Below are 55,541 nucleotides of genomic sequence, written 5' to 3' on the forward strand. Positions count from 1 at the left end.
AACCTTTCTCTGGAATGATGATTCTATCTCCCATCATTAGCACATTATTCTGCATACTGATGTTGTGTCGCACTGTCCAGAATTTGCAATTTCTCCTTTAGCGTGCTGCATTGCTTACCCCAGTCACTTTTATGAGCTTCTTTTATGGCTTGCAGGACGTCATCCGTTTGACTCATTTCTTTTAGTTGTTTCAACATTTCTGGAGTTAGAGAATCAGTAGCTTCTAGCAAATACACTACTTTCTACTGAAACAGGTCTTCGTTGTCCTCATTAGCATCTTGTTTTCTCACTGCTGCCCAGTGACAATGTGTCTGCAGTCCACATAGTTACCTGGTGTGTATTGAATCCTCAGATCATAGCCTTGTAAACGAAGTTTTCGAAAAATATTCTCAAGTAGCTTATGATCAGACTGCACTGTCACTACTTTACCATACACATACTGATGAAAGTATTTAACAGCAAAAACAATGGCCAGCAACTCCTTTTCAATTTGTGCATATTTTTCCTCAGTATCTGCAAGTGCCCGTGAACAATAGTACAAGGGATGCCCCTCTTGCATGAGCATAGCTCCTAAGCAATCCTTTGATGCATCAGCTTGAATTACCAACTGTTTGACAGGATCATAGTGCTTATGGAATGGTGCTCGAGTTAAGGCTACCTTGAGACTTTCTAAAGCCTTATCATGCTTAGGGCTCCACTGCCAGTCAGCTTCTTCTCTCGACAAATACCTTAACGGAGCAGTTAGTGTTGCTTCATTTTGGATATACTGAGATAAATACCTGGTCATTCCCAGAGATCTCTGAAGCGCCTTCTTGTTCTCTGGTGGTGACATTTTAACAATTGCTTGAACTTTGTCTCCATCAGATTTTACCCCTTCCGAGGTGATGATATGTCCCATATACTTGACAGTGTGAATTTTGTATTGCAACTTGTCCTTATTGAACTTAACATTAGACTTTTTTGCTCTCTCCATGACTTAACGTAAAATCTCATCATGCTCTTGCTCTGATGATGCAGCAATGATCATGTCATCAGCAATGATATGCACTCCCTCAATGTCTCCTAAAACTTCACTATTCTTTTGTTGGAAAACTTCACTGGCTGATTTAATACCAAATGGAAGCAATACCTCCCCATGGTGTATTGAACGTGCACAGCATGGATAATGGTTCATCCAATTTTACTTGCCAGTACCCATCCTTTTCATCTAGGATAGTAAAGATAGATTTACCAGCCAATTTGCATCTCACATCATCAGGCTTAGGAATGGAGAAATATTGTCTTTTTATAGCCTTGTTCAGTTTTCTTGGGTCCAAACACACTCGTAATGCTCCATTCTTTTTTTTTCTGTGATCACCAGGCTGTTTACTCAATCAGTTGGATCTTGCACTGGAGTTATGACTTTATCTCTCACTAGCTCATGTAAAGTAGATTTTAATCTGTCCATTATGGCTAGAGGAATTTTCCTACATCCCTGTACTACTGGAGTTATATCTGGATCAACATGTATGTCATGAACACCAGGAAACTCACCAAGCCCTGTAAAGACAGATGAATATTCTTGAATCATTCCATCTCTTGTCATTGGTCCTTTCACTCCAATTGCCTCTATTCTCTTCACCAACTGTAAGGCTTCACAGGCTTCTCAGCCTAAAATCGGAGTACTGGATTGAGAGGAAATAAAGAATTGCAGTAAAGATTTAGCTTTAGATGTTTCACTCATAACTGATATGGTACCTTCTGGTTGTATTCTATTTCCTCCAAAAGCCACGAGCACAGTATTTCTAGATTTCATCGGATATACAGCAGAAACCTTTTCATACATCTCCATTGGCAACACATTTGCTTCAGCACCAGTGTCCAGTTTAAATTTGACATCCATTCCATTCAAATGACCTTTAACATACCATGCCTTATCATTCTGTCTTACTGCTGTATCTGAATTTATATGCAGGATTGTGCCAAGATGGAAGTCAACATCAATATAATTCTCAATGTTGCAAACACTTCTTGATGCTCGTGTTTTTATCAGGCCTTTTGTCATATTCGCAAAATGATTGTTCTTTCCACATTTATAACATTCTACCCCATACGCTGGACATTGTCTTAGTTCATGCAGCCGCCCACATCTCCAACATTTGTTTACAGGTTGACTCTTATTTTCTCTTTACTTTTATAATTCATCATCATCCCTTTATTTTTTTATATTTTTTATTTTCAGAGCAAATTTTTGACTTTCTGATCACTTGAATTGCTGCTTCTGAATCCACTTGTCTTGTCTGCATTATCATGATCTGATTTTTTGCTGCTTCGGCTGCTCTGCATATGTCTAATGCTTTCATTAGTGTCAACCCCATTTCTCTGAGCAGTCTTCATTCAAGTGTCTATTAGCTTGTAAAATCTCTTCCATAGTATGATTTCGTTCGTCTTCATAGTTGATCGTGAGAGTGTTATAAAACTTCAAGTGCGTCTCCGCCTATTGTGTGAAGCAAAATCGCTATTTTAACATTCTCATCTTTTTCTTCAGCCCCAGTTGCCGTCATATACAATTAAAATCTTTGTTCCCAACTCTGCCAATTCTCTGCGACATTGCCTGAGAGCAGATGGTGGCTTAAATTGTTCCATCTAGCCTGTTTATCCTTTTCCCAACAAACACAGACTTACTTCCGTTCACTCTTGTGCCGTTCACTCTTTACATTCATTCAGTACCTGTTTACATTCTCATTGTACTGCTGAGCCACCACTTCTGACACCATTTCGTGTTTGTCATTAATGTGGGTTTCTTTCTGTGTTTGCGGGCTACTCAAATTGCTGCAGACAGACTCACAGCCACACCATGCTTCATGCTTATTGTGTGTATCTTTATTCTCAAACCACACCTCTTTTAAGAGGACCATGTGATCATACACACCTGAAACTCATTACACACAACCTCATATTACAGTATCCAAATGGTGATTGGCTCTTTTACCTAAAAGGCAGGACTTCCTTTCTACATCCATTGACTGTTGGGTGCTAGGGCTTCTTGGTTGGGTGTTCCATTTTCTCCGATTCATTTAAATAGAAGTGACTCATCTCTCTGCTAAATAGTCTCTGGCCTCCTACTCTATAGAAATACAATGTCAATCATGCACTCCCCGAAGTTTCACACTTTTACTCCTTTACTAATTTCTCGCAATACAGGGACAGTAGAGGTGTACAAAAGCAACGTGTTATTTTATTTAAAAAGTAACAGAGATAATATTGTCTAAAATAAAACATATTTCGTTACTTTACTCGTTACTCAAAAAAGTAATATGATTATATAACACGCGTTACTTTTATCGCATTACCCCAAACACTGCCAGCAACAGTTAGATTTTATGATTAAATTAAATTACGACACCAAAAAAAAAAAAAAAAAGCTATACAATTATTATAATGATATGAATTAATAAAATACCTGTAATAATTCATTTTTGTACATTTTCAACATTTTTGCCACCACTTCCGTGTAATGTAAACCTATTGGTCTATTTGGTATTATCAATCTGAAAGACCGGCGTGTTGCTAAATATTTTTAAGTATATATATATATATATATATATATATATATATATATATATATATATATATATATATATATATTATTAACAACTTGGTCAGAAGCACTGGTACTTTTAATGTATTTACAAGACAATAAAAACGGTGATTAAGCCCCTTGCACTTTAGTAAGAAAGCATCTGCTAAGCACTTAATGAAACCTTTGAGTTCATATTCTGGAAACAGTATATATTCTGTAGCTGAACCACAATATTTATAATTATGTTGATCAAAAGACATCATGGACTATGAAAAACACATGTACCACTTACCATGACATGCTTACCTTGGAATACCATGTAAATACCATAATACACGAATATACTGACATGCGGTCCTGCAGTGTGATATGCATTCCTCCATCTATAACTTTTTAAACAGCACTTTGCTAATCATTTTAGAATGTAATATATTTTGCAGTTGCATTTTTACAGAAAATTGTGCATACAGCATTTATAACCTCATATTAACTCAAGAGTAAATGAAATATTTACTCAAGGTGTTTAAAAATTGTGAAAAACCTAAAGGAAATTGTGACCAGTCAGTACACCTAAAATATACATTTTCCCTTTAGAAATTTGTATCTCAAATCTTAATGATAAAAAAAAAAAAAAAAAAAAAAAAAAAACATGGATATTATCATTTGATACCCTGGTGCCATTACAATCGGTTTTTTGTAAGGGTTGTAAAATAATATGAGTTCAAGTTAAAGCCTTCCATAGATGACTAGATAAACATTGTTTTTATTTGCGTAGTTTGTGGACAGAAAAATGCTTTTGTATTAACTTGATTATTGATTTAATTGAATAAAGCTTATGTAAATGAATAATAAACTGGCATTGGCATGCATTTGTTTGTGTTTTTTCATATATAGAAGTCCACAGTTTAAACGTCTAAACTGAAATACGTTCTGGTTTCTTGTCCCTTTTTAACTACTACTACTTCAACAGTAACACTTTACAATGAGGTTTACAGCATTTATTGACTAACAATTAGCTTGATTAATGTTCATTTATAAATATAGCTCTATTCATTGTTAGTTCAAAATGGATTTACTATTGTGAACAAATACGTTTTATGTTACAAATGTATTGGTATATGCAGAAATGAAAATGAACCATGATTAATAAATGGTGTAGAAGTATTATTCATTGTTAGTTCATGTTAATTAATGTGTTAAATGAATAGTACACCCAAAAATGAAAATTATTTCATTATTTTTGAGTGAACTATACCTTAAACTAATGCTAATGTAAACAACCTCATTGTAAAGTGTTTCCAATTCAACTGCTAAGACAAAACAAGTCAGTCCAAGTCACAGACGTTTGTTTGCATGTGTCATTCTCTGTCTCTCCATGCACTTCTCAGTTGTCCTCTGCACTAGAGAAAAACATTCCTATCATCTCGTCTTTAGTTTCTTGCATGTAGTTGTACGGCGGATCTGCTGTGTAGTTGACCTCTGATGGAGGGTGCAGTGGCTCTATGGCAAAATCCCAGGGTAACTGCACTGAGAACTTCTTAGATATGTTGTGCAGAACGCAGCATGCTGTGATGGTGCAGGCCACCGACTCTAGAGTCTGAATGGAGCCGAAGTCACGCAGACACTGGAAACGACTCTTCAGACTGCCAAACACCTGCTGCATGCGGCCATATACCTGAGCGTGTGCTTTGTTAAATCTGTGTGCAGCGTTGGTTTTGAGGCGAGAGGGGTCAACGGGGGTCAACACATGTCCACCACCAAACATACCTCTGCCACCTGTGTTTGTAGAGGAGAGGATGATGTTACTAACATCAGAATAAACTTGAAAATAGGTATAGGCTTTGTAAGGAATAGCATACCAACATACGTTTCTTACTAACTAACTTATCAAATGCTGGAAATACCAAATCTAATGGGGGCCTAGTCTCTTTTAAAAATCTAAGGGAGCGCTGGCAAAGAGAAACCCAACTTTCATTCAAAATGATCACAGAATTTTCCCACGAAGTTTTTACCTTTGGCCAATAAGAGTTTGGGGAACTGCAATGAGGTTTCATCCAACATTGATGGTTGGAGTATGAAATAATAATGTTATTAGATTTTTCAATCCAAGAATAGATCTTTTTTTTACACATCATTTGTTTTTCAAGCAAGAATGTATAATTTTGTTTGTTTCCAAACACACGAAACCCAAAATGTAAAAAAAAAAAAAAAAGTGTTTCATAATGCATATATAGAGTACAATGGGGCTAAAGCCAATAATGATGCCATTATAAAGATCAACTGTCTGTTTTAAGGCTTTCACAATCATGATGATTAAGTGTCATACAAATGATCATACTTTTGTCATAGGTGTGTGCTCCATAAACCTTAAGAAGTAATTTATTCATATTTAACTTTTACATGATTTCCTTTAAGGCTTTACAAACTTTTTAATAACTTTCAAAATACTTAAATTATATTTTCTCTTTTTGGTCAACTTTAGTCTTGGTCCATTTTGCATTTACACAACCCAGCCAACCTGAATAGCTATTATATTATAAGTATGCAATAGTAAAATATTTCTATCAAAAGTTCTTCGCTTTCACACATCACTTTAAGGCTCTCCAAGTAAAGCCACAAGCCCAATAAAGACCATTGATTCTGTGTTTCTTCATTCTATCATCTCAGGCATGACACAGGGCTCCTCTGTGTCACTGCGTGTCATTAATGCTGCATTTGAACCCACAGCAAAATATAACATTTGTCATTACAAGATTGTTAATTAAAGTGAAACCGGAGTGCTTTGCATTCACTAAAATCCTCGTTTATATTTTTGCGGGAGATTGGCACGATCCTCCACAGACGGCAGTCTGAGGTGCACCTCAGTTAGACGGTCGTAGATTTCAATGAATGAGACAGACCAAAATGCATCCTTTTTCACTGTACATCTTGCCATTGCAGTCTTTAGGCATGTTCATGATTTCAAGTTTGACGATTACACTTTCTAGTGCTTGACGCATGTGCAGAGTGCAAGATGGTGCTAGGAAGTGTAATCGAGCTTGAAATCATGAACACCAAGCAAACTGTCAAGATCTATATTGAAAAAGGAGTTATCATTTTGTCTGTTCTCACCCAAAACCAATCGGATCGCTTCAGAAGACATGAGGTGCGTCCCAAGCGCACAGTAGTAGCAGTAGTTTAAGTAGTACGTTTACACTGAAAATGCAGCAAAAAGAAGTGTGCTAGGAGTACCCGGATGATGCACTTTTTCAACCGTTAAAACAGAGTGTGTTATGTTGGTCATTTCATGCACTCAACACACACGGCTTGCTGTACATAGTGGAAGGGGCAGAGTTACCTGGCTGCACTGCTGGTCTGACAAAACAATTGTAAATTATGAAGAATGTTGCAGCTAGCGAAACTTCAGTGGATACAGCACATTACAAATGTGAGTTGAATGCTTTACCATCACCCCAAGCTATTTGAATATGTACACTGTTTAAAATACAAGTGTTGAACTAAGGTTGGCTAATGCGCTAAAGCTAGCAGCAACACATCACGTGCGTTTGAAACGTCACTTCTGTTAGCTGTTAAATGCCGAATTCTTCCGTGTATTAAAAACCATTAAGTAGATACTACACTTTGAAAATTCATACACTACATGGCTGAGTGCATAATATATTTTATAAGTGCATTGTGTATAGTGTGTCATTTGGGACACAGCTATGGATAAAACTACTGGATTTAGTTTGGATTAAACTTATGGATTACTTTTTTTGCTGTCTTTGTGCTTTTTAGAGCTTCACATTTTTGTCACCATTCACTTGCATTGTGTGGACTTACATAGCTGTGTTTGTGTTCTGTAGAAAAAAGAAAGTCATAAACTACTGGGATGGCATTATGGGGAGTAAATGATGAGATCATTTTCATTTTTGGGTGAACTATTTCTTTAACAGATCTGGAGAAATAAATGAGCAAGATGACACTGACCCTATTAAAAGATAAGAGAACTCCCAAACAGTTCCACACAGTGAGGTTTATATTCTAAACTGATCCAAGAAAAACAACAACACCAGTATCGAAACAGTATCAGCAGATACGCAGCGTTCAGCCATCGGAATTGGTATATCAGAAGAAATAAATTAGAAAAAGCGGTATCTGTGCCTCCCTACTTATATTAGTATGCTATTCCGAACACAGCCACTATGTGACTGGACTGCCAAAAGTTCTCTCATTTTACCTAAAACCCACGTATGGCCGTGTCGAAATGTGCTGAATTGTTTGCCAATGTCTGAGCTCGCCCAAACACTGTCTTCAGGAGTTCCTCCCGGCCAGCACTGCTCGACACTCAATAGATTTCCATCCACATCGAAGATCACTTGCATCATGACGGAATGATAACCCAGACTGTTCATATACATGTACTCCTCCCCAGGCGGAGGGGTCACCTTTACGTGCAGGTAGCCCAACACCCCCACCACGTGCGGGATACCGCTGATGTTCTTGAAGGCCTGCGCAGCTCCCATGCGGTCATTATAACTGTACGGGAAGGTGATGAAGTCAGGGCTCATGTCTGATAAGAGTTTGGTGAGGCTCTTCACTGCCTCGCCGGCGGATGTTTGATCGATTCCCAGCCGATCGGTCACTTTGCAGGGCAGAGATCCGTGTGCGTAGAAAGAAAGTGTGGCCAGAATCTTGGCTTCTGACGAGCTCAGGTTGTGGGATGCTGCAAATACGTCTTTCTTTAAACGGGCCTGGATGAAATCAACGATGAAGCGCAGACATTGTCGGTTGAGATGAAAACACTGGGACAGAAATCGGTCGTCGAGGCGGTCCAGAAGGGTGTGTGTGTCAGAGGCGAGAACTGGCTCAATGTTTTGAATGGGATGCTTTGCTTGTGTTGAGCTGCTGTTGCTGGATGTTGTTGTTGTTGTATCATTACAAGCACTGTATAAATCATCTTGTACTGCAAACCACATAGCTCCGGCCAAAGACATTTTGAGCAGCAGGTGTCAACTCTCTCTAAATATTTTTTTATGAAAACGATATATTTATGTGTAATAATGTGATGTATGTATGCTCAAGTATACAGTGGTAAGACTACGAGCGAACTGGGCGATAAACTATCAGTCTAAATGAGTTGAATCATTCTGGATCTAGGTAATCCATGAACATTCTAGGAGTGGGAATCACAAGGTAACTGGCGATACGATATAATATCGATATCTAGGTCACGATACGATGTTATTGTGATTCTTTATTTTTGGTGTACTGCGATTCAAAACTATGACATATTGCGATATTTCACTCAATGTTTCTCATTCGTCTTCATCAAATGCATTGTTAAATTTATATAAAAAGTGCCAGTTTACAAATCAAGGCCAGCTTATTTCCCAACATCTATGTACAATGCAAAACCATAAGCGTATAAGACTATAATGGCTCCCTATTTCTGAGGTTATGTCGATGTAGATAGTCTTTCTAAAATAAATTATAGTATTTATTAATGCAATAGTAGCCTAAACATTTTTTTAAAAAAAACATTATTTATTACAACAGTTTCAGTACACAAAAGTATAATAGATTTCACCTAAAAGGTTAGCCTGTTTTATATGATATTAACGTTTTTGTCAAAATACCTCAGTTAATGTTACTATTTTAAAATCGTGATACATTTTAGTAAGGGAGGGTGATTATGTGTAATGCAAGATAATTGCTCCTAAGGGACTTTTGTTGAATTCCTAGATCAATTTGGCAAAATTTCTCCCATCACCACAATATTAATGTGGAAAATGTAAATAATAACAATATCGATATATGGCATGCAAATATCGATACAATATCACGAGGAAAAATATCACGATCCTTTAACATATGGATATTTTTTCCCACCCCTAGAACATTCCCGTATATTTGGGTGGAATAACGACCAATCGTTAATTAAATCAGCTCTGTTGCATTACGTGAATATGTGCGTCTGACTGCACGCTGATGTAATTTAAAAACACAAACCTTTACCGCAAAACACACGTAAAAACAAGACACGGCCGCTTCGAGTAAACGCAGTGTGTTTGAACTTCCGGATCACAGGAAGATTCGTGTTGCCTTTCATAATAAAAGTCCCAGCAGCAAAACCGTTCAGGAACTGTATGATAAAATTGGAGCTTAAAACGCTTCATAACTGAAACACAACTAAAAACATTTTAGGTTAAAAAAAAAATTAGCATAGGGAAAGTGTTTGACTATAGTTTAGGTGTTGTGAGTCAATGAATTTATGACCTTTTAGCTTTTTTAAGTAAATGTAAATAATCCTACGATGTGACAAACATTCCATGTAACCTCTCAATTAATATAAGGTCCTAAGGCACCGTGTCATGATTAAACACGAATGTTGTTTAAAATGATTTTAGATGAAGGATAGCAGAGTAGAATGTCACTGCAGCACACTGTTCAATTCATTTCAGTTCAATTCAAATATTCAATTTCAATTCAATTCAAACAGCCGTTCAAACATTGATTCTCTCTACATATTATGCTTTAATGGACATAATGTTTTTTTTTTTTTTAAAGAGATATAGTTGTGTCCTTAAGTTATGTGTCAACCCTGTTACCATCATAACTCCCCCTTCTTAAAATAATGTATACTTCCATTATTATTATTATTATTTTATTTTTATTTTTTTTATGACATCATTGTCCTCTCAGGATGTGAACTCTACAAATACCTGTACAAGTGCCACCTTTTTTTATTATTATTGTTATTACTTTATTACCATATGTCCTATTTTTCCGACCTGAAAAAAGCATCCGGCTGGGATTTCAAAATTGGCTAAAAAAGTCAGAGATTTGTCTTTGTCTTCATATGGATATGCTCTCTACAGTTAGGACTATCATACATTGTGTGTACTTGATACTGCGGGTCAGATTTCACGTGTTTACATGTCCATATGTGATATTCTGGCTGAGAGCGGCGAAATACTTGTTTTACACATTGTGCATGCTTGCTGTCTGTGAGCCTTTTGAAGACTGAAGAGAAGGTAACCATCCAATGACATCTCTGAGCAGATTATTTCTCCCTTTGTGTAGGCCACTGAAAAAGAAAGAAAGTCATGTGGCTTTAGAACAACACAAGGGTGAGTAAATAATGACTGAATTGTCATTTTTGGGTGAACTATTCCTTAAAGACATTGTTTGTCTGATAGAATGTTTCAAATATATATTTAAAAAATACTTTAAAAATCACCTTTTTAAAATGGAAAAGACACCTTATTTGTGGAATCACCCTCAATACATATAAGGATTATTAAACATATTTTCCATTGTCAAGGCATAAGTAAATATTACATACACATTTTTATTTTTGTAAAATAAAAATTGCAAAATTGCTTTGTTAAATAAATATTTAGGATAATGTGTTATATTTCTATGTAATCTTATGTTCACCACATATGTATTGCATCTATGTGAAACATTTAATAGGATTCAGATATAAATGGTCAAATGTAGGTACAGGTCACTTTCAGTTTGGCACTTGTGTCTCTCAGTTGCCTTTTCTTATGGCAAGACTTCATATATTTTGCACATATAGTATTGTATAATACTGAATACATGTATATGATTGAAAATTACAAATTTTACGGGTTTGCTGTGGTTTGTACATTAAATTATATGTTTAAGCAAATTTAGGTTATTTTTTAAGCATTAAAAGCGTCAGGTGTGTCTGTGTCTGACTGTTTCTGTGGCTCTGAGTCTGACTTTCCTAAATCACAGTGATCAAGTGGACTAACATAGCCGTTACTGTGTTGACAACCGCTGCTGTCATTTATTGTTAGTGCTGTGTGGAATCAAACGCTGAGTTCGAAATGACATACTACTATAATGTCTATGGCAGAAATAGTATGAGTAGTATGCGATTTTGTACTCGGCCAAGTCTTTCTAGCAAATCTAGCCCCAGGGAGGCTATTTCCAGTCATGACAGTGTAAACTCCTGCCTACTTGAATGGGGGAACACCGAAAGCTCAGAAACGGTTGGTCAAGATTACGATCAAAGAACATATTTCAACAGTAAAATATGACAAAACTGGTATCATGAATTGTGCTTCTTTACATTATATTACGCTAAAAAACGCAATTTTCCCGGCATGCGTTCTCAAGTTGATTGACAGGTGATGTGTATCTAATAGGTGATTGGCTCTTTTACCTGTAAGGCGGGACTTCCTTTCTACATCGTTGACTGGGCGCTAGGGCTTCTTGGTTGAACGTTCCAATTTCTCCCATTGATTTAAATAGAAGTGGTCCGTCTCTCAATAATAAATAGTCTCTGGTGGAATTCAATAGGCTTTTATGGGGGACTTTTACGTTAGCATGTTGACGGATTTTTATTTCTTCGCATAACATTCACAACCAAACAAGATTTTGACAGTGAAGGCAGTGACTTTTGACACATTTTACCTTTATAAACTCGGCAAATGAGTCAGTTTCTAAAGGCGCATTAAACATTTTATCCTGAAGTATGGCTTTAACTTTGTGGAGAGTATCAGTTCGTACTGGATTCAGGAGAACAATTCAGCGTTTAAACTCAATACAAAGACAAGAAGATTACAGCAGCTCGTCCAACGAAGAAAGACCAAACTGTGGCACAGGTAAAGTTATAAGATAGAGTGTGTTGTTGTAGTCGGCAGGGTGCAGTATAACCTCCAAAATTTACAAGACTTGAGAATTGAGATTTTATTGAATGGTACGATACTGCATAGTGCTGTAAATTGTGAATATCTCTTACAGTTACTAAAATACTCATAACGTTTCAAACAGCAGTGTGCTAAATTGTGGTCAAATGACCTTATTACGCTGTATGTTTAATTCAGTGAGTGGCAAAAATGCATTACTTTGCATATTTCATGTCTTAATTTATGACAGTCCAATCAAATAACGAGTCGAGAAGGACATAAATCATGGTTTATGTTGTTGAAATGAAATATTCCAAGCATACTCAGCAGTGTATGCTCACTGCCGAAATAGTACGAGAAGTATGGTAGTATGCTTTTTCAAACACAGCCGTTGTCTACGCTGACCCACTGCGGACCAATCAGCCGTAAGATCAAGGGTTGACTACAGTAACATGGGTGAATAACTTTCTGTCGTACTTTATCTACCATGGAAATCCTTTGATATAAAAAATGCTTAATATTGCTTTTTATAGAATATCGAAACAATTTTGCTCTCAATATTATATTTATATTAGATTCATGAGTTGGTCAGAATTCAGAAACATCACGAGCTGGCTTTAATGTGACGTTCAGAAAATATTGAAATACATATGAATAAAACTATATGATATTTGTAATTACAATTATTTTATTTCGGACAGTGAATATAAAGTGCCAAGCCTAGCAAAGCGTCAGAAGTTGGAAGGGGGCGTCGTGATGGCGTCCTTTAGTTTAAAACACTTGTCAGTTTCGTATAAATGTAATCTTTGAGTCCATGCTGGTTTCACAAATAATCATAATAAAAAAAAAAAACAAATAAATAAACATTTTAGCATTTTTTGCAAATATATATATATATATATATATATATATATATATACACACACACACACACACACACACACACACACACACACACACCCCGATCGGCCACAACATTAAAACCACCTGCCTAATACTGTGTAGGTCCCCCTCATGCCGCCAAAACAGCGCCAACCCGCATCTCAGAATAGCATTCTGAATATGATATTCTTCTAAACACAATTGTACAGAGTGGTTATCTGAGTTACCGTAGACTTTATCAGTTCAAACCAGTCTGGCCATTCTCTGTTGACCTCTCTCATCAACGAGGCATTTCCATCCACAGAACTGCCGCTCACTGGATGTTTTATGTTTTTGGCACCATTCGGAGTAAACTCTAGAGACTGTTGTGTGTGAAAATCTCAGGAGATAAGCAGTCTGAGATGCTACCAAGTAATACTGTGTATTGCCCCCTTTAGCATCAATGACAGCGTGCAGTCTTTTGTAATAGTTGTCTATGAGGCCCCAAATTCTTGCAGGAGGTATAGCTGCCCATTTGTCTTGGCAAAATGCCTCCAGGTCATGCAAAGTCATTGGTCATCTTGCATGAACCGCACGTTTGAGGCCACTCCAGAACCTTCACCTTTTTCTACTGTAACCACTGGAGGGTCAACTTGGCCTTGTGCTTAGTGTCATTGTCATGCTGGAAAGTCCAAGAGCATCCCATGCGCAGCTTTCGTGCAGAAGAATGCAAACTGTCTGCCAGTATTTTCTGATAACATGCTTGCCATCAATTTTCACAAGATTCCCCGTGCCTTTAGAGCTCATACAACCCCAAAACATCAATGAGCCACCACCATGCTTCACAGTGGGGATGGTATTTTTTTCACTCTAGGCCTTGTTGACCCCTCTCCAAACATAGCGCTTATGGTTGTGACCATAAAGCTCTATTTTGGTCTCGTCACTCCAAATTACAATGTGCCAGAAGCTGTGAGGCATGTCAAGGTGTTGTCGGGCATATTGTAACCGGGCTTTTTTGTGGCATTGGCTCAGTAAAGGCTTCTTTCTGTCAACTCGACCATTCAGCTCATTTTTGTTCAAGTATCGTCGTATTGTGCTCCTTGAAACAACCACACCGTCTTTTTCCAGAGCAGCCTGTATTTCTCCTGAGGTTACCTGTAGGTTTTTCTTTGTATCCCGAACAATTCTTCTGGCAGTTGTGGCTGAAATCTTTCTTGGTCTACCTGACCTTGGCTTGGTATCAAGAGATCCCTGAATTATCCACTTCTTAATAAGTGATTGAATAGTACTGACTGGCATTTTCAAGGCTTTGGATATCTTTTATATCCATTTCCATCTTTATAAAGTTCCATTACCTTGTTACGCAGGTCTTTTGACAGTTCTTTTCTGCTCCCCATGGCTCAGTATCTAGCCTGCTCAGTGCATCCGCATGAGAGCTAACAAACTCACTGACTATTTATACACAGGCACTAATTGCAATTTAAAAGGCCACAGGTGTGGGAAATTAACCTTTAAATGCCATTTAAACCTGTGTGTGTCACCTTGTGTGTCTGTAACAAGGTCAAACATTCAAGGGTATGTAAACTTTTGATCAGGGCCATTTGGGTGATTTCTGTTATCATTATGATTTTAAAAAGGAGCCAAACAACTATGTGATAATAAATGGCTTCATGTGATCACTATCCTTAAATAAAACACTTTTTTTTTTTGCATGATTAGTCATATTTTCAAAATCAATGCCAGAATTACACAATTTCTGCCAGGGTATGAAAATTTTTGAGCACAACTGTGTGTGTGTGTGTGTATATATATATATATGTATGTATACGTATACATACACTGCCTTACATACAAAAAAAAAAAATCACATACTCCTAATATTTAGTTGGACCACCTTTAGCTTTGATTACAGCACGCATTTGTCGTGGCATTGTTTCGACAACCTTATGCAACGTCACAACATTTATTTCTGTTCAGAGTTGCATTCATTTTTGGCTGTGATCTTGTATTGATGACGGTAGAGTCAAACCAGGTGCATCGCTTCATGCGCTTCCCTTCTTACCCTGACGCACCCATCGCTTTGGAATAGGGGAAATCTGGACTCATCAGACCACATGACCTTTTTCCATTGCTCCACAGTCCAATCTTTATGCTCCCTAGCAAATTGAAGTCGTTTTTTCCAATTAGCCTCACTAACAAGTGTCTTTCTTGTGGCCACACAGCTGTTAAGTCCCAATCCTGTAAGTTCTCGTTGCATTGTGCATGTGGAAATGCTCTTAATTTCACTATTAAACATAGCCTTGAGTTCTACTAAAAAATCTAATTCTGTCGATTTTTTTAAATTTTTTTTTTTACTATGTGACTTCACCAAGCATTTTACTGATGCCTGATCAAAATCATTCAAGATTTGTTTCCGACCAAATATTTTCTGCGAAGCTGACGGTTCACCACTATCCTTCCAGGTTTTAATAATACATTGGACAGGGGACCTGGGTAGTTCAACGAGTAAAGACACTGACTACCACCCCTGGAGTCACGAGTTCGAATCCGGGGTGTGCTGAGTTACTCCAGCCAGGTCTCCTAAGCAACCAAATTGTCTCGGTTGATAGGGAGGGAGTCACATGGGGTAACCTCCTCGCGGTCGCGATTAGTGGTTCTCGCTCTCAGTGAGGCGCGTGGTAAGTTGTGCGTGGATCGCGGAGAATAACATGAGCCTCCACATGCTGTGAGTCTCTGCGGTGTCATGCACAGTGAGCCACGTGATAAGATGCACGGATTGACTATCTCAGAAGCAGAGGCAACTGAGACTTGTCCTTCGCCACCCGGACTGAGATGACTAATCGCGCCACCATGAGGACCTAGTAAGTAGTGGGAATTGGGCTTTCCATATTGGGGAGAAAAGGGAATAAAAAATACAATTATGCATTGGACAGTTTTTAACCCAATTTCAGTGATTTCAGCAATCTCCTTAGTTGTTTTGTTTGCTTGATGCAGGCCAATAATTTGCCCCTTCTGAAACACAGTAACATCTTTTCCATGGTTGTTTAAGAAATGAGAAGCTACACACTACATCAGTTAGGATTAAAAGAAATGCTGCCAGCTGAAACATATTAATCACTGCAATAATGATCCAATCATAGTATCTGCTTATTTAAATCCAAGCGGCAACTTTTTATTTTATTTGGCCAGGCAGTGTATATTAGTGCTGTCAGTCGATTAAAATATTTAATCGCGATTAATCACATATTTTTTTGTAGTTAATCGCAATTAATCACAGCATTTGAAAGTGCTGAAATTTGACTATATATACTTCTTTTCTTGTCAAAATGCATTTATTTCCATTTTAGAAAGAAAACAATATGTAACAATATAATGCTTTATTAACATTTTCCAAACAAAGCCTTCCAGTATAAAGACAGAAATGCGCTAAAATATCACCAATTCAAGTCACGGCCAACGTTTCCCAAAGTCTAAGTGGGAGTTTGACTAATTGAAAGAACTAGTCCCCACATAGGTTGCATATTCATTGCAATGGGCATTAAATCCCTTAAACTCTCATGCTCAACAATATTAATCTGCTGGTAGACAGTGGCTTTCCACTTTCCTACAGCAATCGTGAAGCTGCATTCATGATTCGCGTCAGGGCGTTGAGTGCTGCTTTGAACTCACCATGCACGTTAAATGTTTTAAATTAATCGCATGCGTTAACGCATTAATTCTGACATATATATATATATACACACACACACACACACTTTTTTTCTTCACATTTTAGAATAATAATAAAGTCATCAAAACTATGGAATAACATAAATGGAATTATGGGAATTATGTTGTGACTAAACAAAATCCAAAATAAATCAAAACTGTGTTATATTTTAGCATCTTCAAAGTAGTCACCCTTTACCTAGAATTTGCAGACATGAACTCTTGACATTTTCTCAACCAACTTCTTGAGGTATCACCCTGGGATGCTTTTTAAACAGTATTGAAGAGTTCCCATCTATGTTGGGCACTTATTGGTCATCCAAGTCATCAATTTCAAAAATGTTTTTTTATTTTTTATAATGAAATAAATTAATATGGTGGCACAATTATATTTTTGTCTACAAAACTAATTTCAAACATTTAAGCATACGCCTTCAGATCAAAAGATTTTTAAGATCATGAGAAACATTTCAGTCAAGTGTTTCAAAACTTTTGACCGTGTGTGTGTGTGTGTGTGTGTATATATATATATATATATATATATATATATATATATATATATATATACATATACATATACACATATATTTCTGAGCCTAAAAGTAAAAAACAAAGTCAAATGATGTAACCATCAGGTAAAGTGTAGTAAAATACTTTCCTTGCACATTGACTACATGAGAGTGGACAAAATTAATTATACATTTCAAAAATGTTTTCACACATATTTTTCAAGGTAATTATTATTATTATTTTTACAAATATCAAATACCTGAGAATATCAATACGTTTTCTCAGGGTACTGCATTTGACCTGAACAAAATGTGCCTTGTCATAAGATTGTCAAAATATTTATAATGATTGATATGACAAAATAATGATTATTTATTTATTTATTTATTTTTATGTCACACACTTACTGGGCCTTCTCGTATTTTTTAATAATTTAGATCTGGACAAAAAAATGACCATCATGTCTTTTGACCCACAATTTTTCATTTAAAAAATGTGTTACTATATGTTGAAATTAACATTAACCAAGATTTATAAATGCTGTAAAAGTATTGTTCATTGTTATTTCAGGTTAACTAATGTAGTTAACTTATGTTAACAAATACAAGCTTATTGTTAAGTGTTACCCACAATATAGTATGTATTTCATTAAACGTTGCACTTTCTTAACCAAAAATATAAGTTACAACAAATATTGTGACATTTCATTTGCAATAATTGCTTGACATTATACAAAGTGTAACTCTGTTACAGCTATACATTTATAATCACATTTCTGCTGGAAAGCAATGGCATTTTGTCACTTCTTTATAATTTTCAACCCCTTCTTAATGGTTTTTCCAATTCCGATTTCAACAAGCATCATGTTTGTTAGGCAGCAAAATATGTTTACCATAGTGACATATTGAAAGTCAGGTGGACGAAAGTCTCTCACACTGGCCATCGGGCCATTCTAATTGTTTTTAAATTAAAAACATTTTTAAATACTGTTTGGTGTCACTTTTTATCATGACTAAAATAGGAGTATTTTTAAGTCTTTCTCTCTATGAAGCAACTAATTTATTCCGCTTAAAGAATGTTCATGTGTGTCCTTTATAAATACTGGTGTGTCACTCCTGTGTTTGTGTCAGCTACAGGTGGGACGGTGGTAACAGAGAGGAGGGGTGCGGTGATGGTTATTGGGATTAACCGTCCTGAAGTGCGTAATGCAGTGAATCCAGATACAGCTCAGAGACTAACAGAGGAGCTGACAGCCTTTGATCAGGACAAAAGCCTCAATGTAGCTGTGCTTCATGGAATTGGTAAGTGCAGTTACACACTGGTGATGTGAGATTAGATTATTCAGAAAGCACACATTTATAACATTGTGTCAGACACATGTGCCTAATGAGAGTCCAACGTTGATAGTGTTCTCCAGACTGTGTTCTCCATTCATTTGATGTAATTTATTCCCTTACAAAATAAAACTATTGTGCTGATGCATAGAGATGGGAATCATAAGGGTTCTGGTTTCAATTCCATTTCCCCTTAGTTTGATTTCACACTGGCACTTTTGGTGTTCAGAGTTCAGTTCTTTTGATTGATGTGAAAGCTGGTTTTCAAACTCAAGTTCACACCTGCCAACGGTTGTAGAAAAGGAAGTCCCTCCTTACAGGTAAATGAAACAATCACCTTTTAGATACAGACTTCGCTTGTCAGTCAGCTCAAGAAAGTGCTTGTGTAGTAGCTGAACCAGCCTGAAAAATAGCATTTTTGTCAAACAATACCATTGTTGACAGATTTTACTGCTGATTTTAAATATGTTCTTTGATTATAATCTTGACCAACTGTTTGGAGATTTTGGTTTTTCCCAATTCAACTCAATAGGAGCTGTACTTTTATGCCACGTTTACATAGAAAATAGCTGCCCAGCCTTGGAGTGTTTCAAAGATGGCCTCCGAGTGGACTGATTTGCCTTGAAAGGGACTTTGGAGCCACATATCTCTGGGATTTAACCATATAGAACCTTACAAGTTAAAGTTGCATTATGTAAGATTTTCTGGTTAAGAATGAACAAATTGCCATTATTGATTAAGTACACAAACAATCAGTGTTCAAAACAATGTCTTTACCTTACCCTGATTCATTTCGGTAAGCCTATAAAAATAATTTGTATTTTGAGCTGTCGGGTCGGATTTGGCACGAAATCGCTGGTTTATGTAGTTCCTTTTTGCGTCATGATGTTATGTCCATAAACACAGGAAAGAAGTTCCAGTTGACACGTGTTCCAGCTCACAGTTCAGGATGGCATCGCTGCAGTCTGGATGGATGTTTATCTGTTATCCGTTTGGCGAAGTTGTTTACCTGCTATAATGCTTGGAATTGGATACAGTATGTTGTCTGGTGCAGGTAATGCTTTTATGAATCGAACATTACTCGTGTGTTTACCGATCGCGATCTGTTCTCGGGGGAAGTTACTGTGAATGTTTACTAATACGTATGACTTCTGAAACTGACTTCTTGTACATATTATTTTCATGTTTAATAAAGTATATTTTATGCCCATTATTGCTTGTTTTATGTGTTTAGTTTACAGGGTTATTAGGCCTACAGTTTCACTTGCTTATCAACTGCCCTGTTCATATTTTCATTTTTTCGTTTTTGACGAAAATGTCCTTTAAAAATAGTCAATATTTTGTCATGTTATATTCATTAATTTGAGTCAGTTTTACTCTGAAAAAATGACAACATTTTAGTCAACGAATGTCTTTTACTTGATGATGATATGCTAAATGAAAAAAAAAGTGTCAAACTGTAACAGACCAAACTGTAATCAAATATTCAAATATTTAGAAAAAAACATATAAACATTTTCTAATGTAAACATGTATCAAACATACAGTATAAATGTACGTACTGTCCTTGTTGTGAAAAACCTGAGCTCCTGAAATAATAATGAATAGGCTGAAGTCTGTTAGCAAGTTCAACTCGGGCAACTCAATCCAATGGATTAATGGATTAAATGAACCCATATCTAATATCTTCTTCTACTTACAGATTATCAAGATGTTTTTATCGTCATATTTTCGTCAACTGTATGCTTTAATGAAATCATTCAATTATTGTCATGACATGCACCTTTTACGTCTCGTCTTCGTTATCTTTGACGAAATCAAAAAAACTTTCGTCAACTAACAGTGATTTCGTTGATGAGATTTATAATGTAAAAATAATGAAGACTATCAGTCTTAAATCAGCAGTATCATGAGTCTCACCTCTTAAATTGATAATACAATACAAACATTAATAGTCGATAAAACATTTGAATAATCATATTAAAATACACTTGTAACCAGTGTTGGGGGTAACGCGATAAAAGTAACGTGTGATACGTAATCAGATTACTTTTTTCGAGTAACAAGTAACGCAATATGTTTTATTTTAGACCATAATATCTGAGTTACTTTTTAAATAAAGTAACGAGTTGCTTTTGTACACTTCTACTGCCCCTGTATTGCAAGAAATCAGGAGTAAAAGTGTGAAACTTTGGGGAGGAGACGTAGTGCATGATTGGCATTGTATTTCTATAGAGTTTGAGGGCAGAGACTATTTAGCTGAGAGAGACGAATCACTTCTATTTAAAGGTGCTATATGTAAGATTGACAACAATCATTTTAAATGGGTACTGTAGTCCAAATTCAAAATATTGGAGAGTTGTCTGCCCCGCCCCACACTCGAAGCTCATGCGGGTTGCCAGAATTAACCAACTCAGCATCTGTTTTAAAGGATTTCTGGGCTTTAAGCTGTCTCCATCTTCCAAAGGCATCTCCAATATTTATTCTTGTTTTACTACGCCTCTGGTCATGGTGGTTTTTAGACGGATGGCGAGGCTTTTTAGGTCAGGTGGAATCAGTTATCTCTGATCCAGTTAGTTTGCCGGCTTCCATGGCTGCAGCACGCAGTGTTGTTTGCCTGCAAACTTGTTCAAATCTGGCAACCCGTCGGAGTCAAAATACTTTTGGTGAGTGGGCAGTGGGCGGGATCATACAGGCCAAAACATAAACAGAAATTTCGGCCCGGAATAGAAACTTCAAAGTAGAATATACTGGCTGTAGCATTGTTATCGGAGAAGCCAGTATTTAAACTTAGCACGTTTCCTAATTCTCTAATGACATATTATGGTCACTTTATGATTTAGTACAGTAAAAATATTACATATAGCACCTTTAAATGAATGAGACAAATTGGAATGCCCAACCAAGAAGCTCTAGCACCCAGCAGTCAATGGATGTAGAAAGGAAGTCCCGCCTTGCAGGTAAAAGAGCCAGTCACCTTTTAGATACAGACATCACCTGTCAATCAACTCGCTAACGTGCATGCGCATTTCATGTTTTTGAGTAATATGAGGTCAACATTCGTTTGAGTGAAATGCAGTTGATTCGTGTGTTAATACACTGTATTAAAAAAAAAATCAATAAATGTGTTTAGGCAGAGGGATGATAAGACTAGTCTTCCACTGGACACGACATGATACACAGGGTGAACTACTTGCTCAATTCACAGACATATGCAGCTGAACTGCTGTGTTACAGCTCCCCGTAACTGGGAGAATGGGATGAGAAAAGACTCTGGATCAGTGGCTCCGAGCAATGTTCTTCATCGATTGTGTATGCAGAGATGTCTTAGTTTCTAAATATATTCTACATTTTTGTTTTATAACAAACAATTAGTTTGATTCATGAAATAAACCGTTACGACATTTTGATAGCATTAAAAACCATTCCATTCAAGTTGTATCAACATGCACCTTTGAAGTTGTGGCATCTGTACGCAACGTAGGTCAGCTCAAAACAAGCTTGCACTGAGTGAAAAAATATTAATTTATTCATCAGACTTATTCTTTGAACATTTTAGACTAGCATTCCCCACTGAATTTTATCCTGACTTTTGATAAACATCTTAAGTTGACTCTGAAATTGCCGATTGGCACAGCACATGAAGACATATGATGCTGGCTCAAATGTTGGACTTTGCTGCTTTAGGTAAGACAGTGGTTCAAATTAATTATTCATATTGGCTGCCATGTTAATGGAAAAACAAATCATGCATATTCATGTTATTGATTCTTTATTATAAATATGACATGAAGGTCTACTTTCTAAATATCTATTTGTTTACAAAGTTGTTTTGACATGAGTGTTGTACAGTAGCTAGCATGACCTGTAATGTCACTTGTATGCAGTGTGTGGCTTATTTGTATGGAATGCATAGCATTCTTTACTTTCTTTAAGTAATGCTTTACTTTCCATAAAAAATAACTTTTTAATTAAGTTACTTTAAGGAGTAATGCAATATTCTAACGAGTTACTTTTAAAAGTAACGTTACCCAGCACTGCTTGTAACTAGTGGTGATTCAATGAGTCCCCTGTTCTCTATGTAAAAGCACTTTGAGTGTAGTGTCAGAAAAGTGTACAATTCATTCATTCAAAATATGTAGAAAAGAGTGTTGTTTATCTGCATCAAAGCAAGTAATATTTCATTTTTAAATGTTTAATCATATAACATAATAATATCAACATGAAAATAGCACGTTATAACTCCAGCTCTGAATATCTTACATTCATGATCACACAGGCGATGTCCAGGTAACCTCGAATCATCAGATTCATCCGCCAGAGCAGTAGTGTTGAAACACAATGGACGTAAAGTGTTCTTCTGCAAATTGCTTGCAATTTTAAATTTCAACCACAGATGCCACTAGGAGAGCACAAAGTTACGTAGTGGAGCTTTAAGATACAAAAGGGAAAGTCTGGGTCCAAAAGGATATTAAGATATCTTTTATACTTCTGGAGTTATAGGCACTCCAACTTTGGAAAAATGACACACAGTGTTTTTTCCCATTTTTGTACTCGCATCATTGGCATATAATGCAACAAGTGGTGCTGAAGTCAACAGATTTTAGTAAAAGACCTACCTATCTCTGTGTAAAAATAAAATAATGACTCTGCAACCTTTCTAAGGTTACTTTTTTGACCTGTAGTTTTGCTCCAAAATCATTGGTGAAAATTGTCATAGTTAGAAATCTCTGAAATGTGGTTGATTTGACATGGAATAACCCTAATCCATAGCTGGTGTTGCAAGTGTAGTTCTCTGCATTTAAAGTTTGGTCACTATGACTGCTTTGTCATACTCTTTAGTAACAGTCAACTCCAGGCGAATGCATTGTCGACATGCACAGTTACATAGAGGTACGCAAGGCTACAAAAACTTGGCTGTACACGTACACTGGTGGCCAAAAGTTTGGAGTAATGTACAGATTTTGCTCTTATGGAAAGAAATTGGTACTTTTATTCACCAAAGTGGCATTCAACTGATCACAATGTATAGTCAGGACATTAATAATGTGAAAAATTACTATTACAATTTGAAAAAAAATGTTCAGAACTTCTTAAACTACAAGGAGTTCTCATAAAAAAATCCTCCATGTGCAGCAATGACAGCTTTGCAGATCCTTGACATTCTAGCTGTCAGTTTGTCCAGATACTTGGGTGATATTTCACCCCACACTTCCTGTAGCACTTGCTATAGATGTGGCTGTCTTGTCGGGCACTTCTCACGCACCTTACAGTCTAGCTGATCCCACAAAACCTCAATGGGGTTAAGATCCATAACACTCTTTTCCAATTATCTGTTGTCCAATGTCTGTGTTTCTTTGCCCACTCTAACCTTTTCTTTTTGTTTTTCTGTTTCAAAAGTGGCTTTTTTTTCCCCAATTCTTCCCATAAAGCCTGCACCCCTGAGTCTTCTCTTTACTGTTGTACATGAAGCTGGTGTTGAGTGGGTAGAATTCAATGAAGCTGTCAGCTGAGGACATGTGAGGTGTCTATTTCTCAAACTAGAGACTCTGATGTACTAATCCTCTTGTTTAGTTGTACATCTGGTCTTCCGCATCTCTTTCTGTCCTTGTTAGAGCCAGCTTCATTAATTTCAATTTCAAGCATTGTATAGCCTTTATTCCTCAAAACAATGATTGACTGACGAGTTTCTAGAGAAAGCAGTTTCTTTTTTGCCATTTTTGTCCTAATATTGACCTTAAGACATGCCAGTCTATTGCATACTGTGGCAACTCAAAAACAAACACAAATACAATGTTAAGCTTCATTTATGAACCAAATAGCTTTCAACTGTGTTTGATATAATGGTAAGTGATTTTCTAGTATCAAATGAGCAATTTAGCATGATTACTCAAGGATAAGGTGTTGAAGTGATGGCTGCTGGAAATGGGGCCTGTCTAGATTTGATGAAAAATGACTTTTTTCAAATAGTGATGGTGCTGTTTTTTTACATCAGTAATGTCCTGACTATACTTTGATCACTTGAATGCCACTTTGGTGAATTGAAGTATCAATTTCCTTCTGAAACAGCAAACTCGGTACATTATTCCTAACTTTTGGCCGCCAGTGTATGTATTCACAGCAACAGAAGCCCTGCGTTATGTCAAAGACCATGATGGCAGTACTACCACTTTCTAATGCATTTAAAAATAATTTTCCCTGGCCACCAAATTATATCCATTCATCAAAAATTATTTGTTCAATCTGGATCAACCTTCTCCACTCAAATGTCATAAATCACCTATTACAAATCAAACAAGATATTTTTTGCTCCCATTCTCTAAAACTGGATTCCAACCAGAGGACCATCAGCAGGTGAATTGAATGCAGTAGAGAACAGATGACTGTAATTGCTTGAGTTCTGAGCAGTGAATAAGGTAATGATGACAACACAAGAACTCCCATATTACCACAGGACTGTTAACACCGCTTCAGGTCTTTGTTAACATTGTGTATCAAAGACATTTAAAAGCACATTAAATTGCAATTGAGCACATTACACATGCTCACTCACTGCTCTAGTCTCTACAAGTCCATTGGGAAGCCATTAAGAAAATTGTGGCCATGTTCACATTTCAGTGAAATCATGAATAATTGCTGTTCTACTGCTGGATTTTAGCAGTGATTTATGAATGACATTGTCTGGAGGACTGTTTTAACTACTAACTTTTTACTGATTCATATCAATTGACTTTTGAAAATGACTCCCCTAATTAGCATGCTAGTTGCAGTAACATTAGTAATCTTTTTTTATATAAAAGTGTAAGTTTTATCATTAATCAGTGCTCATTTCATACATAATATAGACTGAATTTACTTACTGTTGTAAGAATAAAGTACACTTAAATAAACATATGAAAATGATTGATATGAAGTTATTAATTAGTGGTGTTTAGGCAAACATCATGATCTGGCTCTCTTGGTTTCATCTACTGTGTTGTGTAATTGAGTTTGATTGTTTCAGGAGGGAATTTCTGTGCTGGTTTTGATCTGAAGGCATTGGCCCATGGTTCTGATTCCCTCAAACTGGAGCAAGATGTCTGCAAAGGTCCTGGGCCCATGGTATGAGTTAATACTGACCTCCAGTCTTCTAGAGTTATTCTTCTCAGGTGTAGTCACACAATAATATGGAAGCTGTGTGTTTTTATGTTACTTTTTGATTTGTAACTAGAATTTGTTTGTTTTTCTAGAGCAAATAGTCTTCCTAAAAATGTATGTCCACATATGTGGACAGCTGGACTAAGTTGTGACATTTTAAGTAATACCAAGCTATAGAACGTCTATCTTTTTTTTTCTTCTTCTTCTTCTTCATCAAATTGTTTATTATGTATCCAGGAGTGTAGATTATTCATGTTTTTTGAGACGTTACAGACATTATATCAGAAATTTGTAATGGCCAGCATCATCCAATCACTGCCAATCATGTTAAAATTAAATGTAGCATTATAAATTCTGAATCTATGTACAGATTACCATTGTACCACGTCTGCCAAACATGTTGAGTGGTCCAAATATCATCTGCAGCCTGGAACTGAATTTTTGGTTGGATTATAGGAGTGAAAGCACTTAGCTGCATAGAGAGCTATAGGATGCTCCCTTAAAATGATATGCTGTCTGTCTGCTCTGGTCTCAGAACAGTTAGAAATGCACCTTATTTTCATCCTAACTCCATATAAAGCCTCTGAAAGCAAAAGTTTTTCAGGTTTTGGATGCATCCATCCTCAATGTGAAAATGTACAGTAAATATAGGAATGCATTAAATAATGTTAATAAATAGAACCGTTCTGTGCAGTGATAACAAAATAAAATATAACAAAATGTATGTTAAAATGAAGCAGAATTACCCACAGATGTGCTAATGTCGAACGTTATTGAAAATAAAGTTTTTTTTTTTGTTTGTTTTATTTTGTATTTTTGAAGGAATAATGTCAACAACAAATTTATCAGCGCACTGACACGTGAAAAATGAATCATTTTTCAAGCGGCATATCAAACAAAACTTGAGATGCTACTCTTCACAACCAAGCAGGTTTCAATGAAAAAACCTCTGCGCATGTAGAAGCGATTTACGGAAATCACCATCATGTTGTTGTGTCGCGTGTCTCGGTGCGCCTGAAGTTTAACACTTTAATGACAGTCTAGAGTCTTGTGAACCATATTCAGTCGATTTTTATTCATTTAAATTATGCGTTGCGTATAGTGAAGCCAAAATACAACGTCCACGCATGTGGAAGCAGGGTCACACGAGGTTACAAATATTTTAATCATTTAATTTAGTCCCTTAAAGTCCCTGTGAAGTGCCTTGATGAATGCAATTTTATTTGGTCTTCAGATGTATTTCCTACTAAAACAGGAAGTAGGGGTGGGCATGTCGAACGACTCATCCCATTAAAAAAAAATAGCCAATAAGCTTTAGTTTACAGCCACACACTCATACCACTTTCCACCATGCCTTTCCACTCATGTCAGAACCGCTTACCGGGGAAACTTGAAAAGTGATCTAAATACCGGCCAGCTTTTCCAGAGACTTGAGAACCGAACGATGATCTAACTGACAGCATTAATCCATAACCAGCCCAGAAACGCACATAGCACATTGCGGTCTTTGCTGTGCAAGTCCTATCGAGAGAAATGAGAAACAAGCGAGTAAAAGATAATGCATCCATGTTTTGAATCACAATACACTTAGCATAAAGAATTAAGAACACTTACTATAGCTGAACATCCCAAGAAACCTCCGGCTGCACAAAAAATATTAATGAACTCAACAACTTTCTTCGCATCCAGCTCCACATTGGCACGTCCCATTTAGAAGTGATCATCCCTATGCCCTATTCCCTTTGAAGACAATTACCCTCCACTGTGAGAGCTTCAGATGGCTGAAAGGTTATAACGGTCAGTCAGATATAACTTTTTGAGTGATTCTTATTGGAAAATCTGTTTGGAATGACCCTATAGCATGGATTGTGCTCCCTTTGATGTGCCCTGCGAAGGCATGATCAGTACCAGTTAGAAACAGCCAGATGCGCTGAACAGGTTTAGGGGGAGGGTGCGTTCTCGTTCTAGAAAGCATTTGATTGGACAAGGTTTCTCAACCTCTATGTGAAGTTGTGGATGTCTTTTTAGCCGGAAGAAAGAGAGACTTGAGAAACATTTAGAAGTACACTAGCATGTAGGTAACCTTAAAGATATGGACTAAAAGCAGCAAAACTTAAGTAAATGTATAATGTTAATCATTCAGATGCAGCTATTTCAGCACTCTTTGAACGCCTCTTGTGCAATCAGATTCAAGGACCGGAACTAGCTGTTGTAAAAATTTATATAAAAGCCTCTGATAATGTCATAGTGAAGAATTTATTGTAATATCTCAGTCTTTCTGATTATCTGGGTCTGTAAAGCAAAAGTAAAGGGATGTGTGTTGTTTGCTGTACTTTAGGGTCCATCTCGTATGAGGCTGTCTAAACCGTTGATCGCTGCAGTCAGTGGCTACGCTGTGGCCGGGGGTCTGGAACTTGCCCTACTGGCTGACCTCAGAGTCATGGAGGAGAGCTCCATCATGGGCGTTTTCTGCCGCAGATTTGGTAGGTTTGTTGCCCAAATTATTTTCTTCTTGGATGTTCAATTTGGCTTAACTCGCAGTGTTTATGTGTGTGTATGTGTTTGTTGTCACTGGTAATATCACTCCACTTGTCAGTGTTCTCTATGGCAAATCACAGCTGCGTTGATATTCAGTACATTTTTAAGGGTCTACTGAATACGTAGAATGGCTTCTTCAAATATTATTTCTTAAATTAAAATGTGTCAATTCCAATAAGAACCCTAAAATCAGCTTTAAGTCTGGGTTGCTAAAAGATCCAGATATGGCTTTGCAATACCTAAAAGAGAATTATGTGGCAGTTCCATTCTCTGTGTAGTTGTGACCTATTGTTTATGCTACAGATATGACCACAGTGTGTATAAATATGCCAGAAGTGCTGTAATTTACTGACAGGAGTTGAGTTTTCCAGCTGCTGCTTTAAAACACAGAGCCATCATCACCCTCTGTCTATCATTAAAGCATTGCCCACATGTGTCCGTTCCTCACACTGTCTGCCTCGACTGCACTCCTGCCACCCAGGAGGACGAGACTTCTGCTGCCTATGAGTCTTCAACAGCACTGGCCTTTGCTTACGGATGAAATAAAGAAGCCTAACAAAATACATAATTTGTGGTGTTAATAAATCAAGAATCACTATTGCTATTGCTTATACTTAGGGTTAGGGATGTGAGCAAACGTAAAAAAAAAAATTAAACCGTAACATTTTAACAAAATGGAACCTTATTGTAATATTAAATCAGATACATATCTGATATCTGGACATCTGACCTACATCTAAACAGTCTTATCCGATTCTCCTTATATTTCTGACATAGTTCACAGAGTTTTCATTTATATCTGTGCATGTATTATATAACAACGTTATTCTGGAGGTACAAGGTGTCAAGCAATTGTGAAATGTCAAGCACACATTTTGCAGCGAGGAGCAGGCCCTCATTAACGCATGTGCTTACGCACAGGATCCGTGGCTGCATGAGGGCCCATTTGCAGGATCTGCCACCCAGGATGAGCACATATATAAACGTTCAGTGGGAGGCAGTGATATAAACATGGAGGCGGTGTGCAACAGTGAAAGCCGTTCGTGTAGTGCATCGTCAAAGAGTAGCGCCGTTCTGCCACCAGATGCATTATGCATAGATACGGTTGAAGTCAGAAGTATACGTACACTTAGGCTGAAGTCATTCAAACTAATTTTTTAACCACTCCACAGATTTAATATTAGCAAACTATAGTTTTGGCAAGTCGTTTAGGACATCTACTTTGTGCATGACATGAGTAATTTTTCCAACAATTGTTACAAACAGATTGTTTTACTTTTAATTGACTATATCACAATTCCAGTGGGTCAGAAGTTGAGATGCACCAAGTTAACTGTGCCTTTAAGCAGCTTGGAACATTCCACAAAATGCTGTCAAGCCTTTAGCCAATTAGCCAATTAGCTTCTGATAGGAGTTGTACTGAATTGGAGGTGTACCTGTGGATGTATTTTAAGGCCTACCTTCAAACTCAGTGCCTCTTTGCTTGACATCATGGGAAAATCAAAAGAAATCAGCCAAGATTGTGGACCTCCACGAGTCTGGTTCATCCTTGGGAGCAGTTTCCAAATGCCTGAAGGTACCACATTCATCTGTACAAACAATAATACGCAAGTATAAACACCATGGGACCACGCAACCATCATACCGCTCAAGAAGGAGATGCATTGTGTCCTCTAGAGATGAACGTAGTTGGGTGCAAAAAGTGCAAATCAATCCCAGAACAACAGCAAAGGACCTTGTGAAGATGCTGGAGGAAACGGGTAGACAAGTATCTATATCCACAGTAAAATGAGTCCTATATCGACATAACCTGAAAAGCTGCTCAGCAAGGAAGAAGCCACTGCTCCAAAACTGCCATAAAAAAGCCAGACAACAGTTTGCAAGTGCACATGGGGACAAAGATCTTACTTTTTGGAGAAATGTCCTCTGGTCTGATGAAATAAAAATGGAACTGTTTGGCCATAATGACCATCGTTATGTTTGGAGGAAAAAGGGTGAGGCTTGCAAGCCGAAGAACATCCCAACCGTGAAGCATTGGGGTGGCAGCATCATGTTGCAGGGGTGCTTTGCTGCAGGAGGGACTGGTGCACTTCACAAAATAGTTGGCATCACGAGGAAGGATAATTATGTGGATATGTTGAAATAGCATCTCAAGACATCAGCCATGAAGTTAAAGTTTGGTTGCAGATGGGTCTTCCAAATGGACAAGCATACCTCAAGTTGTGGCTAAATGGCTTAAGGACAACAAAGTCAAGGTAATGGAGTGGCCATCACAAAGCCCTGACCTCAGTCTGTTAGAACATTTGTGGGCAGAACTGAAAAAGCATGTGTGAACAAGGAGGCCTAAAAACATGACTCAGTTACAACAGTTCTGTCTGGAGGAATGGGACAAAATTCCAGCAACTTATTGTGAGAAGCTTGTGGAAGGCTACCCAACAGTTTGACCCAAGTTAAACAATTTAAAGGCAATGCTACCAAGTAATAACAAAGTGTATATAAACTTCTGACCCACTGGAAATGTGATTTAAAGAAATAAAAGCTGAAATAAATAATTCTCTCTACTATTATTCTGACATTTCACATTCTTAAAATAAAGTAGTGATCCTAACTGACCTAAGACAGGGGGAATGTTTTCTATGATTAAATATCAGGAATTGTGAAAAACGGAGTTTAAATGTACAGTGCATCCGGAAAGTATTCACAGCGCTTCACTTTTTCCACATTTTGTTATGTTACAGCCTTATTCCAAAATTGATTAAATTCATTATTTTCCTCAAAGTTCTACAAACAATACCCCATAATGACAACGTGAAAGAAGTTTGTTTGAAATCTTTGCAAATTTATTAAAAGTAAAAAACGAAAAAAAATCACATGTACATAAGTATTCACAGCCTTAGCTCAATACTTTGTTGAAGCACCTTTGGCACCAATTACAGCCTCAAGTCTTTTTTTAGTATGATGCTACAAGCTTGGCACACCTATTTTTGGGCAGTTTCTCCCATTCTTCTTTGCAGGACCTCTCAAGCTCCATCAGGTTGGATGGGGAGCGTCGGTGCACAGCCATTTTCAGATCTCTCCAGAGATGTTCAATTGGGTTCAATTCTGGGCTCTGGCTGGGCCACTCAAGGACATTCACAGAGTTGTCCCGGAGCCACTCCTTTGTTATCTTGGCTGTGTGCTTAGGGTCGTTGTCCTGTTGGAAGATGAACCTTCGCCCCAGTCTGAGGTCCAGAGTGCTCTGGAGCAGGTTTTCATCAAGGATGTCTCTGTACATTGCTGCATTCATCTTTCCCTCGATCCTGACTAGTCTCCCAGTTCCTACCGCTGAAAAACATCCCCACAGCATGATGCTGCCACCACCATGCTTCACTGTAGGGATGGTATTGGCCAGGTGATGAGCGGTGCCTAGTTTCCTCCAGACATGACGCTTGCCATTTAGGCCAAAGAGTTCAATCTTTGTTTCATCAGACCAGAGACTTTTGTTTCTCATGGTCTGAGAGTCCTTCAGGTGCCTTTTGGCAAACTCCAGGAGGCTGTCTTGTGCCTTTTACTGAGGAGTGGCTTCTGTCTGGCCACTCTACCATACAGGCCTGATTGGTGGAGTGCTGCAGAGATGGTTGTTCTTCTGGAAGGTTCTCCTCTCTCCACAGAGAAACGCTGGAGCTCTGTCAGAGTGACTATCGGGTTCTTGGTCACCTCCCTGACTAAGGCCCTTCTCCCTCAATCACTCAGTTTGGCCGGGCAGCCAGTTGTAGGAAGAGTCCTGGTGGTTCCAAACTTCTTCCATTTACGGATGATCCAGGCCACTGTGCTCATTGGGACATTCAATGCTGCAGACATTTTTCTGTACCCTTCCCCAGATCTGTGCCTCAATACAATCCTGTCTCGGAGGTCTACAGACAATTCCTTGGACTTCATGGCTTGGTTTGTGCTGTGACATGCACTGTTAACTGTGCGACCTTATATAGACAGGTGTGTGCCTTTCCAAATCATGTCCAATCAACTGAATTTACCACAGGTGGACTCCAATCAAGTTGTAGAAACATCTCAAGGATGATCAGTGGCAACAGGATGCACCTGAGCTCAATTTTGAGTGTCATGGCAAAGGCTGTGAATACTTATGTACATGTGATATTTTTCGTTTTTTATTTTTAATAAATTTGCAAAGATTTCAAACAAACTTCTTTCACCTTGTCATTATGGGGTATTGTTTGTAGAATTTTGAGGAAAATAATGAATTTAATCCATTTTGGAATAAGGCTGTAACATAACAAAATGTGGAAAAAGTGAAGCGCTGTGAATACTTTCAGGATGCACTGTATTTGGCTAAGGTGTATGTAAACTTCTGACTTCAACTGTACATTAGGGAGTTTTTATTCTGATGGTAGGCTACAGTATAAGTTCGGGTGTTAGATCAGCTTTCACTTGCACTTGCTCTTACATACCTCTTCACTAATAATTGCATGGATTTTGCATACTTATTAACACAGGAAAAGTCCACAACAGGTGCGAATTTGTTCTTACCCTTGTCCAATTGTTAAAGGGGTCATGACATGAGGAATCAAATTTTCCTTGATCTTTTGACATATAAGTGGTCATTGTACTGTAAAAACATACTGAAAGTTTCAGAACTGAAAACTTTTTATAGAAAAAGAGCATTTATTTAAACCAAGCTACAAAACAGCTGTTTGGAATTCATGGAACTGTTGACGTCACAAGGACCAAATACATCTGCATATGTAACGTATATTTTTCCGTCATTGCACCCTTGGCCCCGCCCACTGGTGCTCAGTCAATCACACAGGTGAAGAGAAGAGAGATGGGCCTGTCATGGGAGATTCTTCCAAAGTGAACTTACACAGGACACCTTCATGTGCCTTTCTGGATTTAAATGTTTTTCTACATAAACATGCACAGACAGTCATCTTTGACAGCTTGATACATATCTTGGGCCGCTTTTAAAAGACACGGTGTCAAGTTACAACTCTGAAGAGGAGAAGCTCTCTGTCATTCAGCTGCTACCTCACGCCTATCTGTGTTATTTTTAGTTGTTGGTGTATGAAAAAATGATTGAATGATACTGGAAACTGGATGTGTCTTTAGCATATTTTAGAGTCGAATATATGTTCGGCTCATATCATACCAGTCATAATATGATTCAAGCTTTGCAAAGGAACTGTTATTGAAGGGTGGGGCAGTTAAAAACATTTGGACGCAATCGCAATGAATATTTCACATGTCATGACTGTGTGATAGTTATTGTTTACACCGAGTGCGTCCTTTGACGTAACGCGATGCAACGACTTGAGGCTGTCTGCACCAGGTGCGTCGACACAAACTTTCTAAACCACTAAGTTGTGGTGTTGACAGTAGTAGTGCAACGTGCGACATGCCACAACGGATGCTTCCGTATCATTGATAATAATGGGTTCTATTGCTTTTGACGCAACTCTCGCATCCAGTGTAGCCCGGGTGTGAGTGTTGTGCTTGAGATGAACAGTTTAGTGTATTTGGATGCAACCTGACATTTAATTTAATAATCAGAAGAAAATGAACCAGCTCCACAACACTGAGTTTCAAAAATGGCTCTATTCGAGGGGCTGCATGATGTTAGCCATTCATAACAGTGGGCGTTTACATTGAAGTTTAAACGAGGTGCTTAGGCCAAAACCAAGCATTCCAGACAGAGGGCCAACAATAGGGTGGAAAATGATCATATATTACTAAATCATGACTGTTTTAATGCAAAAAAAAAACTTTACTAACATTATCAGTGGACCTCAGGAAAGATAATAAAACTATAAAAAAAGAGCATTTCATGACCCCTTTAATGAATCTAGATTATTGTAAATGAAGGAGCGCGTGCAATACGTTAGTAATTTGCATAAAACATGCCCAAACTATCTCCATTCCACTAGCTGCATCCAAGCACATCCAATGACATTTTAAATAGAGTGTTTGTTCGCTCTCACAAGAAGCGCATGGGCACATCTAGAACTCAGCTCTAGCTATAACGCACATCATTTTTGTTAGTTTGATATAAGACTATATATACTAAGACTATTGTATATATGTGTGTGCGTATATACTGTGTGTATAGAGAGAGAGAGAGGGAGAGATGCGAATTTGCAGCATTAACCATTAGGAAGCTGCTTGGTTTGGCAGTGACCTCTGTATGGGCAGTGCTTGGAATAGAGAGTGCTGTAAAATCAGTCTGGTCTGTACATTCTTTTGGTGCATCTCACTGTGGTTACATCGCGTTTCACTGGTTTTTAGCACCTCTAGCCATAAATACCACTTTTTAGAATGATGTGTCAAGTTAAATGTAGTTTGAAACTTAAAAAAAAGGGTCACGAGACCCATGCACTGAATTAACATGTTAAATCTACAACCGTAATTACGATATATTAAATGATGTTTAATTGGGGGCCTTTTCAGCAAATATTGGTATTTGCGATTTAATTACAGCGATTGTTTTTGATTAGTTAATCGGATTCTCGTGTAATTAGATAAAAAACAAAAAACAAAGGTCAACACACTGTTGCTTCCAAATATACAGTATGTCCACATTTTAATCTCACCACAAATGTGCAGTTTCGAGCGGAATGCTCGTTGTTATTTTAGTCAATCTCCTGGAATAACTTAACATGATGTGTTGCACATAATCTGTGTTCTCTGTATGTTAATGTCATGCACTCAAAGAAGTTCGGTGAAGTTCTCATGCATGTATACGTGTTCAAATTGACCAAATATGGACTAATTTGGACTACTAAATATACCAAATTGATTGTTATTTCCTTTTAAAGCCATACTCGCAAAATTTAAAAACTTTGTTGTAGCACAATGGTTGATTAACAGGTGAGTAGGCGGCCCGAGGTCTTGTCCAGGATGCATTTGTGTTTACACTGCTACACATAAAAAAATAAAAAAATATCTAGTTTATTTAGAAAATCATGAGTGAATCCAATTAATTATATGATATTTATGCCATGTTACAGTTCTGAACTGAACATCTAACAAATGTTCTGTGTTGTTGTAGCCGCACATTGGTTCCTGAGACCACTCCACTGTGATGGAGTTTAAATGAGAACTGTCATTTAGAAACTTTTTTTCTCCCAGAACAAGACTCTGAGCTCTGACACTACCCAATTATTTCCTCTAAATGTTCCTCTCTCTCCTGTACTTATCCCGCAGCGCACAGCAGGCCCTTAAACACCATTCATCTCACATAATAGATGTCTTGGCCACCATCAGTGGAAAGGGTTTATTTTAACATCCTGCTTGTAGGTTTTATTTTACCTAATCTTGTTTTGGCAAGTGAGTTTTTAGGGCTGTATTTGGGAGACCGAGATGGGAACCGCCAAGGGGAATCCCTCATGGTGATAGACAGAGAGAAAGAAACGAAAAAGACAAGCGGGTGGGGGGGTGGCAGCCTTGGAAAAGGAAAATATGCCACCAAAACTCACTTGTGTCTCTCTGATGTGGCCAGATACTTGCCTCAACAGAATGATGGCTTCCTGTTGTGTCTTCAGATAGTACATTGAGCCTCCAAACAGAAAGAAAAAACCCTAAAAATAAAGCAGAAAGCCATGTAAGGCTGTGAACTATTGTAGTTACATATTAAACCTTAAGGGAAGTACTGGCACTGTTTCAGAACCTGCCTACGTAGGCAACATTTTAAGGCATTATAAACATGCTTCTGGAGGTTGTTCCTAAAGGTAGACAGCATACAGTATTAGAGGTAACTGTACTATAAAAACATTCTGTAAATTTCAGAACTCAAAACGTCGTCCTCAGTCTAAAAACAGCATTTATAGTTGCCAACCTGCTGAAACGTCTCGTTTTGAAATCTGTCTGTTCGTGACATCACGAAAAATTGCTCATTTGTATTTACACATCCCACAACATGTATCACACCCTTGGCCCCGCCCACTGGTGCACAGTTCAAGTCAAGATGGCAGGCCTTGTGTGTCTAACTATTCTTAACATAGCACCAAAGGAGACTCCTCTGGCCTATTTTGAATTATTTTGTATATAAACATGAACTACACAGACACTTTGACCGCTGTCATGTATCTCTCTGAAAGGTATAAGCAATTCTCATTCAGCTGCTGCGTTCTTTTGCCCATCTGCGCTATTTTTAATTGTTGGTGTATGTAAACATAAGACATCTTTGATGATGGACGTCTTTGACTGTTTCAGTGTGTTTCTGGCAATATGCACCTCAGTGCGCCTACAGTATGTGTGCACGTATTTTAACAGTTCTTTGGACTGTGTGTGCGTTTTTTTTGTTTTTTTTTTTGGGGGGGGGGGGCTCATGTCAGTGTTGATTGCTTGTGAACAGTCAAAATATGAGTCAAGCTTTGCAAAGGAACTATTATTGAAGGATGGGGCAGTTAAAAACACTTCAAAAACATAAGTAAACCATTTCATTCATGAATATTTCAAATGTCATGACTGTTTGATAGTTTATGGTGATGAGTGTTAACAGTTGTGCTTAAGAACAGTTTAAAATATTCATATGCAATGTGTTGGATGTGTGTTATGTGTAAACACTGCAATTTTGTTTTATAATGTCGAGGTTCATTCTCTTCCGATTGAGTTTGCTGAATTTGTGGGGCTGCATGATGTAAGCCAATCATAACAGTGGGCATTTACTTTGAAGGAGGCCTTATGCCAAAACCAAGCGTTTCAGACAGAGGGCTAAAAACAGGGTGGAAAATGATCATATACTAATAAATTGTGACTGTTTTGGTGCAAAAAAACTTTGATAACATTATCATTGGACTTCAGGGAAAACAATAAAATTATAAAAAAAAAAAAAAACAAACACTTCATGACCCATTTAAAGTTAATGCTCTCTTGAGTTTTAAATCAACAAAACCTACCTCCCTACCCTAAACTTTAAACTTAAAACCTAAAAGAATAGTGTCAAAAAAGCAAATGTGAGATGAATAACCACAGTTGCTGAAGCAACTACGTCATTTTGTGGTGCTTCCGTGACACTTTCGACTCGTGTCATGCTCTTGTACATTGGTTCTTTACATTACAAGTGCAACGCTCTATCAGTTGAGCTACCGCAGAATTTGATTGTGCTTGAACAAGCTTGTAAATGTAGTTTGTTACGTCATGCAAACATTAAAATGTATTGCTCTAAGCCTGGTTTATACTTGACGTGTCTGCTTGTTCATTGGGTTTCGGCTTGTTTGGCTGTCGCCTAGCTGCACATTCATCGCGGCGTGCGCGTGCAGTGCCTCATTCCCATTGGATGAATTCAAGGAAAGGGGCAGGACAGATGTGCCTGCACTTTTGTGCCAGCATAAAACTTCTTATGTTAAAAGGACGATGTTTTCACTGCAAAATTACCTGCAGGGGCGAAGCTAGGGAGTGGCCAGGAGTAGCCATGGCCACCATATGACTGACCCCATTGGCCACCCCTCTTGCAATTGCCTTTTATTTTTTCTTAGGACAAATTAAAGTTTTTTTGGAGATTAATCTATCTCTTTACAACCACTACACAAGGAAAACTTTTCAGTTGCGTGCACCAATTAAGCATGTTTGTTTTCGGTCATTTCTACAGTAAACCTTGAGCTGTGAAAGTCTTGCGAGACTCACTCTAACCGTACCGTTAGAAGCAATACGCTCTTGCGAGTTTCCTAAGCGTGGGGGTTACTGTCCTAAGCATGAGGCTTACGGGTTTAACATGCACTGTATGCCTACACTTTACCGTGTTTTCAGCGTGCAAGGGGAGGGGTCCATCTTCGGAGACTGACACAATTGCAATAGTGACTGAGCGTGTGAGTCCTGCACATGAACATGACATTACATGTGAGCTAATAAAATCTGATGGAAGATTAATACTTTTGATTCCAGTGCTTCCAAAATGAACAATTTAGCGATGGTTTATCCATATTCTATTTCTTGCACAAAACATCAGTTAGGAAACATGTTAACTTTGAGTGTTGCAAAATTAAGTTGTTGTTGTTAATGATTTGTTATCATTACATATTTGATACAAAGTTTTTACACAAACAATACCAATGTAAAATGTATACATTTCTTTCTGCTTCTTTGTTTATTTATGATAAACCTAGATATAACATTTTATCCTCTGCTGAAGAGTACATTAATTTGCTATGTTAAAACTTGTTGCCACAGGAATTCTGATCGGCCATGTTGTGCTTTTGCATAGGTGTATGTATGTCAGAAAGTTAGCAGTTAATGCATCCTTCTTCAGTAAGAGTAGCACGAAGAAACAAGGTGACTCTCTGAAGCTCAGGAGAATGACAGGCAGGGTGAGCTAGAGAAGGTAAACCATCTATCACACATACACACTTTACTTCATTTTACTTCTGTAAGAGTTTTAACTAATTTTACACATTCTGTTAAAGTGCAGATGTTTGCATAATTAGTTAATAGGACTGATTGACAGGACTCTTCAAAAAAAAATTTTTTTTTATCAAAGTTAAAGTAAGGTGAATTAACACAAGTCTTACTTTCTCAAGTTGATTGTATGACCTGGATCAAAAAGTTAGATGTTGAATGTGAGAACATCCAGGTCAAATAATTTGCTTATCAATAAACACTTTAATTGCATCTTTTTCCATACAATGAAAAGGAATGGTGACAGAGGCTAACATGCTTCCTATCATCATCTTTTGTAATACATGGTAGAAATTAAGTCATATGGGCTAGAAACAACATTAGGGTGAGAATAAATGATGACAGAATTTTATGTGACTAGCAAACATGAATTACTATTATAATACCTGGCTAGGTTAGTATAAAGTTCAGCAAAGTGCTTCTTTACTCTTGCTGGATATACTGATATTTTCTCTGCACTGTTGTCTGGTGTTCATAAAAGAGTGACACTGCAGTACGCATCAAGTATAAATGTCTCGGGCCATCGTAAGCTGGGTTTTGGGATGCGGTGCCAGGCGAAAGTATAAACAAGGCTTTACAAGTCATATGCAATAGTACAATTGTTTTGATGTCCTAAGATAACATTATGTGTGGAACATGGTGAAAAGTACACTGCCTTCTCCAGCACATCCCAAAGACTTTCAATGGGGTTAAGGTCAGGACTCTGTGGTGGCCAATTCATGTGTGAAAATGATTCCTCAAGCTCCCTGAACCTCTCTTTCACAATTTGAGCCTGATGAATCTTGGCATTGTCGTCCTGGAATATTCCCGTGCCATCAGGGAAGAAAAAATCCATTGATGGGATAACCTGGTCATTCAGTACATTCATGTAGTCAGCTGACTTAATTTTATTGCCGCATACCATTTCTGAGCCTAAACCTGACCAATTGAAGCAACCCCAGATCATAACACTGCATCCAGAGGCTTGTACAGTGGGCACTATGCATGACGGGTGCATCGCTTCATGCGCTTCCTTCTTAGCCTGACGTGCCCATCGCTTTGGAATATGGTAAATCTGGACTCATCAGACCACATGACCTTTTACCATTGCTCCACAGTCCAGTCTTTATGCTCCCTAGCAAACTGAAGTAGTTTTTGTCTGATTAGTCTCACTAACAAGTGGCTTTCTTGTGGCCACAAAGCTGTTTAGTCCCAATCCTGAAAGTTCTAGTTGCACTGTGTGTGTGGAAATGCTCTTACTTTCACTATTAAACATAGCCATGAGTTTTACTGTCTATTTTTTACGATGTGACTTCAAGCGTTTTAGTGATCTCCGATCAAAATCATTCAAGATTTTTGTTTCGACCACATTTCTTCCGCTGATGGTTCACTACTATTCTTCCAGGTTTTAATAATGCATTGGACAGTTCTTAACCCAATTCCAGTGATTTCAGCAATATCCTTAGTTATTTTCTTTGCTTGATGGAGGCCAGTAATTTGCCCCTTCTGAAACACAGTAACATCTTTTCCATGACCACGGATACGTCTTCCGACATGGTTGTTTAAGAAATGAGAACCTACACCCTGCATCAGTTAGGATTAAAAGATTTGTTGCCAGCTGAAACATATGAATCACTGCAATAATGATCCAATCACTGGCTCTTAAGTATATGCTTATTTAAATCCAAATGGTGACTTTTTTTGGCCAAGCAGTGTCTGTTTATGAACTGATAATCTTCCTTTTTCTCATGATTTGTGCAAAAATGAATAAAAGTCATTGTTGTTGTTGCACCTGTAGTGTTCATTTCACCAGGAAACTGGAGCTCACACACGCCCATACGTTCAACAACACTTCCAGTTTCGGACACTGGGGGCAGTGATTTGAATTTTGATAAGCACAGACTGATTTCAACAGCAAAACATTTGACCTACTGTCAGCGAATTCATAGTGCGGTCAGTTTGTGCTGGCTGTGTTTCAGGAGTAGTCCAACACAATCCACTGCAAACTCACATTCATGTCTTGAGTCTAGTCAGCTTCAGAACATCTGCTTTCATTTCATCCAATCAATTTGTGAAAAGATAAAATCATGTCCCACCATTTATTTCTTGAATATTCTGTTTTACTCAGAAATACATCATTTTACGGAAGTGGGTTGCAAATACCATTTCCTGTTCACTGTAACTATTCTTTTCGATCATCAGCTTGGAGGGCTTGGCTTACTCAAGGACACATTATCAGCTAATGTTGCAAGAGTAAATGGTATTATGAGGATTCACACGTAAACTAACGATCTGTCTTTTGTCATAGATTTATGAACTGCATAGTGAGTTGACTATGTGTTCACGGCTCAAACAAAATGCAGTTCCTTTTGTCAGACACCAGAAGATCTGTCCAATTTGAGTCTATCATTTCTGTTGAAGCACTAACTGCAGACTTGAATCAGATCCAACAGCACAGGTGGTCAAAGTCGGTTGTTCTGAATGTACTTTCCATTTATTCACCTCAGCCACCAGAGTGGCTGCCAGCAACTGAAATGACTCGACCTTTCTCAAATTTTAAACACATTCTCTTTCAACTTTCAGGTCCTTGCTTGCCTTATAATTCTAAGACTCAAAGATGCAAAATTTATCAATTCTGATTTGACTGTTCCTGGGGATATTTGAATCGCCGTCATTTCCTAAGTAACTTTGTTTGATCTTTTGAAAACCCTAACTGAAAGAAATGCATTCCCAGTATAAACCCTCAGGTACTTTTGTTTTGTATATTGTTGGTTCTACTTTCACAGATGAAGGTCAGATCTTAAAGATCAGTGTGCTTGTTTAGCTGTAATTTGTGTTCGCGTAATTGTATATTTGTGTAAAGGTTCTAGTGGTCTGTGTGGTGTATCATGGCATTACCTCAATGGCATTGTGTGAATGAGCTTGTGTTGTAGGGTTCTTGGGACTTTGATGTTGTGGATTCCAGTATCACCAGCATAAACTCACACAGGAAGACATTAAAGGTTAACCACAGGCTCAGGGTTACACAGAAAGATCTATTCATTCAGTCAAACACCTGAACTGAACTGAAATCAGCCAGGTGCTAACTACTGACATGAAGTCAGTCATTTATTTCTGAAAAGGCATTGTACAACTTCAATGTCTCCTGTGTGTGTGTGTGTGTGTGTGTGTGTGTGTGTGTGTGTGTGTGTGTGTGTGTGTGCGCGTGCTGGAGGATTTTATGCAGTAGTGAAGGTCTAACCCATATTAAATTGCATGCTAAATTCCCTAATATGGCCTTATTGGCTACTACTGAGGGTCTGTCACATCCTGTTGACCTATCAGTGTCTCAATGGTACCTCCAGTCTTCGAAGCGCTCCTACACACTAGAGTTTACACTGTTTCAGAGAATAATGTTAGGGATGAGAGTTTGTGATAGAGATGGGCATTTCTGAGTAATTTCTGTTTTCGAGTACTCTAACCCCCCAAAAACGAGTGATTGATTACTCAGAAATTAAATGTAAGTGAAAAGTATGACATGTACAGTACGTGTATTTTGTTTTATTCATAAACTTTGCTAGACTTCAGTAAACTATGCTTTTCTTTTTTTGGGGGGGGGGGGGGGGGATGAAATTAACAATATGCATTAATAAAAATGGAATAAAAAAAAAAATAATAATAATTTCACTCACCTGAAGATCTGTCCAATAGACCAAAAAACCAATAGAAACCAATACAGACAGCATTAGGGTAACGTGCATACAGTATGTAAACTTTTGAGTCTACTGACTACATGCTTTCACATTTTTTCATAATTTCAGATGTTATTATTCAGAAAAACAAGTGTTGCTTTTTATTAAATGTGCTCTGTCGGTGTTCAGAGACTTAACGCACATACATACTACTGGTCTGATAAGCTTCATGTACAGCTCTGCATTTTTTCCACCAAAAAGAGATCCTCGTCCATTGGTTTGCATGACTCCGACAAGAACCGAATACCAATAGAGTATAATTCAATAAGAATCAAAATACACTGCCTGGCCAAAAGAAACTTGCCATTTGGATTTAAATAAGCAGATACTATGATTGGATTATTATTGCAGTGATTAATATGTTTCAGCTGGCAGCAATTCTTTTAACCCTAACTGATGCAGTGTGTAGCTTCTCATTTCTTAAACAACCATGTTGGAAGACGCATCCCGTGGTCGTGGAAAAGATGTTACTGTGTTTCAGAAGGGGCAAATTGTTGGCCTGCATCAAGCAAAGAAAACAACTAAGGAGATTGCAAAAAGCACTGGAATTGGGTTAAGAACTGTCCAACGCATTATTAAACCTGGAAGGATAGTGGTGAACCATCAGCTTTGCGGAAGAAATGTGGTCGGTAAAACAATCTTGAATAATCGTGATCGGAGATCACTTAAACGCTTGAAGTCACATCGTAAAAAATCGACAGTAGAGCTCATGGCAATGCTTTATAATGAAAGTAAGTGCATTTCCACACACACAATGCGACAAGAACTTACAGGATTGGGACTTAACAGCTGTGTGGCCACAAGAAAGACACTTGTTAGTGAGGCTAATTGGAAAAAACGACTTCAATTTGCTAGGTAGCGTAAAGATTGGACTGTGGAGCAATGGAAGAAGTCATGTGGTCTGATGAGTCCAGATTTACCCTATACCAAAGCAATGGGCGTGTCAGGGTAAGAAGGGAAATGCATGAAGCGATGCACCCGTGGGCACTATGCATGACTGTACAAGCCTCTGGAGGCAGTGTTATGATCTTGGGTTGCTTTAATTGGTCAAGTCAGCTGACTATCTGAATGTACTGAATGACCAGGTTATCCCATCAATGGATTTTTTTTCTTCCCTGACAGCACAGGCATATTCCAGGATGACAATGCCAAGATTCATCTGGCTCAAATTGTGAAAGTGTGGTTCATGGAGCATGAGGAATCATTTTCACACATTAATTGGCCACCAGATTGTCCTGACCTTAACCCCATTGAAAGTCTTTGGGATGTGCTGGAGAAGACTTTATGGAGTGGTTCAACTCTCCTGTCGTCAATACAAGATCTCGGCCAGAAATTAATGCAACTCTGGACGGAAATAAATGTTGTGACGTTGCATATAATTGTCGAAACAATGCCACTACGAATGTGCACTGTTATCAAAGCTAAAGGTTGTCCAACGAAATATGCAACTTTTTTTTTGGCCAGGCAGTGTATTACAAGTATTGCCACACTTGGCTTTGCTTGAAAACACAGATGCCATTACATCATGTTCTCCCATCAACACCTCAACAACAAACACATCCACAGTGTCACCCAGTGGATAAACATTTTAATTGCTAGATGTGGTGAGAGATTTAGAGGGAAAAGTGTGTAATTCAGCCCTGCTCACGGCAGGCAAAAGTGGAATTGTAAATTAATTTGCATATTCAAGTACCGTTTTCAATTTTCAACTAGCTGGTGCAGAACGATTAGACGATTGTGCACATTCCTACGTTATGATGCTCCATCATGTGCCTAAAAGTTGAGAAAATTGAGCGCAACAGTGTCCGTCCACTATTTCAGACGTCATTGTTCCAGAAGGGGATTTCCCCATAACTTTTTTCAATAGAGATTTCATAAAGTAATTCATAAGAGTTGTAAGCCATGAACCAAACCAACCAGCTCTGAGGTAAATCACAACATTACAAACTTGAAGCATAGCAATTTTTGAAAATCAGACAAAAAGACAAAGGTATAAGACTGTGTACTTACAGTCTTTAATGAGTGAATGAACTACAGTCCCATGAAGGTTTGGGAATACAAACATTTTATTAAAAAAATGATATAAATATATCAAACTAATAAATTAAAGTTGTTGATTATAAGTATAGAATTAATATCTAAAAATTTTTTAATGCTTAATTTGTTTGAGAGTGTAGAGAATTTGCGCCATTCATAGTGTGTCATGCAAGTGGGTGGTCGCTGCAGAGTTTGTTCACCATGATTCTCTGATTGGTTGATCTTTCCTTTCAGGTGGTGTGCGATGTATATTTAACACTTTCTCAGCTGAGATCTGTCCTTAAAATATTCAATTACGCATTGTATCATGTATTCTTTTACAGACTGATTCAGGTTAATACTGTGGTTATGTTCTTCAGTTGGTTTTGTTGAGACTTGGTGGTTCAGGTCTGGACTAGCCAAATTGATTGTCTGTCTCATGTAGATCATTCTGGATGGTCTCAGACATACTGTTCTTTGAGTTATAATAACACTACCATGCTGTCATATGAAAGAAAAAGCTGTAGTTTACTTTTAATCCTTAACTGTCCAATCAATGGTGTATTTGGCACCGTAACTCTGTTCGAAACATTGCTCAGTTTGTTAAGTGGCCTGTCTTGTCGCCTTCTGGCTCAACCAATGGTGTGAGTTTGAGCGGAACAACCTTTTTGTCGACCAATGGAAGATGGGATGGGGCGGGATGAGGAGTGTTTAAGAATCCTATTTGATGTTTTTTTTTTTTTTTTTTTTTTTTTTTGCCATTCTGTCATAAATTAAATGCTTAACCTTTAGGTTAAAATTTAACCTAACACCCAAAAATGTGATTTTGTTTTTAGGGGACACTAGCCTCCAGATCTTAATTGTTTGCACCCATATATTCTGGAGTGTCTAGTGGACATTCTTGAATATTTAGTATTGGCTCATTGTTTGGGGGGTTGAAATCATGGCAACCCATTTTTAAGAGGTGTTTACACTGACATTGAGTGGCAGTGGCAAATAGGGATGTGCAAAACTACCAATATTCATAAATGGACTAAACCTAATGCATTAAAGAGACAAAACTCCTTGCAGAGGGATTTACAGGGCTGACTGTTATTTACTGTTAAGCACAGCAAGTTATTATCAAGCAGATACACTCTCGAAGGAGTTGCGTCTCTCAATTAATTTGCGAATTGCGTCTCCCATTAAAACCACCACCACTACAAATATTATTACTATTGGTAGTCAACCCCACTTGTTAGACGACTAGTTGACCACGCTGACACATGCCTAGTGACAAAGCATTTAGGTAAATGCTTTTTGATTTAGATGACATTGAAAATAGATTTATATCAGGAATGCATTTCTATAGAAATTATGGCAGATTACAAAATAATGAATGTCCGGTAACTAGGGATGTTCTGATACCATTTTTTGGAGAACGAGTACAAATACAGATACTTCTTCCTTTTCGGTACCTGCTGATACAGATACCTGTTTGTTTGTTTGTTTGTTTGTTTGTTTTTCTGAATTCCATTTTCAAAAGTTTATTTCAATTTTATCATCAAAATGGGGTCTAAATAAATGAATAAATTCTGAACTGTAATGAATTATATTATTATTGTTCGTAATATTATTATTAGTTGTAGTATTAGTAGAATTACAGTGAATATTACATAACTGTATACAGTAGTGATATATTTTTGTCATACTTTCTTCACTTAAGCTTTTATTTTGGCGGAAGCTTTTATTTTGGATTGAAGACCTTTCCGTTTCTGTGTGTTTTTGACGGTAGCTTCTCAACTCCAGAAAAGCAGGTCGCTATGTGACCCAGTGTAATTATTAAACCGCAAAAGGCTGCTATTTAATTAAATAAATATGTAGTCTATATGCTGCATGCATGTTTTAGATCTCCTTGGTATGAGCGGTTGGCTTTACATTTACATTATAAACATTCTTTAAACAAGATCAGTTTACTAAGAAGTGCACAGCACATGCAAACTAAATATTTGTTTTGGTTTTTGGTATCGGAGCATTTTTACAAGCACAAGCGCAAGTGCAAGTACATGGGCACAGTATCGAACCCTATTCCGATACCAGTATCAGTATCAGGACATCCCTACGGATAACCAGTACTGTGGCTAATCTATAATAGTCACAAACTACAGGCATCAGAACATTATAATTTACAGTATGAACAAGGTATAATTGTTTGTTTTAAACCTGGTGTAGAAAAAGATTTTACTGTTTGAATTAGAAAAAAAAATAAGCCTTCATTATTTTATCATTTAAAAAGTCACAAAGCCTAATATTCATCATAGAATATACACCGATGAGCCAAAACATTATGACCACTCACAGGTGAAGCGAATAACGTTGATCATCTCCTAACAAGGCCACATGTCAAGGTTTGGGTAGATTTGATGGTAAGCGAACAATCAGTTCTCGTAGTCAACGTGTTGAATGCAGGAGAAATGGGCAGGAGTAAAGACCTGGCCGACTTTGACAAGGGCCAAATTGTTATGGCCAGATGACTGGGTCAGAGCATCTCTGAAATGGCAAGGCTCTGGGTTGTTCCCGGTCAGCAGTGGTGAGTACCTACCGACAGTGGTCCGAGGAGGGACAAACCACAAACTGGCGACAGGGTGTTGGGTGCACAATGCTCATCGATACATGAGGGAATCAAAGGCTGTCCCATCTGGTATGAACTGACAGAAGTTCTACTGTGGCACAAGTCACAGAAAATATGAATGATGGTTACTGGAGGAATGTGTCACAACACGGTGCATCACACCCTGGTGCGTATGGGGCTGCATAGCTGCAAACCAGTCAGAGTGCCCATAATGACCCCTGTCCACCTTCGAATGTGCCTACAATGGGCATGCGAGTGTCAGAACTGGACCTTGAAGCAGTGGAAGAAGGCTGCCTGGTCCGATGAGTCCCGTTTTCTTTTACATCACTTGGACAGCCGTGCACGTGTGCGCCATTTTCCTGGGGAAGTGATAGTTCCAGGATGCAGTGTGGGAAGATGGCAAGCTGGTGGAGGGAGCGTGATGCTCTGGAAAATGCTCTGCTGGAAAACCTTGGGTCCAGCCGTTCATGTGAATGTCAATTTGACACGTGCCACCTACCTAAACATCGTTGCAGATCAGGTACACCCCTTCATGGCAATGGTATTCCCTGATGGCATTGGCCACTTTCAGAAGGATATTGCACCCTGCCACATTGCACGTATTGTGCGGGAATGGTTTGAGGAACATGATGAAGTGTTCAAGGTGTTGCCTTGGCCTCCAAATTCCCCAGATCTCAATCTGATTGAGCATCTGTGGGATGTGCTGACCAACAAGTCCAATCCACAGCAGCTTCACCTTGCAACTTACTGGATTTGAAGGATCTGCTGCTAATGTCTTGGTGCCAGATACCACAGGACACCTTCAGGGGTCTTGTAGAGTCCATGCACCGGCAGGTCGGTGCTGTTTTGGCGGCACGCAGAGGACCAACAGAATATTAGGCAGCTGGTCATAATGTTTTGGCTCATCAGTGTACATGATGAATAAAAATGTGGTCACGGATTAAAAAAAAAGTATGGTTTGTCATTTTTAATCCCCAGTTAAGTACACAGTCTGATTGTCTGTGTGTTCATAATTCATCTTCCACCAGTGAATATCAGGAGTGTTTATACTCTGACTCTGTGTCTGTCTGTCTCACACAGGTGTGCCATTGATTGACGGGGGTACAGTGAGATTACCACAGTTGATTGGTCTATCACGGGCTCTAGACCTCATCCTGACCGGAAGACCAGTGAAAGCACAGGAGGCTTTGACATTTGGACTGGCAAACAGAGTCGTGCCTGATGGCCAAGGTACACATACACCCTGAAACCTGCTTGAGCATTAGGAACCAATTGAAAATCATTAACCAGAAACCTGACATACATTTAAACCATGTTTAAGACATGCCATTGATGCCTTATTTCTTATAAAAGTGTTTTAGACTGTTAGAAAACTGGGCTTTCCACTGGATTTTAGTTAATCTGCACCACTGTATTATATGCTGTTATTGGTCCAGTATGTGAGTGTTTACGTCTCTCATTCACCCACAGTAGGATTTCCCATGAGAATGTCGCATTAAACTATTGTCATGTGGCAGCGGTTCACACAGTCATAGTCAGGTCAGATGAGATGAGCTCAGAGCTGTTTAGAGATAGAGTTAAAGTGAAGTGCTTCAGTTTCAAAGTGAGAGTCACTCGAGTGGACTTTCCACAGGAGATGTGGAGTGAGGCCAGGGCTTTCATGTGCTGGACAGGAGGACTAAATGAGTCTATACTGTATCAGCTGTGAATGAGTGACGATATGAAGAAAGAATGCAGCAATATGTCACAGAGGCTGTGTGTTACAGTGATTGTACTACAGGGCAGGACGTAAACATGTTTAATAAAAATAATCCCCTTTTCTCCCCAATTTGGAATGCCCAATTTCCAATGCGCTCTAAGTCCTTGTGGTGGCGTAGTGACCTGCCTCAATCTGGGTGGCGGAGGACGAATCTCAGTTGCCTCCGCTTCTGAGACCGTCAATCCACGCATCTTATCACGTGGCTTGTTGAGTGCGTTACCGCGGAGACGTAGTGCGTGTGGAGGCTTCACGCTATTCTCTCCAGCATCCACACACAACTCCCCACACGCCCCACCGAGAGCGAGAACCACATTATAGCAACCACGAGGAGGTTACCCCATGTGACTGTACCCTCCCTAGCAACCGGGCCAATTTGGTTGCTTAGGAGTCACTCAGCACACCCTGGATTCAAACTCGCGACTCCAGGGGTGATAGTCAGCGTCTTTACTCACTGAGCTACCCAGGCCCCAAAGGAAGTGTTTCTTTAACTTCTGGCACTTCATGTCCAAGGGGATTCTTTTTATTCAAATTAGCAGATTTTAACTTTTTTCTTTTTGTTATCTGAAGGTCACATTAAAACCGTATTGGAAACTTTTTAACAGGCCTTCATCCTTTATTTTTGGTTCTTTTTCAAATGCCTTTTATGTATAGATTTTACTTCTTTAGTCCTGTGCCAGATCCAGACTATCAATATTAAAATATGAAAATCTGTTTTAAAAAAAAAAAAAACGAATTATTACATGTTTAAAACCATGATCATCTAAACAGTGAGTGAAATAAACAAACCATTTAAATATTTGTGTGAAACTTATTTCTATCAAATTTGCAGTCGATTTTTGATTGTCGTTTCAACCACACCAAACAGTTTTCCCCCTAATAAAGTTTTATTCAAAGTTCATGTACTTGTTAACCAAGTCAACAAAAGTGTCAGTGAAGAGCATGCTTGAGATGAAATACGTGTCAAGCGATGTTTCATTTTTCAAGGTAAATATCACTTGTCAGCAGAATATTTTTATTGGGCCTCATTGTCAAATTACACAAAAAGTGTGAACATATTGTTTAAATGTGTGTATTTAGGAAATATAAAATGTTAGCTATGAAATTAGCCTTGGGAAGATAAAGGAGTCATCCATTTTATTTCAAAAACATTAAAATGTAATTTCCATCAGTGTCATTTCCACCACAGAATTCTATTAAACACAGTAAATAATTTGAAATGTGCTGGAAATGACACTGTGGTGGGAAATGTCATGAATTTCAGAAAAAATGACAAAACATGACATAAATCTCCTGTGATCGACAAACATATACTGTTTATATGTACTCATACAGTAAATTGTTTGTAGACAAAAAAAAAAAAATAGAAATAGTGTGAAAAATGTGGTTGGGTGGTTTACAAGGACATTTTTTTTAGGTTACAAACTGGTAATTACAAGGGTATTATGCTATAAATGTGGTTTATGAGGACATTTCTAGTGTCCCTATAATTCAAATCACTTAAAAAACATACTAAATGTTTTATTGAAAATGTAAAAATGCAGAAAGTGTTTTGTGAGGGTTAGGTTTAGGGGTAGGGTTAGGGTTAGGGGATAGAATCTATAGTTCATACAGTATAAAAATCATTATGTCTGTGGAGAGTCCTCATAATGATAGCTGCACCAACATGCGTGTGTGTGTGTGTGTGTGTGTGTGTGTGTGTGTGTGTGTGTGTTTTAGCACTTCAAGTGGCTCTTGAACTTGCTGAGCAGGTCAGTGCATTTCCACAGCTCTGTCTCCGTGCCGACCGTAACTCCGCCTACAATGCTGCCTTTGACTCCGCTTCATTCACCCAGGCCATGCAGTACGAGACCGAAAACGGCCTACCAGTCATTCTAGCTGAATGGATCGCTGGGGCAGCCAAATTCAACTCGGGCGTTGGGAGAGGAGGGACGTTCTCATCTAGTAAACTGTAAACAGTCAGATGATTATTATCAGAAACATCAGATGATGTGGCATTATGGTAATTAATTACAGAATCATTTGGATATTACTGATTACTGGTGTACAATTTGCAGTGTATTACAAGTTTAGAGACTATGCCGAAGTGTTTTTGGTCAAGTCTAAGTCTGGACCAAGATTCATTTTGCACATAGGTTTCCAATAATTATGATTTGTTGTCCCTAAATCGTCTGATGTTCAAACAGTATGCTGTGACAAATAAGCTTTCTAAAATGTGTTTTTTTTTTTTTTCTTTTTTCAAAGCTTTGTAAATAATGAAAGAGCATGTACTCAATCTAAACTTACCACTGAAATAAATAAAATCCTTCAAATTATGTGTATTTTTTTTTTATCTGTCTTTTATATCAAATAGAGTGACAAAAAGCCATAGAGTGCTTTTTCATCCAAAAAAAACATTAAAAAATATAGCTGCAAGCAGCAATTACAGGGCCAAGCACTGAAATGGCAAGCACAGCACATTGCATTAATATGACATACAAAGCAACCCCACAGTACTTCACAAGTCACCAAAAAAGTGAGAGAAACAAAAAAGTTTCATATGTGCTAAAGAGACATACCAAGCTGAGAGTCTTTAATAAAAAAGTATTCAAAATGGTGGAGAGCCAATATGGCTGATATCAAACACAGCAGAAAGAAAGACAGTCATGATATATTTTGCAAATACCCAATTGTTTTCAAGTTGACCTAAGCTGGTCTTGAACTGGCAACTTTTCAATCTCCACAGCACACAGTGTGGCACATTGACCACTGCACCACTTTACCATAAGTTTTATTGGTGCAGAAGAGACATACCAAGCCGAGTCAGCAAGTTTTGAATTAAAACAAAAGTATTTAAAATGGTTCAGAGCTAATATTAAACACAGCTGAAAGACACCGGTCATGTTATATCGATTAGTAATAGCACACCTTTAAAGTAATTACACATCTCTTGCCAACAAACCACATGATTTGATTTTTCATTCATGTCCATGGCACAAATGGTGCAGGACGATTTACACACTGAATTTTAATACTTGGTGTTAGTTTAATACTTAGAGGCTTCTAATCCTTAAACCAAGTATGAACAAAATGATTTCAAAAGCATTCAACCTTGCTACTCGCAAATTAATAGAATTAGATGAAAAGCTTTATGTTACAGGACTGTTTGTATCAGCTCGAACCAGCAACCAGCTTGATTGCCAGTTCATTTCATCAAAAGTTCATTTTTTACCCTCATAATTAGTGTGTATCGAGAGAGTTGTAATAGTGTTGCCATCGAGAGTTCAAGCAAACACTCCTTAAAGGTGAACTCTGTGATATTTGCCTTTTTAATAAAGTTGTACCTCTACAGATACTAATGGTACTTTTATTAACATTTTTATAAAATGATGTACCCTCATGGGATGAACTTCTCATTTTATCTCAATAGCTCTCCTATTAGCAAACACTTGCACTCGTATAATACATGAATCATGACTGACAGCAAATAGCACATTTCTTTAATTTTATCGGTAACTGAGAACATTTGCGTGATGCTGCATCCGTGCCACTAACTGTCAGTATAAGTCCAATGCGACTGTCACGTCAGCCAGTACAACATAACCTTTAACACGGCATCCAACACAAGACAGAGAAAAAAGTGAGTTTGTTAAGGTGAGGCTTTGTCTAGACAATATAATGACAGGAGAGTTGGTGTGTTAACTGACCCCACACAGAAACACACACGTCATTCATCACACCACTGACAGACGATTAGCAACTGACCCTTGAAGAATGGATGAGTTCAAACATGAAAATAGCACTTTTGCATTCCTTAATGCTTTAAAGGGATAGTTCACCCAACAATGAAAAATCAGTAATTGTTTAATCACCCCTGTGTTGTTAAAACCCTATATGACTTACTTTCTTTTTCTTAACACAAAGGGAGAAATTGTGAAACAAAAATTGTGCTCAGTGATGTCATACAATGGCAGTTTATGGTGACTACATCTTCAAGTGTCAAAAGAAAGCAAAAGTATAATTCAGAAGTCTAATTAAATATTCCATGAGACTCATGATTGTTATGAAAGCATACGATATGGTTTGGTGAGTGAAAATTTTCACTGACCATTGATCTCCTGTGTGCGTTCATAATAGGGCAAGAGAGCAACAGTTCACGCAGTGCCCTCACAACATTAGGGCGTTTAAGCAAAAATTTGTTTCGTTTATCTAAAAACAGATCCGCCACAGTGACAACAGAACACAACACAGCTGCACACAAAACAGAAAAAAATAACTTTTAAACATGTCTGAAGAGTTGTAGTCCAAGAGTTTATGAATTTCTATGCTCAGCCTTATTTTTATTTATTTTTTTAAGTTAGCATAATCCATAATACAATAACAAATCCAGACTCCTCTGTTTCTGTTTGATTTACCAGTACTATGTTCAAACAAATAAGGCTGGGCATAGAAATGCATTAATTCTTTGACTACAAACTCTTCAGTCATGTTTAGTAAGTTCTGTTCTGTTTTGTGTGCAGCTGTGTTGTGTTCTGTTGTCGCTGTGGCGGATCAAGTTTTCGCTTGAACACCCCAATGTCGCGAGGGCACTGCGTGAACTGTTGCTCTCGTGTCCTATCATGAACGCACACAGGAGATCAGTGGTCAGTGAAATTTTCACTTAATAATACATTAGATTTTGGTTTGTTTCTCACCAAATCTTATCGTATGCATTCATAACATTCATGAGTCTCATGGAATAATTTATTAGACTTCTGAATTATACTTTTGTGTTCTTTTGAAGCTTGAGATGGTCACTATAAACTGCCATTGTATGACATCACTGAGCACAACATTTTTTCACAAGTTCTCCCTTTGTGTTAAGAAAAAGAAAGAAAGTCATACAGGGTTATAACAACACAGGGGTGAGTAAACAATGACTGAATTTTCATTTTTGGGTGAACTAATCCTTTAAATACTTGACTTTCCCAACCTTTCTGTTATCATATCCTTATTTGAAACATCATGTAGGACCGCCTGAAATTAATTTGATTGTCCAGTAGCCCAGTTAGAGCCACGCGTTGTTCCAAACCTGGAACAATGACTTTCTTTCTTTCTTCAAAAAGAAACACAAAACACAAAATGAGATGTTTGAAATGTGGTTGGTTTATTTATACGGTCAAGCTCCAAAAATGACAAATAAGCACTAATAAAGTAGTCCATATGAACCACATGCTAAATTCCAAGTCTCCTAATGTCATATAAGAGCTTTGTGTGAGTAACAGACCAAAATCTAAACCATTATTAAAAAAAAAAAAAAAAAAATCCTGTTCTTCCTAACATATTATTTTGTGTTTTACAGAGGAAAGACAATAATGTTTATTTCTTCAACTTCAGGCAAATGTCTCAGGGGTTGTTTTGTTATTAAACGAACAGATTTCAACATTTATTTATTTTTGTTATATGAAGTTCTCATTAGAAAGGACATGGACACTTTTTACCAGGACTTCTTCATTTATTTTTGGTTCTTTTCAAATACCTTTTATGCATTACTTTTACAGTTTTAGCCTTGTCCAAGACACAGACTTTCAATATTAAGCTATGAAAATCCATTATTCAGATACAAACTATTACATTTTTAAATCTATGATAATCTGAACAAAGAATGAAATAAACATAAACCACTGCAAAATGTGTTTGAAAATGATTTCTAGCAATTTTTCAAAACAAACGGAATATATATATATATATATATATATATATATGACGATTAGTAGATAATGACAGAATTTTGGGGTGAACTTTTATCATGAAAAAAACAAACAAACAATCAGTTTAGTGTCTTGCTGTTTCAATGGAAAGTCAAAATCGTCAAAATGACATATTGTACACACACTTTGGCCAATGGCTGTGTCCAAGTGTTTAACTATCAGCTATTGATTGAAATACATTTGCTGAGGAATGTGATCCTTTTATCTCCCTAACCCACTTATCTTTTCACTGTCTCTGCTTCCTTTCACTGCTTCAGATTCTTCCAGTCTTAAAGGAATAGATCACCCAAAAATGTAAATTATTTACTCATGTTGTTCTGTATGCTGTTATTATTTCAGTGACACACAAAAGGAGATTTTTTTTGAAGAATCTTTTCTACACAAGTTCATAATGACCACATCTGTCAAGCTTCATAAAGGACAAAAAGACACCATAGTCTGTATGACTTATGCACTATATTTCAAGTCCTCTGAAGTCCTACGATAGCTTTGTGTAAGGGAACATACCAATATTTATGTTGTTTTTCACTTAAAAGTCTTCCTTATAATTTTCTTTTTGGCGTAAACTATTCCTCTAGATTATTTCTTTTATTTGATCCCACATGGAAAGTTTTTAAAAGTATTTTTTCAAGCCAAACTGTGTATAAAACAAATGTGTGTGTGTTTGAGTGAGTGAGTGTTGGGCTATCAGTGATTGGGCTGATGAAGGGAAGGGGGTGACTGAATTGGTTTGCATCGTTGGTCTTTGATGCATGCTTTTCTGCCCCGCTAGATAAGATTAGCATGCTACAGATAACAACACACAGCCATCTTATCCATCTGAATCTCACCAGACACAACATAGTGTGAGTGTGTTTTCTCACATCTGTCTCCATAACATAAACATGAAAGTTCTCTGTCTTTATTCTCTTACTGTATATAGTTAGTTCTATAGAGTGTCTCATCTTGCACCTGATCTGACCGCAAACTTCAGTGAGCTGTCTATCTATGTGATGTCTGTATCTCACACATCAGAGAACTCTTTTAAAATACCTAGCTAAG

At 37.7% G+C, this 55,541-nt stretch overlaps 2 protein-coding genes across 4 annotated transcripts; one reads left to right on the top strand and one right to left on the bottom strand.

Annotated features, from left to right (window-relative positions):
• Window positions 1-2,848: 2,848 nt before the first annotated feature.
• Window positions 2,849-9,617, bottom strand: LOC127431860 (putative nuclease HARBI1). Its single transcript, XM_051682473.1, has 2 exons — window positions 7,782-9,617; window positions 2,849-5,338 (listed from the first exon to the last, which is right to left on the bottom strand). The coding sequence occupies exons 1-2, from the start codon at window positions 8,536-8,538 to the stop codon at window positions 4,947-4,949; spliced, it is 1,149 nt and encodes a 382-aa protein (XP_051538433.1). The 5' UTR covers window positions 8,539-9,617; the 3' UTR covers window positions 2,849-4,946.
• A 2,174-nt stretch (window positions 9,618-11,791) lies between these two features.
• LOC127431865 (enoyl-CoA hydratase EchA19-like) lies at window positions 11,792-51,077 on the top strand. 3 transcript variants are annotated; one of them, XM_051682480.1, is made up of 6 exons: window positions 11,792-12,183; window positions 18,417-18,587; window positions 25,624-25,721; window positions 28,096-28,240; window positions 48,096-48,245; window positions 50,491-51,077. In XM_051682480.1, exons 1-6 carry the CDS (start codon window positions 12,054-12,056, stop codon window positions 50,724-50,726), a joined length of 930 nt encoding a protein of 309 aa, XP_051538440.1. In that variant the 5' UTR covers window positions 11,792-12,053; the 3' UTR covers window positions 50,727-51,077. The 3 variants fall into 3 exon arrangements, with proteins under 3 accessions (XP_051538440.1, XP_051538441.1, XP_051538442.1); XM_051682481.1 differs by having other exon boundaries at window positions 11,793-12,183; window positions 18,423-18,587; XM_051682482.1 differs by lacking the exon at window positions 11,792-12,183 and adding an exon at window positions 12,622-12,663.
• Window positions 51,078-55,541: the final 4,464 nt, after the last annotated feature.

The sequence above is a fragment of the Myxocyprinus asiaticus genome, chromosome 41 (assembly GCF_019703515.2).
Source record: "Myxocyprinus asiaticus isolate MX2 ecotype Aquarium Trade chromosome 41, UBuf_Myxa_2, whole genome shotgun sequence".
NCBI lineage: Eukaryota > Metazoa > Chordata > Actinopteri > Cypriniformes > Catostomidae > Myxocyprinus > Myxocyprinus asiaticus.

Excerpts from the sequence above, each read along its gene's own strand:
- LOC127431860 (XM_051682473.1), bottom strand. The coding sequence starts at position 8,538 with ATGTCTTTGGCCGGAGCTATGTGGTTTGCAGTACAAGATGATTTATAC. Across the intron at positions 5,339-7,781 it reads CGGCCATACGTGGGTTTTAG|GTGGCAGAGGTATGTTTGGT; the intron begins GTAAAATGAGAG and ends CTACAAACACAG.
- LOC127431865 (XM_051682480.1), top strand. The coding sequence starts at position 12,054 with ATGGCTTTAACTTTGTGGAGAGTATCAGTTCGTACTGGATTCAGGAGA. Across the intron at positions 18,588-25,623 it reads AGCTGTGCTTCATGGAATTG|GAGGGAATTTCTGTGCTGGT; the intron begins GTAAGTGCAGTT and ends TGATTGTTTCAG. Across the intron at positions 28,241-48,095 it reads CGTTTTCTGCCGCAGATTTG|GTGTGCCATTGATTGACGGG; the intron begins GTAGGTTTGTTG and ends TGTCTCACACAG.